The sequence below is a fragment of the Carcharodon carcharias genome, chromosome 29 (genome assembly GCF_017639515.1).
Source record: "Carcharodon carcharias isolate sCarCar2 chromosome 29, sCarCar2.pri, whole genome shotgun sequence".
Taxonomy (NCBI): Eukaryota; Metazoa; Chordata; class Chondrichthyes; order Lamniformes; family Lamnidae; genus Carcharodon; species Carcharodon carcharias.
Genome location: NC_054495.1, coordinates 4,257,673 through 4,329,761, shown reverse-complemented (window position 1 = coordinate 4,329,761; position 72,089 = coordinate 4,257,673). Strand labels below are relative to the sequence as shown.

At 44.6% G+C, this 72,089-nt stretch overlaps 2 protein-coding genes and 1 pseudogene across 2 annotated transcripts; all 3 read right to left on the bottom strand.

Annotated features, from left to right (window-relative positions):
* Positions 1-14,802: 14,802 nt before the first annotated feature.
* Positions 14,803-16,483, bottom strand: LOC121271053 (annotated as a pseudogene).
* Positions 16,484-23,417: 6,934 nt separating this feature from the next.
* Positions 23,418-25,457, bottom strand: LOC121271056 (dehydrogenase/reductase SDR family member 4-like). The gene has a single exon (XM_041176761.1). The coding sequence runs from the start codon at positions 25,126-25,128 to the stop codon at positions 24,364-24,366; it is 765 nt and encodes a 254-aa protein (XP_041032695.1). The 5' UTR covers positions 25,129-25,457; the 3' UTR covers positions 23,418-24,363.
* A 2,778-nt stretch (positions 25,458-28,235) lies between these two features.
* Positions 28,236-43,923, bottom strand: LOC121271055 (guanylate-binding protein 1-like). Its single transcript, XM_041176760.1, has 10 exons — positions 43,867-43,923; positions 42,618-42,808; positions 41,631-41,758; positions 39,889-39,998; positions 37,729-37,922; positions 35,272-35,511; positions 33,652-33,929; positions 33,146-33,358; positions 31,730-31,832; positions 28,236-29,499 (listed from the first exon to the last, which is right to left on the bottom strand). The coding sequence occupies exons 1-10, from the start codon at positions 43,884-43,886 to the stop codon at positions 29,105-29,107; spliced, it is 1,872 nt and encodes a 623-aa protein (XP_041032694.1). The 5' UTR covers positions 43,887-43,923; the 3' UTR covers positions 28,236-29,104.
* Between the last annotated feature and the right edge of the window lie 28,166 nt (positions 43,924-72,089).

The following is a 72,089-nucleotide window of genomic DNA, read 5'->3' as shown; positions in this document are numbered from 1 at the left end:
ATTCATTAGTTAGGGGATCAGACAGGCGTTTCTGTGACCGTAGACGTGACTCCAGGATGGTATGTTGCTCCCTGGTGCCAGGGTCAAGGCTGTCACAGAGCAGCTGCAGGACATTCTTCTGGGGGGGTGGGTGAACAGCCAGAGATCATGGTCCACGTCGGGCCCCAATAACTTAGGTAGGAAGGGGCTTGTGTTCCTGCAATCAGAATTTAGGGAGCTAGGCAGAAAATTGGCAAGCAGGACCTCTAATGTAGTAATCTCTGGATTGCTCCCAGTGCAACATGCCATTGAGTATAGAAATAGGAGGATAAGGCAGATGAATGCGTGACTGGAAAGATGGTGAAGGGTGTGAAAAGGTGTGACGTGACCTACTTTAGACAGAGGAACTTCAAAGGAAAAGATACAGACAAACTGAGTTGAAATAAAAACAGATCTGGGCGAAAGATATGTTTGATTTTCCCTGCCATGGATACACAAGGAAATGGGTTTTAAGAAGCCAACTACAACCCTAGTTCTTTGTGCTAGTCTGGTCTTTTATTCTGGTGTGTGTGCTGTGAAGGTCACAGACAAAGAACACTAACTAGGCATCCCTGCAGCTTGTAGGTAAAAAATCTCTCTCGTTGCTGGAAGCAAGTCACAAGTTAGCAAAGCCACAGTTGAGCATGAAACAGGACAACTTCTTTCAGTTAACCTGCAGAACCAAGAATCTCCAAACCAACTGCTCAACTTCCAAAGCCAGCGCTACTGGAATCGCCACAACATAATGGCTGCAACTTTTCACCATCTACTCCTCATGGACAAGCCAAAGGACTGATTCGGTACTGTATATGTATAGGACTGTATATCTTTTAACTGTTAGAGATAAGCCAGGGAACTACAGGCCAGTGAATCTCACGTCAGTGGGAGGGAAACTATTAGAGAAAATTCTGAAGAAGAGAATCTATCTCCACTTGGAGAGGCAAGGTTTGACCAGGGATAGTCAGCATGGCTTTGTCAGAGGGAGGTCATGCCTAACAAATTTGATTGAATTTTTTGAGGAGGTGACCAGGTGTGTAGATGAGGGTTGTGTGGTTGATGTAGTTTATATGGATTTCAGCAAAGCCTTTGACAAGGTCCCACACGGAAGACTTTTAAAGAAGGCAAATGCACATGGGATACAGGGTAATTTGATAAGGTGGATTCAAAATTAGCTTAGTTGTAGGAGACAGAGAGTGATGACAGAAGGATGCTTTAGTGACTGGAAGCCAGTATCCAGTGGCGTACCACAGGGATCTGTGCTGGGTCCCCTATTATTTGTCATTTATATAAATGACATGGATGACTATGTGGGGGTTGGATTAGTAAGATTCCGAATGACACAAAGATTGGCCGGGTGGTTTACAGTGAGGTTGAGTGTCTTGGGCTACAGGAAGATATACTTGGGATGGTCAAATGGGCAGATAGGTGGCAGATATAATTTAACCCTGAAAAGTGTGAGGTGATACACTTTGGAAGGAGTAATTTGATAAGGAAGTATTCAATGAATGGCATGACACTAGGACGTTCTGAGGAACAAAGGGACCTTGGCATGTGTGTCCATAGATCTCTGAAGGCGGAGAGGCATGTTAGTCGGGTGGTGAAAAAGGCATACGGGACACTTGCCTTCATCAAAGCATAGATTACAAAAGTAGGGAGGTCATGTTGGAGTTGTATAGAACCTTGGTGAGGCCACAGCTAGAGTACTGTGTGCAATTCTAGTCGCCACATTATAGTAAGGATGTGATTGCACTGGAGGGGATGCAGAGGAGATTCACCAGGATGTTGTCTGGGATGAAACATTTAAGTTATGAAGCGAGTTTGGATAGACTTGGGTTGTTTTTGTTGGAGTAAAGAAGACTGAGGGGCGAAATGATCGCAGTGTACAAGATTATGAGGGGCACGGACAGGGTGGATAGGGAGCAGTTGTTCCCCTTAGTTGAAGGGTCAGTAACAAGGGGACATAATTTCAAGCGAGGGGCAGGAGGTTTAGGGGGGATGCGAGGAAAAGCTTTTTTACCCAGAGGGTGGTGACAGTCTGGAATGCACTGCCTGGCAGGGTAGTGGAGGCGGATTGCCTCAAATCCTTTAAAAAGTACCTGGATGAGCACTTGGCATGTCATAACATTCAGGGCTATGGGCCAAGTGCTGGTAAATGGGGTTAGGTAGGTAGGTCAGGTGTTTCTCAAGTGTTGGTGCAGACTCGATGGGCCGAAGGTCTTCTTCTAAACAGTGTGGTTCTGTGATTCTGTTAATTTTAGACTCAATTTCTTATTTCTAATCTGTGCGTATGTGTGTTACATTTTTATTATTTTTTCTCACGTTTTAGTAACTAATAAACTCACTCTTTCTTTAACTCAGCCTGGTTAAATTGGCTCATTTTCAAACATAAAAAACATTTGGACTGGGAAAAGATATCCAAGAGGGAAGCGTTCCTTTTTAAATTAACCTTGTTGTGGACAGCCGTAGGGTTGAACAAAGAAGCAGGGTCAGTTCATCCCTCCTCACTCAGGTCCATAGCAATTTGGGGAATGTTGTCTGCGATCATAACAAATTGGGGGACCTCGCCCGGCAACTGGTCGTAACAAATTGGACGCTTGTTGTCGGAATTGTTCCCGCACATGAAATAAACGAATTAGACTGAGGAAAGTAAATCATTCCTTTGATACTAATTTTAAAAACTGGAAAAACGCTTTCCTGAGTCTGGACTACAAAAGTGTAGAAACGTCCACATTTGATGCTTTTCCAGGAGAAGGGGAAGAGAAATGGGAATAAGAGGAAGCTTTCCAAGGAAAACGGAAAGAGGGACAGGAAAGGGAAAGGGAAGAGGCTTTTCAAAGAAGACTGCATGAACTAGAAAAGGAGAACGAGGCCTCCAAGGCTTCCTGTAAAATAATGCCCTTGAGCAGTCAGGAAAAGTCACATGAGACAAGAGAAGCTGAAAGAACTGGAGGAGGCCAGCCAAGATCTGTAGGAATGGAGGGAACCAGAATGGTTCCGAGGCCTTAAAGGGGACAATGGTTGGAGCGGATAAGCAAGGGTTACTTGCAATCAAAGAGGCAGAGAACAAACAGCCAAAGTCTGAAGAGAGACAGTGAGCTGGAGAGTGTTCAGGGGCCCAAAAGGAGGTGATAGAACCAGTGAGGGTTGAGGTAGTTAAGAAGCAGCTTCATGAATTTAAAAAGGCCAAGATCAGGTCTGTAAAGTTAACAAGGGTCCAGAAGAGAACGGTGGAATTTAAAACAGGGAAAGAGGATGACACAAAAATTGAGTTAGTTGGTACATTTTTTGCAGAATTAAACAAGGATGATGGGGATACCTAAACAGAAATGCAGATACTGAGGAAGCTGCCTCACACAGTCAAAGAGCCACATGACAGAGCAGTAAAAGCTAGCCAGCCCCAGCCCTGGGGTGTCCCAGAGGACACTGGATCAAATAGGGACTAGCCCATCCCTACAGTAACTACAGTGGGGAAATCATTAGCCCATGAGCAAGCCCAAGCTGGACAATGCCCAAAAGACAGAGCAAGTATTGCAGTTAACTCCCAGGCAGCCAAACCCAGGTGAGCAGTACTCCATTGATGAGTAAAGGGAAGAAAAAAGGCTGGGATGGGGGCGGCCAAGGTTGGAGGCAATGCAGCCAACGAGAGGCTAGCAAAATCCTTCTCCCTGGAGATAAACCGGGGCACATAAAATCACCAGACCCGGCCAGCAAACTTAAAAAGAAAGAAACCTACAGCCCTGCTGGATGATTAGGAGATCTGGCTAGCCCACATAATTTTTCCAACTGTAGAGGGAGTACAGGGAGGGCTTCAAGTCGAGGTGCATATGGTGGGGTGGAGGCAGACTCACCTGGTTGATGAACTGCAGGGCAGTGCATCAAGAGCTGACCTGAGGGTAGTAGTGACCCCAAGCTTTTGGGAAGATTAGGGAAAGACCCCCTCCTGAATCAAAAGATAAAGAGAGGAGTGTCAAACCTCAAGAAGGCAAAAAACTGTAAAGATGACAAGGAGAATACAGAAACACATGCAATGCTGAGCCCTGGTAAACCAGGCAAATCCAAGCAAGCTTTAGACCTCAATCAGAATGGTGTTGATGAAAATCGCACGCAAACTGAAGTGCTGGAACCAGAATCACTATAGGTGGTGGAAGTTACAGCACCAACTGCTAATCTCCTGATAATTAGACCTGTAAAAGTGACTGGGGTTGAGCCAGTAAATTTAAGGGTTACAGAGGTAGGCAAAGTGTTAAACCTGATAGGCATAGCTCAGCACAGCAGCCTGTGTAGAAGATGAGCTGGGCCCCTGGGTAAAGTACAGTATGAACAGCTTGACTATTGTCAGCAATTTGAGAGCTAACAGTCAAGTAAAACGCCCAAACCCCATTAATGACACTTAACCCAGTGTCACAGCAAGGGACAGACACAGGGTTATGGCCAGGGGTGAAAATAAGATAAAGCAACTTTGAAACCTTGACACCAAGCTAATTGTAAACGAAGGTAACCTTTGTGGAAAAGTTTAAGTCACAGAATGCCAGGTTATTCCACTGGAGTTTGTTTCTCCAATTGTACTACTGAAAAATCACCCACACTGCCGTAAAATCAAATGTGACTGCAGACGCCCTGTCAAGAACTTAAAGAGACCTGGTTAGAACTGATAATATTGACCAAGGCTAGAAAAATGGATGCGTGTGTGTGTTCTTCTTTATTTAATGTTTTTTCTCCTTTTGTAATGAAATAAATCTCATTTCATTCATCACATGTCGGGAAAGTGTCATGACTAGTGGGTCATAGCCCCTAATTACATATGGACATATTGAACTTTTAAATTGAACTTTTCTAAAAGGGCATACAAGCAAAAGCTGGCTGAAAGTAGAAAGTAACCATTGCTGGAAAATTCCTATGTGAATTTCTTGATCAACTAGTTCAGAGAGAATGGAATTTCGGAGCTAAAAGGTGTGACATGACCTACTTTGGGCAAAGACACTCCAAAGGAAAAGATACAATGCAAATTGAGTTGTAAAAAAAACAGATCAGGACGACAGACATGTTTGTTTTTTCCCTTCCAGGAATACGCAAGGAAAGAGGTTTTAAGGAGCCAACTACGAACCTAGTTTTGTGTGCTAATCTGGTGTTCTATTCTGGTTTGTGTGCTGTGAAGGTCACAGCCAAAGAACACTATCTTTTTAACTGTTATTTTTGGACTCAATTTCTTACTTCTAACCTGTATGCATACGTGTTATGTTTTTAGTACTTTTTCCTCATGTTTTAATAACTAATAAACTTATTCTTTCTTTAACTCAGAAAAACCTGGTTAAATTGGTTCCTTTTAAAACATAAAAACAGTTGGACCTGGAAAAGATATTCATGAGGGAAAGGGTCATCTTTAAATTAACCTAGGGGGTTGACGAAACAAGGGGAGCCAGTTCATCGCTCCTCACTGAGGGACATAACGTTTTGGGGTACCTTGTCTGCCATAATAGCAAATTCGGGAAACTCTCCCGGGAACCAGTCATATCAAATTAGGTGCTTGGTGCCGGAATTGTTCCCGCAGATGGAACAAATCAATTAGAGTGGGAAAAGTAAATTTTTCCTTTCATACCAATTTTAAAAACTGCAAAAAGACTTTGAGTCTGTACTACTAAAGTGTAGAATGCATGTCCTGCAATATATCATGGATGCTACTGGCTTCCTAGATGACCACATGTGCAGGAATTGCTGTCAACTGCAGAAAACTGAGCTCCGGGTTTCAGAGCTTGACCAGTGGCTGGAGTCACTGAGGCGCATCTATGAGGCTGAGTGGTACGTAAATAGCACATTGAGGAAGGTAGTCACACCACAGCTTAAGGGCCTGGAGACAGGGAGGGAATGGATGATCACCAGGCAGTCCAAGAGAAATAGGCAGGTAGTGCAGGAGTCCCCTGGGGTCTGGCTCACAAATCGTTTTTCTGTTTTGGAAGCTGCTAAGGGCACTGGTTCCTCAAAGGAGTGTAGTCAGAGTCAGGTTTGTAGCACCACAAGTGGCTCAGCTGTACAGGAGGGGAGGAAGAAGAAAGGAAGAGTTATAGTGATAGGGGATTCATTAATTAGGGGATCAGACAGGCGTTTCTGTGGCCGTAGATGTGACACCAGGATGGTATGTTGCTCCCTGGTGCCAGGGTCAAGGATATCACAAAGCAGCTGCAGGACATTCTTCTGGGGGTGGGTGAACAGCCAGAGATCGTGGTCCACAGTGGAACCCAATGACTTGGGTAGGAAGGGGGTTGTGGTCATGCAATCAAAATTTAGGGAGCTAGGCAGAAAATTAGCAAGCATGACCTCTAATGTAGTAATCTCTGGATTGCTCCCAGTGCCACGTGCCAGTGAGTATAGAAATAGGAGGATAAGGCAGATGAATGCATGGCTGGAAAAATGGTGAAGGGTGTAAAAAGGTATGACACAACCTACTTTAAACAGAGGTGTTTCAAAGGAAAAGATACAAACAAACTGAGTTGAAAAGAAAACAGATCTGGGCGAAAGATATGTTTGTTCTTTTCCCTTCCAGGAATACACAAGGAAAGGGGTTTTAAGAAGCCAACTACAACCCTAGTTCTTTGTGTTAGTCTGGTCTTCTATTCTGGTGTGTGTGCTGTGAAGGTCACAGACAAAGAACACTAACTAGGCATCGCTGCAGCTTGTAGGTAAAAAAAACCTCTCTCTCATTGCTGGAAGCAAGTCACAAGTTCACAAAGCCACAGTCGAAAAGGAAACAGGAGAACTCCTTTCAGCTAACCTGCAAAACCAAGAATCTCCAAACCAACTTCTCAACTGTCAAAGTCAGTGCTTGTAGAATCACCCCAATTTAATGGCCACTGTGCCATCTACTCCTCACGGATAAGCCTAAGGACTGACTTATATATATTTTTAACTTTAATTTTTGGACTCAATTTCTTATTTCTAATCTGTGTATGTGTGTTGTGCTTTTAATATTTTTTCTCATGTTTTAGTAACTAATAAACTCACTCTTTCTTTAACTCAGGAAACCCTGGTTAAATTGGCTCCTTTTAAAACTTAAATACATTCGCACTGAGGGAAGGGATCCTTTTTAAATTAACCTTGTTGTGACCAAACAAGGGAGTTGAATAAAGAAAGGGAGCCAGTTCATCCCTCCTCACCCAGGTCCATAACAATTTGGGGTACCTTGTCCAGGATCACAACAAATTGGGGGACCTCACCCAGCAACTGGTCATAACAATGCAGTCTCATGTTAGTTCTGTTTTTGGGTCTCCATACTCATGTTCTTCAACCAGTCTGTAAAAGTCATTATACGCATCTACTGCTTTCTGGACCCTTTTGTTGAATTTTGGCCCATTCCAGAATCTTATTGCTCCTCAAGCTGGAAAAGTTATCAAAGGTCTTTCAGATATCAAACCTATCAGAGGTCTCATTGATGCTCTGTCTTGCAGTAAAGTAATGTGTTGACCAGTTCAGCTTCAGACATACTGTACAATCCTGAAGCAACTTGGAAACTCAAGAATCTTCTTCTCCAATGTGCCCAGTTTGGAGTCTGATCTGGTCATTCCATGTGTCCATACTTTTCAGGTAGCATTAACGTAGGATTCATGGCATTCCTAAGGTGAGGTATTCAGGGTTTACACAAAGTTTTAAATTTCCCTTCGGTATTTAAGGTTTTCCCACTCTGTTCAATCTCTCACCAGCACCCGCTGCTGCTGTCACTGTCTCTCCCCAGGGGATCCCTCAGCTAGGCTTGGTATGTATTTCTTGAACGCTGTAAAGCTAATAAAAACCGCTTTGCTTTGAGTTAGAACAACTTATTTCCAGATATTCTTCATTCCCTTCCCCTGGAGCATCAAGTATTTGCAATGCTTTTTGTTTTTCTTTTGTGTTGCTTCGCAGTTGCCAACGTAAAGGCGATTTGGAGCCGGACTGCAGGATTTTCCATAACCTTCCTAAGGATCTGGTTTTCCTAGCGCTGCTTGACCAGTGTACTGTAAAAATCAAGTTTTACCCTTTTTAAGGGCTGCTGGCCAATTCCACCATCTTTGACTTGAAGCCTACCTGGATCAGGATCTTCTTCACGGACAACCACACGCTGAAAGATGATTTTCTGGCAGCTTTGGAGTTCTTCAGCTGCATCTTACAGAGTTCTGCAGTTCTGATACCACTTCTACATTCTGACATTTAATCTTATTAAATTGAATTTTCAGTGTTTTGCATACTGTATGTTGGTTAGTCTAATTTTGGAATGATTACTGAGACAGTGGTATGTTCAAACAACAACTTGTTTACTTTATACAACAGGACCATGTACAGCTATCCGTGACTCGATGTTACACTGCTGAAGCCCTGAACACTCTCTCTCTCCTTTCCCAGTGATGTATTCTCTTGATGCCTCATTATGGGAGGTGACTATTTGCACAATCCATGCATTAACCGGTAAAAATCCTATTACTACAGGAAGTATGGAAAATAAATGAAATTGCATCATAATAGAGCGATAAATTTCATAGGATGAGGGGGTCGCTCTGTTTCCAATGTCAGGATTACATGTGGGTGCATTTTGAGGTTTCATTCCCAATCACAGGGCGCACAGTGAGCTGTTTGTAGGTCAGCTCATGTTTACAATATCACTGCAGGATTCCATAAGAAAGAAAATTACAAAACCTCACCCTGAAGCAGCTAACCATGTCTTTCCCAAGAACTAGAGGGGGTGGAGAGACTGTCAGTGACTGGGATGACTTCAGTGCCAGATGGTGAACAACAAGTCACTCTGAGGCCCAGTCGCTGCTCAGGGCAGCTAGGGCGTGGGTGGAGTGGTCAGTGCTGGAGCTGAAATAATGACGGCAATGTTGCCTGTTTCCCAGCAGTAATCTCCATTACTGAGAATTAAGCATTCAGTCCTGCTGGTGGGAGAATGAACGTTTTAATGGAGATTGGGGGAATGGGTCAGATGGAGATGTGGGTTGGTTGGAGATGTGGGATGGGTTGGTTGGGAATGGGTGTGTCCCTTGTAAACCACTCAGTCCTGGGTGATGGTAGCTTTGGATTCACTTTAGATTTACCAGAATGATACAAAGAAGGATTAGACAACCAGGGCTTGCATTCAGAGAGACAGTATCAATCATCATTTAGAATGGAATGGTTTAATCAAGCTCAATCAGCATGTATTTGTTAAGGAGTATAATGTGGCAAAATGTGAAGTTGTTCACTTTGGCAGGAAGAATAAAAAAGCAGAGTATTACTTAAATGGAGAATGGCTGCAGAATTCCGAGGTGCAAGGGGATCTAGGTGTACTAGTGCATGAGTACAAAAGGTTAGTATGCAGGTACCGCAAGTAATTACTAAGGCTAATGGAATGCTATCTTTTATTACAAGAGGAATTGAATATAAAAGTAAGGATGTTATGCTTCAGTTATTCAGGGCATTGGTGAAACCACTTCTCCAATACTGTGTGTACTTTTGGTCTCCTTATTTAAGGAAGGATGTAACTGCATTGGAGGCAGTTCAGAGCGGGTTTATTAAATTGATACCTGGAATGGAGGGGGCGGTTGTCTTATGGGGAAAGGTTAGACAGTCTGGGGAGGAGAGAGCAGAAGAGGGGCGACTTGATTGACTATATAAGATCCTTCTAAGTATGTAAGTTAAGGGTAGATTGGGAGAAACTTTTTCCACTGGTTTGAGAGACTAGCGCTAGCAGCATTGTTTAAAAGGTTAGAGCCAGGCATTTCAGTAGTGAAATAGGAAACACTTCCACACACACAGGGAGATAGAACTTTGGAATTCTCTGCTGCAAACAGCAATTAATGCTAGATCAATTGTTCATTTTAAAACTGAAAATAACTTTCTGTCAACCAAAGGTATGAAAGGATATAGGACAAAGTTGGGTATATGGTTACAGACCCACCATTATCACGTTAAACGGTGAAGAAGCTTGAAGGGCTAAATGGAATCCTGATGTTTCAATCTTCAATTGAGCTATTGAATCATTGAACCATCCAGCAGAGAAGGAAGCCATTGTACTTGTGCTGGCTTTTTAACGAGTCATCCAATTAGCCTCACACCTCAGCACTTTCCGCATAACCATGGAAATATTTAATTATTTGTCCAGTTCCCTTTTGAAAGTTTCTGTTGAAGCCGCTTCCCCTGCCCTGCATTCCGGATCATAGCATCTTTGACTTAGATTTAAGAGACTTCCTGCATCTAGAGACATGAGGCAGATAACACCATATCATACAAATATACGAATTAGAAGCAGGAGCAGCCCCTTGAGCCTGCTCTGCTATTCAATAAGATCATGCCGATCTGAATGTAACCTCAACACCATATTCTGGGCTACCCCTGATGACCTTTCACCCCCTTGTTAAGCAAAAATCTATCTAGCTCTCTATTAAAAATATTCAAAAACTCTGCTTCCACCGCCTTTTCAGTAAGAGAGTTCCAAAGACTCATAACCCACTGAGAGAAAAAATTTCTCCTCATCTGTGTCATACATGAGCGACCCCTTATTTAAAACAATGACCCTAGTTCTAGATTCTCCCACAAGAGGAAACGTCCTTTCCACATCCACCCTGTCAAGACTCCTCAGGATCTTAAAGGTTTCAATTAAGTCACTTCTTACTCTTCTAAATTCCAATGGATGAAAGCTTAAACTGTCCAGCCTTTCCTCATAAGACAACCCGCCCATTCTAGTACCAGTCTAGTAAATCTTCACTGAACTCCTTCTAATGCATTTATACCTTCCTTTAAACAAGGAGACCAGTACTGTGCACAATACTCCAGAATGTCATCTCACCAATGTTCTGTACAACTAAAGCATAACCTCCCTACTTTGTAATCAACTCCTCTCACAATAGATTATAACATTCTATTAGCTTTCCTAATTGCCTGTTGCACCTGCATACTAACCTTTTGTGATTCATGTGCTAGGATACTCAGGTCCCTCTGAATCTGAGCTATATTCCTCAGCATTTAGATAATAAGCTTCTTTTTTATTCTTCCTGCCAAAATGAACGATTTCACACTTGCCAACATTATACTCCCATTTGCCAGGTAGAAGATTGGTTAGCTAACAGAAAGCAGAGAGTTGGCAGAAATGGGTCTTTTTCTGTTTGGCAGGATGTGACGAGTGGTGTGCCACAGGAATTATTGCTGGAGCCTCATCTTTTTTCAATTTGTGTATAAATGACTTGGATGAAGGAACTGAAGGAATGGTTGCTAAATTTGCTGACAACACAAAGATACGTAGGGAAAGTAAAGTGTAAGATGACATAAGGCTACAAAGTGACACATTTGGGTGAAGTGAGCGGGCAAAGATCTGGCAAATCTAGGTTGGGGGTTGGGGGGAGCAGGCAGGGAAATTAAGGCCATAAGCATTTAGCCATGATCTCAATGATCTCATACTGTGAAGCCTCCTCAGAATCTTACATAATTCAATAAAATCACCACTCCAATGCTTCTAAACTCTTACTTTCTGACCCTCCTGCCGGTGGAAACAGTTGCTCCTTATCTGCTCTGTCAAAATCCCTACATTTCTTTGAAACTGCTATTTAAATTTACACCCTAATTTTCTCTGAACTTGGCAGGCCAATGGTTGCATTTCTACCACCTTCTTCAAACGTCCACAAGTGGAGCTTACACAGATAAGGCCAAGGTCTTGAAAAATGCCTGAATGGAACAAAGGTGCAGAATTCAGTGCCAGTCATCAGCCATTCTCAATCAGAATTCTAAAGGCTAAATCAAGTGCCTCGATGTTTCACCATAACTGTGCTTTCTTGTCTGGGATTCAGTCCCGCACTGGGTAGTGTTCTCCTGATCTGTGGGGCTGGATTCCACATCAGAACAAGATGAAGCCATTCAGAGTCTTGAGTCTACTCCACTGTACACCTTTGCTCCATATCTTTTGATACAATTCCCTCACTAAAATCTATCGATCTGAGTCTTGAACACTCCAATTGACCCCCAGCCTCAACAGATTCTTGGGCGACAGAGATCAAAGTTTCCACTGCCCTTTGTGTGAAGAAATGCTTTCTGATTTCACACCTGGCTCCGACTTTAAGAATATCTCCCCCTGTTCTTCATTTCCAATCACAGGAAATGGTTTCTCAATGTCTGTTCAGTCAAAATCACTTTAACATTTTTACTTTACTGTTCTGATTAAAGACCACTCCTTAAAATTTAACTCTGTTTCTCTCCACAGATACTGCCTGACCTGCTGAGTTTTTCCCATCTCCTATAGTATGCTGCAACCCCTACTCAGGTGGATGTAGAAAATCCCACAGCACTTATTTTCAAAAAGAGCCTGGGAGCCTCACTGGTTTTTCCTTAACCAACATCAGAATGCTTGCTGTTTGTGGGAGCTTGCTGTGCAGAAACTGGTTGCTGCATTTCCCCCATTACAACAGTGACAAAAATGAGCACATCAAAGATGCTATACAAATGCATGTTTTTCTTTTCTTTCTACACCTCCAAGATAGGGTTGAAAAAATGAAAACAACACAAATCATTTTCAAGGATTTCTGAACTTTATTCATCAATCCATCCTGCAGAATCCACACTTCAATTGTGACACTTTGTGGCCATTCTGTTGCTGCTTTGCAGTTAACCCATGAAGAATTGCCAAGTTCGTTGAAGAAATGCTGCCAATTGTTTTCTATTAGTCCATTCTTGCTGCCAAGGCTGGCATTAATTACCCCACTCTCAGTTGCCCCAAGTTGGTGGTGGCAAGTCATCTTCTTTCTAGAGGTTTGATACAACTGAGTTGTTGGGTCACTAAAGAGGGCAATTAAGTACCAACCACATTATTGTGAGACTGGAGCCACATATACAACATGTCACATTTCTATGGTGCCATAATGTAGCGAAATGTTCCACAAAGTTTCGCAGGGGCAAAAAAATTGGATAATATTTGATAATGAACCACACAAGTAGAAATTATCGCAGGTTGGTCACAGAATTAAGTGCTGAAGAGGATAGTTGTTTGGTAATACAGAACTTGAGTATTACTGAAAAAAGAGACATGATATCAAAGCTTTTCATCTTGCACTCATCAGAACAGCTCGCATAAATACCAATTGTGAACAAATACCATTTGTATTGTATGAGAAGAGAGTACTGAGTAGTTGACAAGTGGACTCTTATTGGTAGAGGCATTGCTATGGGTAATGCAACAGGAAAGTTAACTGCCAAACTTTTGCTCAAAGTCAAACCAGGCAGGTCAGCTCTGATTAGTCAAGGCATTGCCATGGGGAATGAAACAGGGAATGCTGACCTTCCAAACTTTTGTTTAGCTGAAAAAATGCAATGCATGGACATGCTCCTTCTATCTTCAAAGGACAGGCCCTTACATGTGGCTTCTAGAATGTGTGAATGAGCAACACTGTAAGCCTGACTGCTAATCTTAAATTGGTTTTCAGTGTAACTCTTAGCACAATCAGGATGGTTTATCAAATGTTGTCCAATCACTGAATCATATCTAATATTGAACACTATGTTTTGAGTTTTGCTAGCATGATTGGTTGGTTATGGTGCGAACAATCAAAGGGACATGCTGTTTGATACTATCCACCAGTCATTGGGACATACACCTACAAACCTGGCATTATACCAGTACCGAAATTCATGTACTACATTCCTCATTAATGTGATAGGCAGAAAATCTTTTTGGCTTGACAGCTGCATCCTGTTAGTGGAGAATACTTGGGTTGCTACTGCACAGTCACAGTGTGCAATGGCTAGCATCGCCTTTTCCTCAAATTATTGAGATATCTTACCCTTCGGGTAATCTGAGGTAGACTAGGCACTTTTCAGGACCAAAAGTGGTGGCCTTGAGCCCATTCATGATTTTACGCGATATATAGTGAGCGATGATCTGATCTAGATAGCCATTATTGCACAGGATGCATTTGATCCACCCTATTTCAGCATCAAATTTGCTTGGGGAGCAAATGGCTTGGGCCCTATTTACAAGGTTGCTGATAGGACAATCTTATAGTGCATGGAACATTAGGAATCCCAACGCATGTTTTGACCAGTGAATATAGGCTCGCAGTAGACCATATTAGAGAACCTAAAACAAAAACAGAATTACCCGGAAAAACTCAGCAGGTCTGGCAGCATCGGCGGAGAAGAAAAGAGTCGAAGGGTCATGAGGACTCGAAACGTCAACTCTTTTCTTCTCCGCCGATGCTGCCAGACCTGCTGAGATTTTCCGGGTAATTCTGTTTTTGTTTTGGATTTCCAGCATCCGCAGTTTTTTTGTTTTTATATTAGAGAACCTATTGGCAGGTTTCTCAACTAGCATGTCAAGGAAAGGAAGCTCATTTGACTGCTCCATTTCAAAGGTGAATTTGAGCACAGGATGGAGACCAATATCATTTGACATTGCTAGCCAATTCACCGATGAACCACTCAAGGAAGGCAGGGACATTTACACTGCATCACTATATCATGACCATCTGGGCACACCATCAATATCTGAATCTATATTAATTGAACTTGTGAACTTAGCAATTCATGCAGTTGAGTTAAATCAATGGTTTTGCTATGGGATCCCCTCCAGGCTCAGCTCTTGGAAACATCTTTGTCAGTTTCCACAAGAAATACGTCATCGATGGAATGACACCTACCCCTCCTACCCCTTGCATATTTTCAATATGTAGGTGATACATTTGCTATATTTAAATCCCCAACTGCATGTAAGAACTTTCTTACACACCTTAATGGGCTCTAACAATCAGAGTCCACTTTCAAAACAATTAGTACTCTCTTCTCATACCGTATAAATTGTTGTTCCCTTTACTATTGATATTTCTTGCCAGCTGTCCTGATGACTGCAAGATAAAAAGCTTTGGGGAAGGAGAGAGAGCGTTTAGGGAGGAAATTATGGATATTAGGGCCTAGACAGCTGAAGCAAAGGGGGTGGGGTAGGCGAAGAAGGTGCATTAGGCTAGATTTTGATGAATGCAGATTATCAATGGTTGTCGGAGGTTCGTGAGACAGCAGAGTGAAGATGCATGTGTAAGAGGCCAGAGTAGGAAGAACGCGCAGATGTCAGCCATTATAGGAGTGCAGAAACTTACAAATACGAGGTAAATCACGAGTAATCCGGGAAAACAACTCGATTGGAACCGTAGAAAGCGTCACAGCTTGAATAACGGCTCAAAGCCGGCAGTGAAAACCTCTAGCCACCGTAATGGTCTCTCCGGTGATGTAGGCTGCATCCTGGGAGCAGAGGAAGGACACAATGCCAGCGCAGTCCTCCGGTTCACCGGTCCGGCTCAGAGTGATCGCCGCCTCAAAGCGCCGCCGAATGCTGTCGCCCGACCACAGGGCAGAACTGAACTGGCTCATGACGAGACCCGGGGCCAGGCAGTTGACGCGGATGTTGGCGGGGGCCAACTCATCAGCCAGCACCTTGGTCAGCCCCAGCAGCGCCGTCTTGCTGACACCGTAGGGCCCGATGGTGGGAAAGGGCCGATATCCCGCGATGGAGCCCACCAGTACAATGGATCCCCTGCCTCTTTGCTCCATGTGCGGCACCACCAGCTTGGTCAGGAGGAAAACCGCTTTGACATTGACCTCAAAGATTTTGTCCCAGGCTTCCTCCGAGCAGTCCAGAGCCCTCCCCATGAAGGGATTCACCGCCGCATTGGACACAGGATGTCAATGGCTCCGTGGCGCCTCAACGTCTCACTGACCAGCGCCTCTCTGTCCTCCCTCTTGCCCACGTGGCAGACGATGCCCGAGATGCTCAGACCCTCGGCATGCAGCTCTTCCAGGGCCCTGTCCACATTGGCCTGCTTGCGGCTGCTGATCACCACCTGGGCTCCATGCAGGGCCAGGCGCCGGGCAATGGCCAGTCCGATACCCTGGGTAGAGGCAGTGACCACGGCCACTTTGCCACTTAACATGGTGTCAGGAAAAGGGATTCGAACACACTGCTTTCCGGTCACGTGCTTCCCGATTGTTGGGGTCACAGCTCAGCCAACCGGATCCCGTCTTCGGTCAGGTGGACGCACCCCTCCATGTGGCCGGCCGGCCAGCCAATCAGGAAACAGCAAGGTGTGTTCCTGATCCACGTCCCGTGGGCACAGCCCGCCTTGCGTCTCGGCCAATCGGCGCCCGGGGACAGTCAAGGCGGGCGCCGATTGTTCCAGAAAATCCGGGCCGCCCGATGCAGACGGACGGGCAGGGCTCATTATCAGAGCCTCAATAGCATTCGCTCACCTTATTAACATAACGGTCGCCTCATTGCCATCCTTAGGTGGATGGTTTGTGGCCTCATTCTTATCATTAGCATAACGAACTGCATTGCCATCTCATTAGCATACGCTCATATTAACATAACGGTCGCAGCATTAGCATAGGCACTTTGCAGTCTTCCTGACTTAATGTTGACTTCAACTATTTCAGATCATGAACTCTCTCCTTCATCCCCACCCCCTTTACGGTCCCCCGTTCCTATAATTTATAATTTTTTTTACACAATACTTTTTTTCTTTTCCCTATTTTTTAAAATTTATTTCGATCTATTGTTTCATCTCCACCTTTTAGCCCATTTCGATCCCTTCCCCCGCTCCACCCCCAGCAGGGACATCTGCCACTAGCTTGCTTCCCTCAATGTCCCCATTAGCAGATCCTTTAGATAATATCACCACCGTGGACACCCCTTTGTCCTTCTGTCTATGACACCTTTGGCAGTCTTTTCTTGGCCTCCACCTATCACTGGCCTCCTACGGAGCTCCACCTGTCCCACCCCCTTCTACCAGCTTATCTTTCACCTCATTTCTCTATTTTCCCTTAGTTCTTTTGAAGACTCGAAACATTAACTGTACCCCTCTCCGCAGACGCTGTCGGACCTGCTGAGTTTTTACCGTTTTTGTTGCGATCTCATTAGCATTCCGCTCACCTTACGGCCATCTCATTAACATAACGGTCACTTCATTACCATAACGCCCACCAGTGGGACATGATTGACACTGGAAAGCACCAATAAAAATTGCGATGAAATTAGGACAACAGCAAACGTCTTCAAGAAAGTCAAAAAAAAAGCGGAAAAAAAGGCGGGGCTACCGTCATTGCGGCGCCAGTTGGCCCAAGAAATCCAGGCCGCCCGATGGAGACGGAGCTGAGAGCAAGGGAACGTCTACGGAAATCCCGCACTCCGTAAATGGCGCTGCCTTGTCTCCCTCCCTTCCTATTTCCCGCCCAGTCGCAGGGTCGCCGCTCTCCATTGGCTGACACAAAACCAATTATCGGTCGTCAACGGCCGATCCCGTGTTCCTATTGGCCAACTGCGCTGTCCAGCAGCGACGTGGGTGGGGGGGCGGAAATGGGGGCTCGGCCGTTGCTGACGTCTCAGGGCGGCAGAGCCTTATTAGCATAACGACCTGCACTGCGATCTTATTAGCATTAGCTCACCTTTATTAACGTAACGGTCACTTCATGAGCATAACGGTCGCTTCATGAGCATAACGGTCGTATCATGAGCATAACGAACTGCATTGCGATCGCATTAGCTTATTAACATAACGGTCGCTTCATTAGCATAACGAACTGCATTGCGATCGCATTAGCTTATTAACATAAATCCTGCAGCGGCGAAGGGGGCGGGGCTGCCTCTTTGACATTGGAAAGCACCATTAATAAAAACAGGACGACAGCAAAATGTCTTGGAAAAAAAAAATCAAAAGTAAAATACTGCGGGTGCAGGAAATCTGAAACCTTAACTCCGTTTCTGTCTCCACGAGTGCTGCCAGAGCCACTGAGTATTTCCTGGTTTTTTTTATATTGAAAAATGTTCTATCGCTGTTGGTTTGGGGATGAGAACCTCACCTGGCGGAGCAACAATAAATAGCGATCACATTGGATCATGATGGACTGGAGTCATTGTGTTACCAATTCAGGTTGGTATCCAACTGCCGTAGTCAATGCGCAAGCATCATCAGTCCCAGTGTCCCGGCCCCTTGACTCCCATGAAGAAGATATGGAAAGGTTTTATTCTGACCTTGATGAAGTTCTTACTGCCACCCCAAAAGAGAAAAAGAAAACCCCTTTTGGGCATGTGAACAGCATTGCTGGCCATGACACCCCGTTGTCCAGAGTGGAACTATTGGGAAAAGCAGGTTCAGGAAAGCCAGTGCAAGTGGCACCCTCCTGCTGATAATGTGCCCTCAGCATTATAATAAACCTTATAACCTTCTGGCAGAAGGCTAAATACAAAGGGGTGCTGGGGCATCGGGACTGATGATGCTTGCGCATTGACTACGGCAGTTGGATACCAACCTGAATTGGTAACACAATGACTCCAGTCCATCATGATCCAATGTGATCGCTATTTATTGTTGCTCCGCCAGGTGAGGTTCTCATCCCCAAACCAACAGCAATAGAACATTTTTCAATTAAAAAAAACAGGGGTGCATCCTAAATCAAAGCATTGACAGCTCTTAGATTATGTCCTTGTTCGGTTCCAAGATGTCTATATCATTTGATCCATGGGGGCAGGGACAGGGTGGAGCTGCTTATGCCTGCTGGACAGATCAGGAAGCTGTTTGATTGGTAATGAAAATCTACCCTGCACCAAGACATCACAACAGTCAAAAGCACAAGAGGAAGATGATCAGTTTCTCCCCAAAATAACTCAACTGATGAGGGAAATTGCAAGTGCAGCTCACAACCAACCTGGAAAATCTTTTCATTACACTCAGGTCTAGAACAGTGGGATCAAATAAAGTGAGTTCTATCAGCTCCCTGTGTCCAGACAATTGGATTTGAGCATCATTCGCCCAGGACTGGTACAACAAAAATAGACTCACATATGTGACCACCTAGGAAAGAAAATACAAGCAGCCTTCATTGCCTGGCAGAACAAACCAAGTGCGCAGCTCAAAAAGGGAACATTGTATCAGCTCAATGCTGATGCCCAAAGACAAATCTAAATGATAATGGATATGTGGTGAGAAGAGATATCCTGTGAGATCCAACAATATGCTGATCATCGTGACATGTGTAGCTTTTTTTTTTGAAGACACCAGGGCCATCTACAGACTGATATTAAATGGACAAAACTCCCTTCGTTCACAGGACGGTGCTTCTCATCATAAGGATGACAATGCCATTCAATAATGCTGGAAATAACGTCTGAAGAACTCATAAACTGCGAATGCACAGTGACAGCTGGCACTCTCTTGGCTATCCCAGGACCATTGTGAGGATCCACTGGTGAACGAGCATTGATGGACAGCCGCAACAAATGATCAATCAGATGTATACCCACAAAGCCTGCAGCCCCAATGGCATTCCAGCTGAGGTCTTCAAAGCTGGTGGAATTTTGCTCACATCAACACTACATGATCTCATCCTGTGGATTTGGAAGGAAGAAGAACTCCCACTTGATCCACATTTAGAATTGTAAAAATTGCAAGTATTTTCAAAGAAGGAAGATAAATCATGCATGGAAACAATTGAGGTATTTCCGTATTATCTGTAGTAGAGAAAATCCTGACAGGCAATTTCCTGGATTTTCTCCTTCCAGTGACTGAAGAAATCCACCCTGGGGCTTTAGACTTTCCAGAGAAACCTCTGACATAGACTTTGTTGCCTCTAAATCCAAGAAAAATGTCAAGGAGGATCTCTTTCTCCCATTAATTGACCCGACCAAATCATTTGACTTAATACATTGTGAAGCTCTGTGGCTTCTGCTCCAAATATTTGGATTTTCAGGAAACTTCATCACAGTCCTCCTCTTGCTTCATGATAATATGACTGTGGTGTCCAGTGAGAGATCTGGATCAGATATCGTCAAAATTCAGACTGAGGTCAAACTGTGTGATAGCCCCCATACTATTTACCATCTACCTGACAGTTGCTATTCAACTCATCAGAGATCAACTGACCTCTCGTGTTAGTATAAAATACCATCTAGGTAGAAAACTTTTTAATCTCAGTTGCTTCTATGCCAAAACTAAACTCATCAATGTAGCTTTATATGATCTGCAGTTTGAAAGTGACTACAGTTGTTGCACACTCTGCACGAGATTTGCAAAGCACAAAATCACAAGAATTAGAAGCAAAAGTGGGCCATTTGGCTGCTCCACCCTTCCATAAGATCATGTTTGATCTAAATATGGTCTCAAGTCCACTTTGCTCTGTGTCTTCCAAAACTCTTGACTCCCTTGTCTATCAAAACTCCACCTAACTCAGCCTGGGGTACATTCAATCACCTACTCTTAACCACTTCACAGAATCGTTACAACACAGGAGGCCATTTGTCCATCATGTTTGCACCAGTTCTCCATAGGAGCAACTTATCGTGCGCCACTCTCCTGCCTTCTGCAAGTAGCCCTGCACATTGTTCTTTTTTAGATTACAATCCCATTACCTCTTGAATGCCTTGATTGAACCTGAATCTTCAATTCTAGATGCAAGAAACTTGGCTTGTCCTCTAATGTTGCTGAAACAAAACTCGTAAATCAACCCGCTCCTGCTCAGCCAAATATTCCACCTCCCATAAATGTTGAAGGACAGGCTCCAGAATATGTTGAGCATTCCCCATATCTGGGCAGCCATCTTTCTCAAAATGGCATCAGTGCAAGGAGATTCAACATGGGATCAGTTGCACCCTTTAACAAACCACTGCATTCTACAGCCTTCTACAACATATGACAGTCAGTGTTTCATAAGGTTGACCTCCACAAGTCAACTAGGTCCTAGTGTGCAGAACAGTTGGCATCACCACACCACTATAATGCAGTGAGACCTGGACTGTGTATCTGAGACACATAAAAACACTAAAGAATATCATCAGCAATGCCTCTGCTACAGCCTGTGGATTCAATAGACGACTGTTACACAAACGCTACTGTCCTGCTTGAAGCCAACTCTACAAGCATTCAGGCAAATCACCCACAAAATCAACATCAATGGACTGGATGCTGTGTCTGGATGGCCAAAAATCATAACCCCCACCACGTCCTGTCCTCTTACCTTTCAATGGTCCAGGCAGGACAAATAAAATGTTTCAAAAGTACCCTGGAATTCAGCTTGCAGCATTGAGCTTAATGACTGGGGGGAGCTTGCTACCAATCGGTCAGAATAGCGACATGTCCATCAAACTGTATCACCCTTCAACTCTCAACGGCTTAATTGTGGGGCAGAGTGGTGGTAGAAAGAAAGAGAAGCAAATCCTGCACTCAGGCTCCCACCACCCATGGGGCATCGTGCCCCATTTTCCCAAAAATCTGTCGGTTGGAATTCAGTCTGTTCGTTCACAGGGAGAACCATGGGAGAAATTGGCAACCCTGTATTTATGTCATCCTTGAATTACTGGCAGTGAAAATCTTCAGCCACCACCATGACCATGCTGATGCTTGTGGTTCAGTGGTGAGGTGGCAGCTGCCTTGTTGTTCCATGTGCTACGCCACCAGCTCAGCCAAGACGAAGGCCACCTGACATCCATTTTGTTCCAGGCCTCTTCCAAGGAGTCCTCGGTGTTCCCTGTGAAGGGATTTGCTGCAGCATTGGACACTAGGATTTTGATGCCTTCGTACCACCTCTGCATTTCACTGACCTGCACCTCCGAGTACCCCCCTCTCACCTGCATGGCAGATGGTGCCCCCAGATTCCCAGGCCCTCAGCCTGCAGCATTCCCAGGGCTCTGATCACCACATCCACCCTGTCCCCGGCAAGGTGCCAGGCAATGGCTAGACCAATGCTGTCGGTAGAGGTGGAGGGCACGGCCACTTTGCTACTCAACATTCCTAGCTGTATGGTGCCAGGAAAAAGAAACCAGACCAACCCCTCCTGGGTCTCGTGATCCAGAGAGGGTGCAGTCATGGCTCAGCCAATCGGAGCGGGATGTCTGCATAGGGCCATATCTTCCCCCCGCCACCTCATTGCGGCCCAGTGGCCAATCACGAGACAGTGAGTGGATCGATCTCTATGCCATATGGTCCACCAGAGCCTGACTGGCGCTGAGGCCATTCCGAGCCCAGTGAAGGGACAGCCGCCCCCGGCGGGGGTGGATTGTGACAAGCAGACTGGTCCAGAAAATCCGGGCTGCAGAATGGAGATGCAGCAGAGTGAAGGGGAAAGGCCTCTGGAAAACCTACACTCAGTAAACAGCGCCACCATTTCCCCCCTCATTTTCATTGTCTCGCCCAACACCATGTCACTGCTGCCCATTGGCTGTACTGACAGCCCCCATTGTTTGCCTGATGTCAATCCCTGGTGTAGTGTTGCTATTGGCCAATGTCAATCAAACGCTGTGGGTGGGTTCCAACGGCTGAGGACACACGAGGATCTCATTAGCATAACGGTCACCTCATTTGCATAACGGTCGCCCAGCGGACATGACATCAAGCAACGGGGAGGCACTGAGGCTCCACTGATTGATATTAGAAAGCACCAATAGAAATTGATGGGAAAAAAAGCAAGACAACAGTTACAAGTTCTCAAATAAATACAGAAAATGTTGGAAATAGCAGCATCTGTGGAGCGAGAGAGTTAACGTTTCTGATTGATGACCCTTCATCAGAAAAGGACCTTCCAATGTTAGTTTTAGGGACGAGAGAGTACAGCACATAAACAAGCCCTTCTGCCTATTGTGTTTCCTGCTGGCCATCAAGCGCTTATCTATTCTATTCCCATTTTCCGGCACTTGGCCCTTGGCCCTGTGTGCTATGACATTTCAAGTGCTCATCTAAATACTTCTTAAATGTTGTGAGGGTTCCTGCCTCTCCCACCCTTTCAGGCAGTGTGTTCCAGATTCCAAGCACCCTCTGGGTGAAAAAAACTTCCTCAAATCCCCTCTAAACTTCCTGCCCCTTACCTTAAATCAAAGACCCCTGGTTATTGACACCACCGCTAAAGGGAAAAGTTTCTTCCTATCTACCCTTTCTATGCCCCTCATAATTTTGTATACCTCTATCACATCCCTCCTCAGCCTTCTTTGCTCTAAGGAAAACAACCCTAGCCTATCCATAGCTGAAACACTCCAGCCTAGGCAACACCCTGGTGAATGTCCTCTGCACCCTCTCCAGTGCAATCACATCCTTCTTATAGTGTGGTGACCAGAACTGCACATAGTTCTCCAACTGTCGCCTACCTAGCGTTTCATACAGCTCCAACATAACCTCCCTCCTCTTGCATTATATACCTCGGCTAATAAAAGCAAGTATCCGATATGACTTCTTAACCACCTTATCCATCGGTGCTGCTGCCTTCAGGGATCATTGGACATGTACACCAAGGTCCCTCTGATCCTCTGTACTTCCTAGGGTTCTACCATGAGTGATATGGTCAATTAGTGCAGAAACAATCAATAGCAGTTACATTGTTAGGCATTGCTCATCAAGGACTTGAGTCATTGTGTTACCAACACGGGAATATCTGCCAAGAAGATGCTTATATATTATATATCAATTTATTTGTCATATATTTGAAGGTTGTTTGTATTTTTTGTCTGGAACATTCATTCCAAAGGATTTAAACAATATACTTTATTAGAAAATATACATTTGCACAACATATCTGAATGTAAATGTACTTTTTTAGATAAAACTCTGCATTCAATGCCTTCTCAGATCTTTAATCAGAGGAAAGAATGCTTGAGCACAGTTCATACTAGGGGAAAACTTTCTCAGCTGAATATGGTCGACACTTATTTTTGAGCTGAGAAATCCCCAGGAGCTGATGGCCTGCATCCAAAGAGGTAGATACTGGAGGCACTTGTTATGATTTTGAAAAATTCCCTAGATTTCAGAATAGTCGCAAAGGATTGGAAATTTGATACAACAGACTTGTCAGGCCACTTCAGAGGGCAATTAAGTGTTAACTATGCTACTGTAAGACTGGAGTCACCTATACAACATGTCAGATTTACATAGTGCCATTAGTGTGGTAAAATTTCAAACAAAGCTTCAGAGGAGAGAAAAATCAGACAAAATTTGACACAACATCTCTTATATCAATACCAACACAGGTTGGTAAAAGGAGGAGGTATTAATGAGCATTTTACTGGAGGAGCGAGAGCGTGAGATAGAGGTTTATGGAGGATATTGCAGATATTAAATCCTAGAAAGCTGAAGGCATGAAGACCAATGGAGGCCAAAAAAATTGCAAGAAGCCTGAATTAGTGGCATATAGAGATCACAGAGAATTGCAGGAAGTCATGGAGATAATGGAGATAGTGGAGAGTGAAGGAGTGGCGAATGTATAAGCGGCTAGAGTAAAAGGAACACATAGAGATCAGTTGGCGAGAGGACTGCAGAAGATTACATAGATGAGAAGCATGAATAACACTGGAAAGAAACTGGACTGGAAGTCATGAAGAACGTTTGCAGCTGGAACATCAGCTTAGAGCCGACACTGAAATCCTCCGGCTACCACGATGGTCTCCCCGGTGATGTAGGCTGCATCCTGTGAACAGAGGAAGGAGACAGTGCCTGCGCACTCCTCTGGCTCACCAATCCGACGCATGGCGATGGTCCTCTCCAACTGCTGGCGCAAGCTGTCGTCCAACCACAGGGAAGAGCTAAACTGGGTCTTGATGATACCTGGGGCCAGGCAGTTGACACGAACGTTGGCGGGGGCCAGTTCATCAGCCAGCACCTTGTTCAGTCCCAGCAGCGCTGTCTTGCTGATACTGTATGGCCCGATGGCAGGGAATGGTTGGTAGCCACTGACAGAGCCAACCAGCACGATGGAGCCCCCACCTTGTTGCTCCATGTGTGGTACCACCAGCTTGGTCAGGAGTAAAGCCGCCTTGACGTTGATTTCGAAGATTTTGTCCCAGGCCTCCTCTGAGCAGTCCAGCACCCTCCCAGCGAATGGGTTGGCTGCTGCGTTGGAGACCAGAATGTCAATGGCTCCATAACGCTTCAGCGTCTGATTGACCAGCGCCTCCCGGTCCTCCCTCTTGCCCACATGGCAGATGGTGCCCAAGACATCCAGTCCCTCAGCCCGCAGCTGCTCCAGGGCTCTGTCCACACTGGCCTGCTTCCGGCTGCTGATCATCACCTGAGCACCATCCCGGGCCAGGCGCCGGGCAATGGCCAGTCCAATGCCCTGGGTAGAGGCAGTGACCACAGCCACTTTGCCACTCAGCACTCCCAGCTGCATTGTGTCAGGAGACGGGAATAAAAACAGAAATTGCTGGGAATACTCAGCAGATGTGGGAAAACCAGTAGGAAGCGATGGCCAGCAAAATTGGACATTGGACTCTGGCCCATTTGTTCCGGGTCACGGTGGGCGTGTTCACAGCTAGGCCAATCGCAGACCGAGCTACGCGCAGCATCATGTCAACTCACTTGGGCCCGATCAATCACATGACAGCGACGGGAGTCCCGTCGGCCCGTTGGAGACGCGTGTCTTCCGACCCAACGAGGGGCGGAGCCCGTCCGGCCTCACGGCCAATGAGCTACCGGTGAAGGCGGGGTTACCATCCACGGGTTAGATTGCAGAGCGCTGACTGGTCCAGAAAGATCGGGCCGTCGGATCGAGACGGAGCGGAGAGCAAGGGGAAAGTGTCCCTGGATGAACCCACACTTGGTAAACGGCGCCACCTCGCTCCATTCTCCTTCTCGTCCTCTCGCAGCGCCCATTGGCTGAGACGAGGGCGTCCTACCTTTTCACTGAAGTTGGTCACGGCCCGGTGTTCCTATTGGTCGAGTGCGTTGTCAATCAGAAATTCGGCCAATTACTACGGTTCAGGCTGCGAGGGTTTATTAGCATATGGGTACCTCATTAGCATAACAGTGGCTTCATTAACCTAACAGGCACCAGGCAGTGATAGGCAGGATCATTCCCTTCAGGACACCCTGGTCCACTCCTCCATCACCCCTGACACCTCAACCCCCTCCCACAGCACCTTCCCATGCAACCGCAGAAGGTGTAACACCTGCCCCTTCACTTCCCCTCTCCTCACCGTCCAAAGGCCCAAACACTCCTTTCAAGTGAAGCAGCATTTCACTTGCACTTCCCTCAATTTGGTCTACTGCATTCGCTGCTCCCAATGCGGTTTCCTCGACATTGGAGAGACCAAACGCAGACTGGGTAACCGCTTTGCTGAACACCTTCGGTTTGTCTGCAAGCATGACCCAGACCGCCCCTGTCACTTGCCATTTCAACACAGCACCCTGCTCTTATGCCTACGTCTGTCCTTGGCCTGCTGCATTGTTCCAGTGAAGCTCAACGCAGACTGGAGGAACAGCACCTCATCTTCCGCCTAGGCACTTTACAGCCTTCCGGACTGAATATTGAGTTCAACAATTTTAGATCATGAACTCTCACCTACTTCCTTACCCCCTTTTTCCTATAATTTATGTATGTTTTTCTTTTCCCACCTATTTCCATTATTTTTAAATATATTTCCATCCATTGTTTTATCTTTACCTTTTAGCCTATTTCGATTCCTCCCCCCCCCCCCCCCGGGCAATCTGTCCCTTGCTCGAGCTGCTTTCCACCCTGAATGTCCCCATTAGCACATTTATTAACTAATCACCACCTTCAACACCTCTCTGCCCTTTTTCTGAGACATCTTTTGGCAATCGCCACCCTTCACTGGCTCTCTATCCAGCTCTACCTGTGCCACCCCCCCCCCCACCTTAAACCAGCTTATATTTCACCTGTTTCCTATTTTTCCTTATAGTTCTGATGAAGAGTCATTCGGACTCTAAACGTTAACTCTATTCCTCTCCACAGATGCTGTCAGACCTGCTGAGTTTTTCCAGGTATTTGTTTTTGTTCTAGATTTTCAGCATCCGCAGTATTTTGCTTTTATCTTAGTGATAGGTGGTGGTGTCCTGGTAATGTTCTGGGGACCCGGGTTTGAATCTGGAGTTAAAAGCCTAATGACAATCATGGAATCATTGTCAATTGTTGTACAGACCCATCTGATTCACTAATGGCTTTAAGGAAGGAAATCTGCTGTCCTTACCTGGCCTACATGTGACTCCAGACCACACAGCAATGTGGTTGACTCTTAAATGCCTTCTCAAATCACCTTCAAGGGCAATTAGGGATGGGCCATAAACACTGCCCTAGCCAGTGACACCCATATCCCATGAATGAATCTACTTTTTTTAAAAAAAAAATCAATGAGCTGATACTGCCTCGGAGTTTCTCCGAATTCCTGGCTGTATCCAGTCATACAGGTCACCTAGGCCTTCCTCTAAGCCCTTTTTGATTACCAGGGCTATTGATGGTCAGTGGGAATGTAGGTTTGAGGTTACAATCAGATCAGCTATGATCTTATTGAATGGCAGAGCAGGCTTGAGGGCTCAAGTGGCCTAGAGTAGGCTCAAGGGGCTGAGTGGCCAATACCTGCTCCTAATTCATACTATGTGACCCACTTGCATGTGTGGGTACTAGACTTAAAGATGCAGAGATTGATACTAGCTGTAGCAGGGCAGCTGTCTGGTCCCCTCTCTCTTGACATTCTAAGTTCTGGACCCCATTTTGCTGAGAAAAGTGTCTCCATCTCTACAACAGACTAAAATACCATTATATTTTTTGCACCAGTGATTCCAGAAAAGGGACAAACAAGCCACAATTGAAGGACCAGAATCCAATACACAAAGTGAACCTTTGACTACCTTTAAAATTGGTATCTTACTTGGCCAAGTTTAACATCTGACAAGCGTATTTCTGCTGCATGTTTGGTCTTTAATGTGTGCATGTTCATGGGAGATAGGGATAGTATAGCTTTACATTACTATTTTAACCTGGGTTGGGTTTTAGAACCTTAAAACTAATCACTTACCTATCTGGCCTATTTCTTGTAAGACTGAACACATTGGCAATGTCACATCCTTCATTCTTGTAAACTCCTGATATCATAGGACAACCCTTTCATCCCAGGAACCACTGCTTATTGCTGGGCAACTGCAGGAAATGCATCAAAAATATCACCATTGGTTCAGTGGATTTGCCATTGCATCTTCTACCTCAGTCTCCAGAATAGCAGGTGGCTCAGGAGGTAACACCATCTCCCCCAAGACTAGTCTCCTATTCTATTAAGAAACCACCAGTAGGACTGTTTGATCACCAGAATAATCAAATGCGATGTTACTCATTATACTGCTGCCTAGCTAGCTGAGGGGGGCTTTGCAATGCAGGATTGCCAGTGTCTGGGTTTACTATACATAAACTGGTCTGCTTCCAAATCATGTTGTCAGTACATGTGACAAATTTATTAAAAAGCTCAAGTTTGAAATGAGAGATCATTAAAAACACCTAGTCTGAACAATTACAATATTAGCCTGGACATTTAAGGCAAGTTGAGACAGCTGTACACATAGGGCAGCTCATTACAAGAGTGACCATTATCATGTGCAGATAATTTGTGTCCTCACCTTGTACAGCAAAATTGATGGCTCAGTTTTCCTAATTGGCACTTTGCCATCCATTAAATGCAGCCTTGACCCACACACTAAAATGAAATGCATCATCAATTGCCTTTGATAGCAAAAGTTCTTCAGCAAGAAAGTTCCTGAGAACCAAGTTGGGCATTCACCCTGTCGAGCCTGCTTAGCCGATCAGATCATGACTGATCTACCTCAAACACCACTTCTCTGTGCCATCTCCATATCCCTTGATGTCATTAGTCTCCAGAAGTATTGACTTCTGCTTTGAATATGCAGAATGATTGAGCTTCCACAGCCCACTGGGTAAGAGAATTTCAAAGATTCATCTTCCTCTGAATCAAGAAATCCCCCCTCAGTCTTAAATGGCCTGCCCCTCATCATGAGATTATGCCCCCTGGTTTTAGATTCACCAGCCTGGGGAAGCATTTTATCTACACCCACCCTGCAAGAATCATTAAGTTTCAATAAGGTCAACACTCATTCTTCGAAACATAGCGAATATAGATCCTGTCTTCCCAATCTATCCTCAAGGCAATCCCACCACCCCAAGGATTAATTTGGTGAACCAGAATAAATTTTATTTTATACCAACTGTACAAAAGGCATTTAGTTTTCCATTATAAGTGCTATGTCAATTACACCATGTGCAATATATCATCTATTCAATGCAATACTGAAATCTTTCCACTTTAGTTTTGTCAATTTGCCAAGAATCTACATCTATGAATGGATTATTCCTCTACTTCACCAATAAAACTGGTGGCAACAGCTCTTGCTGCATTGAATATAGAGCGCAGGATTCCAATGAAATCTATAATACCCACAAAGCCACCAGCCCATGTTTGCTGCTCCTGACCCTTCAGCTGTTGAATTTGCTCTTCTATAAGCTCAGCTTTTTCCTGGAAACCCTTTTCCAATACTGCCTTCTGCTCAGCCATCAGGCTTTCCAAGGCCTGTTCCTGCTCTTTTAACATTTCCTCTCTCTCCTCCACAATTTTCATCCTCATCTGCCGAAGATTTTCCTCATTGGTTCTTCTCTCATCCTCCCTCAGTTGCTTCAGCCCAAAGAGTTCCTCTTCCCGAGCCTTGTTCACCTGTTCCATCAGGGTTGCCTTCTCCATTTCACCTTGTGGGGAGAGGAAAAACAACTCAGCTTGGTAAGCAATACCAAGTCCCTTTACCCATCATCCCATGCTGGCAGGGCCTCAATTTCCATCTCTTTATGGTCTCACCCTTCCAGATCTTAATACTGTCCTCCAGCCAACCACCCTGATCGCTGTACTCCCACTGCTGGCTGATTTATGGATCCCTCTCCATCATAGCTTCCACTGAATTTGTACAGCTGTCTAGGCCTTGCAATTCCCTCCTTAAAAACATCTGCCTCTACTCACCAGGTGGTCATTTGGCCAGTTATACCCATGAAGGCTCAGAACTTTGCAATAATAGCTCAACCCCTACTCTTTCCCAATAGCCCCATCAGAGAAGGCAATTTCTATTAAACCTGAACCCACCACAGCAAGCAGTGCACTCCAGATCACAACTTCCTGTGTAGTAAATGTTATCACCTCACCTCTGGTTCTTTTCCCAAACACCTTAATCTTGAGTTATGACCACTGGAAACTCAATTTATTTTATTTCTATTTTCTTTCAAAAATCAAGGGAGGTTAGAAACACTCCGCCCAGCCTCTCTCCATAATGGCATCTCAAGCCTGCTATCAATCTAATAATCTCTTCTGAAATCTTTCCATTGCTATCATTTATCCATGTCAAAGTGCAGTCATCTGAAAACTTTGATATTATGCCTGCTATATTGAATTCTGATCAGTAAGTATCAGTAGCTGGGCTAATACTACCTACATACACCACAGTATACTTCCTTCCAGTAAAAAGCAACCCCTCGCCACTACACTACCTTCGCAACTTTGTACCAATGCTGGCACTATTCTTTTAATCTCAGATTTAATTTTGCTAATAAGTTTAAGTGGCACTTGCAACACCTTTTCAATGTCCATATACTCAGCAGGAAAGATGATGGAACTTAATAGGGGAATGAGGTGTTGCCTTTCAGTAGAAGGGAGAGGCAATAGATTAAATGGCACAGCTCTGGAGTTTGCTGGGACAGAGGAACTAGGGATTTTTAGGCTGCAGCACATTCAGTGATCAAGTATATGGGATCTTTGGCTCAAGAGGCATTGCTGGAACCACTCTGGTTAGGCTGGGAGTTAGTATTGCATCCAGTTCTGGTCACACCAAGGATGTGCAAATCCTTGAGGTTCAGTGGAGGCTTATGAGAAAAGCTCGAGCATTTGGTTGGGGTGGGATTTTAAGTAGCAAGGTTACATTGGAGAAACTGGTGGATCAAAGATGCACATAAATGTCTAATTTAACTAAGCCGGTCAAAGAAAAACTGCCCCTATTACCTGGTACAAGATACTGACTAGGATTTTAGGTAAGTATGCAGAGCAATAGGAGGAAGTTTTTTTAAATTAATACAGCCACTTGGCATGATCAAAGATTTCGAGGAAGTTGGGTGTGCACATCCAAGGTTATGGAGAGATAAGAACAGTAATTTTGACTGACTGAGTTGGTCTATGTAAGAACTGACATGGACTTGGAAGCACTGAAAGGCCTCCTGTAATGTAATGACCAGCATCCAGCACTGTACCCTCATCACTCAATTAGCCAAAAGGACTCCAGTTAGTAAACAAGCTCCTTTGTGACAAATGTGCGCTGACTCCATTATCTGAAATGCCACTTGAACATTTAAAGATGACAATAGCTACCCTTTGGAATCATTGTCAAGCAGGAGGCCTTGGGTGTTGGGGGGGGGGGGGGGGGGGGGGGGTAGGAAAAATCAGCCATGATCTAATCAAATGGCAGAACAAGCTCGAGGAGCTGAATGACCTCTTAATTTGTATTTATGTTCCTCTACATTTGGAGCCGTTTACTTGATATTCGATTCTATTTGATGAGTTGAGATATTTCAGGACTGCCACCAAGAAATCTATGGGAAATTCTACTGTCCAACCACATGTCTCAAAACCTGTCAAATTGCTTTACGTAAGACCCTGATCAGGAGTGCTAGCATTTAAGCACAACTTTCAGATAAAATAAACAGCCACACTGGCCAGACTGCAGACAGAAAATATGGTACTCACTACCTCAACCTGTTTTCCACATTTTACCAAAAAGACCACTCATGAAATCACAGCAATACAAAAAGTCAACCTTGGTAAACCACCATGCAAAGATGTGTGCTATATGAACTGACAGTTACAGAAAATTAGTGATTTATCCATGGAATCCTGCAGATTAACTTTTAGAATGTGACAGTTGTGAGTAGTATCAGTCCTTACTGGCCAACAATTTCTCAGCTTCAGACAGCTTCTTCTCAGCTTGCAATATGGCATGTGCCTCCATTTGCTTCCTCTTAAGAAAATCTGCAAGGATCACCTCAGCCTGGAATGAAAAATGAGGGATTTCAGTTATGCTGATGCTAGAGAAGCTGGGGTTGGTGTGTTCCACAAGGTAAATGATGCTTAAAACTCATAAAAGATGTTTATGCAGTAGCTGGGGAGAAATTGGACATCTGCAGATGAGTCAAGTAACAGATTCATGATTGGAAGAATTAAGGGGCAAGAGCTATTATTTCACTCATTTTGATTCAGTATTCATTGCCTCCATACCCTCAGGAAGCAAGCTTCAAAGGAATTGAATTTCTGCCTGGAGAAAGGAAACTTGCTGGGTTAAGAAAAAAAGTTTATATCTTTTTCAAAGATGGCTACTTCAGTCCTGCATGATATATTTCCTTAGAATTGTATCAAGAGGAGGCATTCAATACATTTCGCTCCCAAGGTTAGTTATTATACTGTGAAATATTGCATTGGTTGAGGAATCACATCTACAGAAAGGCAGCAGGTGGATAGAAGTAAAATTCCAAAGCTGCCAAGATGGAATGTTTCATAAGCCTTAAGGAAAAAACACATAGGGGTAAAGCCACAACTTCAAGATGCAAAGATGCAGTACTGTGGCCCTTGGTTTAGGATGGATGTCAAAGGATGAAAGCGATTGAAATTAGGATATCAGACTTGGACATTTAACTTTAAGAGGAAAAACTCATGAAGTTAGAGCTTTTGCACCAGAGGAGTGGTTTGTTCATTTTAACCCCAAAGAACTATTTTGGAGAAATTATTTCCACTATTCAGTGAATCATTAAAAAGGAGACAAGCAAAAAGATGAGTGGTGAATACAGGAGGTCATTTCATCCCTTAAACACAGAAAATCCACATCAAGTACCTCTGCAGATCCCTCCCAAATGCTAAAAGACTGATGGAGTGGGAAGTCAGAGGATTAAAGGGCATTTTTTCCCCTTGACATGCCTACCTACTGTGCCCCATTCAGAAGCTCGATTGGAATCTGATTTTCAGACTGAAAACTGTATAGGTTTTGACAGTGCCTAGATCTTCAAAAGGAAACCTTAACCTTAAAACCATAACTCCATCACACTAATCAGCTTAATTTGGAAGCAGACTTCATCTAGAAATCCTTGCTGCTCCAATGAAAAACTCTTCTCAATTTCCCTAAACTTTTTCAGTCAATTTCGTCAAGATTGGGAACAATCCTAACTTTTCTTGTGGACCACCTCCCAATGCTCTGTTTCCCAATACTACAGTTCAGTCACCTGACACTGCAACAGCCTAACTCTCACCCACATAAAATACTAGAGTGAGCCAATTTTCCCCACTGGTCTTACTGACCATGTCAACTTTTACCTTGATTCCCTTTCCAGGTGCAGAGTGGTACTTGGACACCATCAGATTCCTGTCCTCTATGTAGAGCTGGTACCCACCAGGTCGAGTGTAAATCCCCTCCTGCAGTTTCTGATCCATTTCTACAGAAAAGCTCTGAAGCAGACCTTGACATTTCTCCACAGAAAGCTGCTGATTCTTCTGACAGATATCCAGATACTGATGTGCGAGATCACACTGGGCCAAGACAAGATCAACATTACAAGCAAGGACTGGATGCAAACATGAGGCACATTGCACCAAATTACGCACTTCAATTGCACCAAATCAGGAGAAGGATGAGTACTGAACAAACAATGGAATATATTGTGATGCCGCAGAATTTGAGAATTCCATGACCTTAACAATCTTCAGGTTTAAACACAGGTTTAAAAAGAGTGCATGCCACAGGAAAGTTTACAAATAAACAGAATCAAACAACTAAAAAAAGGTGAAAATAAATTGTGCAAAAAGGAGCCCGGAACCCTTACCACCACTTGTTGTTGATACTCTTGATGCTGGTCTTTGAATGAACGCTGCATGAAGACTTCAAGGGCCTCTTTCTCACATTTCCCATGTATGTCTGAAAGCTCCTTTGTTTCTGTTGGCATTTTTACCAGTTGCTCCATCTGTTGTCTGTAGTAATCCGAGGCCTCTCTTACAGCAGCAGCATTTTCTATCCTGGCCATAGAGGTAACGGCATCATCCAGGCAAGGGACAGCCCCGCTGGCAATAGCAGAGACATAGCTGCTGGCTAACATACCCAACACTGGAAGCAAAAAACAAAAGCAAAAATAGAAAGACTTTGTCCCCCCCCAAAGCTTTCAACATCATGAAGCTAAATTAATTGGATGCTATTTGCATAATTTTATCTCAAACATACATACCAATTGTAACGGCTTTCAATAGATCTATTCAAATAACTACAGCAATGAGAAAAGCTGGGTATGGTCTAACACGGAAGGTTAGAGATTTTTGATGAGGTGATCAAAATTGTGATCTTTTGATCAAAGCAAAGAGTAAATAGGGAAATAGTATTTCTACAGTTACAGCCATAGGACATATTAAATATAATTGGCAAAAGCACCAGGGAGGGAGATACATTGTTAGTTACGACCTGGAGAGCTGCATAGAAGGGGTGGTGGAAGTTCATGCAATAGACACAGAAGTCTAAAAAAAGGCTATAAAAACAAGATGCCATTAATAAAATTTATCTTTATTGGAATTAAGTTGTAAAACCTGCTACCTCACGAGTGCCAAATGCATTTAAGAAGCAAGACAGTGAAAAGGAGAACATGACAGGATTAATAAGACACGAGCACCAGGGTGGATCAGTTGGTCTCAATAATCGGTTTAGGCTGCAAATTCTATATGCTATTTGTTTTTTGGATGTGGGTATCACTGGCAAGACCAGCATTTATCACCCATCACTAATTGCACTCAAGATGGTGAGCAAGCTTCACAAACCACTGATGTCAGCAGTTTGTAGGCAAGGTAATTCCCAGTGCTGTTGGAGAGTTCCCATGATTTGGAGCCAGAGATGGTGAAATGTGACCCTCAGATTCTCATTGCCTGAAATGAATGCGATTTGCCATCCATCAGCCAAAAACTAACTGTTGTCCAGTTTTTACTGGACAAGCACAGACCAATCCATTGCCCTCGGGAGTTACAAATGGACTGAAGAGTCACAAATTACCAACCATTCTGGCTTCTGACCTGATGCTGGATGGAGGGATGAAACAGTTGAAAAGGTTTGGGTGAGGAACTCTGACAGTGATGTATCATAATGAGATGGCTGCCCCAAAAATCATCTTCCCATTGTGCTAGCTTTGACTCTAGCCAGAGATTCACTTCAATTCTACTAGGTCTACTACAGCAACTCAAAGGGAATTGGATTACATTTTGAAAGGGCAGCATTTGGAATGGCTGGTAGAAGGGCAGTGGGGTCTAGGATGAATTAGAGGATCTGGTAATGAGTTACATCTATACCAAAGGCCTCCTTACATTCCACATTAGTTAACAGGAACACTTGTTAAAGCTTGCATATTTAACTGTGAATTCTGGATGCCATTTAGCATGCAATGTTACCATTGATTTCAAGCCATACTTACTTCTGCCAGTAATGACATGGCCTCCCTTGAGACATTTGACTTGTGATGTTTCGTGGACGTATTTGCAGAACCGCTGGCACTCCTGAACAAAGCTCTGGTCTAGCTTCTGTTCTGGAATATGCTCCACTGTGTGCAGATCACGGGCAACCGGCCGGACAAAGACAAAACATTTCCGTTTGGGAAAAAAGTTTCGGATGCACTGCCGGGGCAAGTTATATTCCATCACCTTTTTGGAATTACCTGAATTAACAAAAATCACAATCATGTGACTGAACTGTTGAAAGCTGCAACATCTGAATGGACATAATTCAGCAAACCAGAAAACAAATTAGGTTAACAAGGAAGGAATAAGGAAATGTATAATCCCAGGTGAAAACCACCAATGCTGGGAATCGTGGGGCTGAAAACACTGGCTCAAGGCCCAGAGGGTGAATAGAAAGCTGCCACCAAGACAGGACTATTGCTTTTATAATAATTTGCCCTTTCACAACAATAGGAGCCCATGCAGTTGTCTTAGGGTTCAGGACAGTAATGCTCCTTTCCTGGGATGTGGGCATTGCTGACAAGGCCAGCATTAGTTGCCCATCCCAAAATGCCCTTCAGCTGAGTGGGCTTACTAAACCATTTGAGGGCAGTCAAGGATCAACATTGCAGTGTTCTAGGGTCACATAAGGCAGATTTCCTAGTTTTCCTGAAGGACATTAATTCATGATAATCAATTACAGCAGATTGGCTTTCAACTCATTTGAATGTATTTCTACCAGCTACTTTTGGATTACTGGTAGAGTGACAGATGTGGGCGTCACTGGCCATATCAGCATATATTGCCCATCCTTAATTGTCTGAGGTGGTGGTGGTGAGCTGCCTTCTTGAACCCCTGCAGGCCCTGTGGTGTAGGTGCACCCAGTGCTGTTATGGAGTTCCAGGATTTTGATCCAGCAGTGAAGGAATGGCAATATATTTCCAAGTCAGGATGGGGTGTGGCTTGGAGGGGAACTTTCAGCTGGTGCTGTTCCCATGTATCTGCTGCCCTTGTCCTTCTAGGTGGTAGTGTTTGGGGGCTTTGGAAGGTGCAGTCAAAGGAGGCTTGGTGAGTTTCTGCAGTGCCATCTTTGTAGATGGTACACACTGCTGCCACTGTTGGTGGTGGAGGGAGTGAATGTTTGTGGCTGGGGTGTCAAACAAGTGGGCTGCTTTTTCCTGGATGGTATCAAGCTCGTGTTGTTGGAGCTGCACTCATCCAGGCAAATGGGGAGTATTCCATTACACCCCTCACTACGCCACCATCCTGACTGCTCCTACAGTGACAAACACTTGGATCGACACTCGAGACAAAGGAACAACGAGAAGGGAAAAAAAATTGTTCAACAACAGCAGTTCAGTCAATAATTGGGAGGAGCAAACATGGAAGGGGGAAAAAAAATGGGCTATTCCCAAGTAATGCCAGCACACTGCTTCACCATCTTTCCTCCACACCGATTCCTGCATCCTTGGAACTGAGATCGGAAGAAAGTCCTGTCACAACCCCAAAGTACTCACCAGGCTTCGGCAGTGCTGTCATTAAGGAATTTCACCAGGGACCCACAAACAGTACCCTGTGGCCAGATCAACTGTTTTTGTCATTAGTAAGGGATTCCTGCAGTGTTGGGGTGAGGAGAGACAGCGTTCAACCTTTTACGTCCCACGAGAGGAGATCAGGCCTCAATCCAATGTGTGATCAGGATGATGGCAGTGCCACATCGTGAGTGTCAGGTTAGATTCTATTTAATTCTCTGGAGCGGCACTCAAACTCCCAACCTTCTGACTCAGCTGGGAGTGCCACCTGGCTGACAAGCAACACATTTATTCCCTGCAACAAGATTAACAGTTGGAGTAGTTTCCACTTGGGGCTGTCTATGGATTTACAGCAGTTAAGACAGAAGGACTGTAGTCATACTCCCTTGTGTCAAAGGCTGAACACAGCAGTTGGAGTTGTATCCAAAACCAATGCATTAGATTGTCAGGTCACTGTGTTGTCATTTAGAACGTGACCTTTTTCTTTCATGGGATGCAGGTTACTGGTTAAGGCCAGTATTTATTGCCCATTTCCACTGCCCCTGTCTGAGTGGCTTGCTAGATCATAAGGCCATTTCAGAGGGCAAGTAAAGAGAGTTACACCGCTATGCTTCTGGAGTCAGACATAGGGCAGACCAGGTAAAAACAGCAGATTTCCTTCCCTAAAAAGAACCCACCTGGTCCTTTATGACAAATACAGTTTCACAAGTTTAATAAACCTGGAAAGCTAAGTTCCACCACAGGATCTGATTTGAACATGTGCCCCAAAACCATTAGCCTGGGTCTCTGAACTCCTTGCCCAGTGACAGTTCCACTATGCCACCATCTCTACTGCAAGGTATTGCTTAAAGTACTGTTAATTTGAAGCAATTGGGAACAAATGTAAGAGGGCAATTCCATTACCTTTCTTCAGCAGCAGAGCATGTTCCAAATAGTCATCCTGATTCACCACTTTGCCCTCAATTTTCAGCTCTAGACTGAAGTCCCTGATGCACCAGACAAACGTCGGAAAAATCTTCAAATATTCAATCTCATCATCTTCATGGAAATCATCGCTCGCTTTAACTTTAATGAGCTCCGTCAGCTCGGTGACAAAACTGGACTGGTTAAAGAACCCATTTCAAAAAGGAAACAAGCCAAACCAGGATACTCATCAATTCAATATTTTGCTCTGTACAATTTGAGAAGTTCGTACTAACCTTATTCTATCTTCTCTTCAATGCTGTAAATCTCATAGCTGGTGCTCAATTGAAACATACAAACGTGCTAGTCGTTGTGCAGCATTGGGAAAGAATTTGGCTGTAGCACAGGGATAACACTGGCCTTCAAGTACACTGGAGCATTAATAAGGAAACAGAGCTTAATATAGGCTCAAATCCAGCTAGGTGCCACGCTGTCAGATGAGACCTTGAACTCCCCAAGTGTTTTCTTATTACTGTTATGGTGGTATTCAAAAAGCCAGTGTTATCCCTGTGCTGTAGCACAACTTTTTCTCAGTGCTGCCCAAGGTGTGATCTTGCTGTGCACAATTAAGCAGAGCTTCAGGTGAATTACTAATTGAACCAAGGTACCTGCAAAATCTCAGTCAGCATCTGATTGTCAAAGCACAAAAGGCATTAGAGTATTCCCATGGGTCATATTTTCCCCACAAGGCTGTCACAACCCAGTGTGGAGTTAACAACTCTTGGTCAGGTGGGTTTTGATTAGAGAAAAACAACAGAGGCAGCCATTTGACCCATCCATTCTGCACCAGCTCTCAAGTATTCTGGTTATCTCCACCTCCCATTCAAATTTCTCCAATCTTTTCCCAATTCCACCTGAATCCATCACAATATTTTAACCAGAGTTGGCATTATAATTTTCTCAAGTCATCTCCAATTCATTAATCACCATAAATCTATGTGCTCTGATTATTGACCCTTCAGCCCAGTTGAAACTAACTAGATAAATGATTAAAACCCTTTAAATTTTTAAATACCATCCCTCAACCCTTCTCTAGTCTGAGAGCAGCAGCTTTTCCAATCTAGTGTCACTACCTGTCCCTGGAACTATCCTTTTCTGTACCCACTCCAAATCTTTGAAATTCTTCATAAAATTGTAGCCAGCTCTAGAATTCAACATGAAACTCCAGCTATGGCCAAGTAGCATTTTTTCATATCATAGCTTTGTACTCTTATAAGACTTGATGAGACACTCGTCTCATTTTATTAACCTGCCCATCTTCAAAGATGGATATACAAGCCACCCCCACTCCACCCCACCCCCAAGCCTGTTTTTGCATCTTCCTTAACATTGTATAATTTAACTTGTATTTTGGGAGGGAGAATGGAGGTAATACATCACCTCAGTATTTCACTGGAGAAAGGAATTAACCCCAAACAAGAATTAAGGCTGGTCAAGATGAGTCTTGTTTCACAACAGCCATTCATACATCCAGTGCTAATGAAGAGATGACTGCACCCCGAAACAGCTGAAAGTTTTACCAAACCCCAGAATCCTCCAAACCCATGACCACTACCATTTAGAAGTAAGTGGGCAGCAGACATGGTAACACCACAATCTGGAAGTTCCCCCCCAAGCCACTCACCATCCTGACTTGGAAATGTATAATTCCTTCACTGTCACTGGGTCAAGATCCTGGAACTCCCTAACAGCACTGTGGGTGTACCTACACCATATGGACTGCAACAGTTCAAGATGACAGCTCACCATCTTCAAAAGCAATTGGGGATGGGCAATAAATGCTGGCCTAGCCAGCGACACCCGCATCTTGTGAACAAATGAAAAAAAGGTTAATATCAAGTTACAGAAATGACAATTAACCATGGTGAAATTCTGCACTTTTGATTCAAATGAGAAGCATGTTTACTTCATGCTCACTGAGCCTATAATTCCTACAAGTGTATGCTTGGTGAGGTGAATGTCATACACAGTCAACAATCAAGCTTTCAGTCAGTCACCTAATGGGTTTCGTTCTGCATGTCCACCTGGATTCCAAAAATCAACACCAATGTTACTTTGGAATGAAGTGGAGGATTCAATCCCTTGAAAGAAAAAGGATACTACAGTTTTTCTAGGGCATATTGATCGATTGTACCCATACTGTTGTAGACAAGGGTACTGCTCAGAAGTACGGCAAGAGCAAAGATCCAGCAGTCATTTTTCTGATCACCCTGAAGTAAAGCAAGCATATTGTTCAGTAACAACTGCCAAGGAATATCATGATGCAGCAAGTATTCCACCCAGTTGTAGAAATTCCATTCAGAAAAATTAATACAGGTACTAAAAAGTACAGTCAGGGTTCCAACATGTATTCTGTTAAGAACAGCAATGTAGCTCAATGAGGTTCTGGGAAATGAGTATTGCAAATGAGGGGAACAAGTCATTGTTCAGTGCAAGAGTAGAAAAAGGAATGAAAATGTGGGGAATCAGAAAGGGACATAAGTTCAGTGAGAAAGGAGATTCCCAAATTCAGAAAAGTTAGTAACTGGTGGACAGATGATTGGAAGATAAGTATGAGATAAATATTCAGTACACGATAAGGTAATAAACGTGCACATTTCTGGATAAATGAGATTAAGTGGATAAATGAGATTAAGTGGAAATATGCAATATTTCAGGTTAAATATCATGGCAGTGCAGCTACAGGAGCAAGTATGAAACACATGACTAATCTCACTCCTGAAATTAGTCAAGAACCAAAGGTAGATCACAGCAGAGGCTGTGGTTCGACTCATTTTGGCTTTGGGAGGCTAGATTACCCAATATATCACCTGTGCAAGAGTGTACACAAACTGGGAGCACTGCCAGTCAGTTACTCAACAGCTCATATTAAAATAGCGTATTATTTATTTGCAAGGCAGAGAAAGGACTGTCACCATGGAGGTGGAAACCAAGTAATCTTCAGAAGATTGTGCTTTGGTGGGACAGGGGACTGATATGGATAAAGGGAAATCAGATGCAGACTAAATTTGATTGATTAATGATTTGGTCCAACAAGTCATACAGGCTTGAAATGTTAACTTTGTTTCTCTCTCCACTGATGCTGATTTTTCCCAGCATTTTGTGTTTTTAATTGCATTTCAAGTGAGGCCACAATATATACCACAAGCAGAAGAGTCAGCCTGCCCCTGAAGGTAGAAGTGCCAAAATTGATGGGAGTGGGTTGACAGACTTGCTGTTTCGTTTAGTCTGGAGAATGGCTGATTTTTAAAAAATTAAAAATATTCTGGGACGTGGGTGTCACCCAATTGCCATTTACTGGCTTCTTCAGTTCAGAGGGCAGTGGGTCTGTCAGTCAGACACCTGGAGTCACATTTAGGCCAGACCAGGTAAGGACGGCAGACTGGCGAACTAGATGGGTTTTCATGACAATTGGAAGATCGTTTCATGGTCACCATCACCATCACTGATACTAGTGCCCTGGTGGGATTTGAACCCCTGTTCCCAGTGCATTGGCATGGGTGTCTGGATGGCCAGTCCAATGACATTACCGCTTAAGTTTCCGTCTTCGTTGCGCTAACGCAAGTAGATTTCTCTCCGGGTGACACGGGCGGCCGTCCGAAACCTGTCGAACGCGGTTGCGAGTCCTTAGCCGTCAGCCCAGTTCACACTCGGCCGGGGAATGTACTCGAGTTAAACCAACGAATCCGCGATTCACTTCGGTCTAATGACCGTTCCGCTCCGGGGCTTTAAGCGGACAGATGGCCGGGAGCGCTCGGTTAACGAGCGTCAACTCCCGATCGCGATTGGGAGTTGACGAGCGCCCTACTCAGAAGAGAGAGATAGAGAGATACACAAATTACCTTCGAGACATCGCCCAGACCTTCCGTATCCAGCAGCACCAAGGAATGGTTCGGCTTGAGGGGATGAGGCAAGCACCACATCCAGATCCCTTTAGTGTGAGACTGAACCGTGGAGCCAAGGGGGAAACCTGCTTCAAACACGGACGTGGAAAACAGATCAATATGCCGGGCAGGTTTTAAGACGCATTTAAGACTCGGAACAAGCCAAGCAAATCCACGCCCTACAGCATTACCCCAATGCCCAAGACACAAAGCGGAAAATCAGACATTAATTCTTTGGGTGGGACGGGGGAAGGAGGAAATTAGGGAGGTCCCGAACTCAAGTCTTAATGGAGTTGGTGCTGGGAATTTGCTGTGTCCCTCACTTTCCTTAGTTTAACACGGCCAGGTTACTGCAGCGGTTATCGACTGCTGCTTCCCCACAGGAGACTCTTTCCCCCCCCTCCTCCCCCCCAAAAAAAATCCTCCTTTGGTACAAGCGAAATCGAGGAAGGATGAACACTGGTTTGGTGCAGCAAGAGTTACTCTGGAACCAGACCAATTGTCAGTACATCAAGTTGTGGGTGAATTGGGGGGGGGGGGGGGGGGGGGGGGTGGAGACAGTAGCTCGCAAGAAGGGCTGGAAAAAGCAACAGAAGAGGTGAAACGTGGTTTGCTTGGTACAGATAACATTACGACTTTGACACATTGAGCACAAGTGAATATGATCGAAATGAGATCACCAGCTGTATATGCGCCTCACTCGGTTATGAGGCCAAGTCTCGGCATTAGAAGAGCTGTCAGTTTATCAACTGCGCTTAAAAAGGCACAGCGAGTTATTACCCCGACCCAGCAAACCGCCACTGTTCTGCTTTCGAGATTTCGGCAAGCTTTTAAGGGCTCGGTGGGTTTAAGTGTTTATTGCCAATACTCATCAATACTAAATATCACCCCCTCCCCACCACCACCCCCAAAGCAGATTCCTTGGCAAGTGCCCAGAAGCCGTACCTTGCGTTTTTCCTGCCAGCCAGTTCATTAAGTAAGACTTCCCCGTTCTGTACAGTCCCACTATGGACACCACCACCACAGGCTCATGGTGACTTGCGAGGATGTCCAGCGCCGCACGGTTTACCCGGAGGGAGCCGTCCAGGGCGTTCTCAATGAAGCACACAGGAGTAGGCATGAGCACGGCAAGATCCCTTTTCAGACAAAGCCACACGATAAATGATATTACACCAAGACAGAAACACTTCCTACAGCGGCGCCTCAGTCGTTCTCGGTTGTAAAAAGAAAGTTAGTCTGACTTCAACGCTCGGTTGTTGCAAGTCATTGGGATAAGGCAGGGCAGTATATGGTAACAAGGGCGACCGAAACTAAAGTCTCTGGAAATTCAGTTACATCAAGTTTACAACTGGGACACGCTGAACTGGGTCCAGTTAAAGCTTAATTCTAGGAATGCAAATACTAGTCCGGACTAAAATTAATCAACTACGGGCATTCCACAAAACCTTCAAGCGTTTACAGAAGATAATGAACTAGAACTGCTGTTACATAGTTTAAAACCGGCCCAATCGACCGGGGCAGGGGGAAATCACCTAGACACAATTGAACATCGATAATTATCATCTGTAAGTCATACAGACTCGAAACGTTAACCGTTTCTCGCTCCCCAGATGCTGTCAGACCTGCGGTGTGTTCCAAGTATTGAATTACCTGGAAAAACTCAACAGGTCTGGCAGCATCGGCGGAGAAGAAAAGAGTTGACGTTTCGAGTCCTCATGACCCTTCAGCAGAACTAGGTGAATATTAGGAGGAGTGAAATATAAGCTGGTTTAAACCTAATATTCACTCAGTTCTGTTGAAGGGTCATGAGGACTCGAAACGTCAACTCTTTTCTTCTCCGCCGATGCTGCCAGACCTGTTGAGTTTTCCCCGGTAATTCTGTTCTTGTTTTGGATTTCCAGCATCCGCAGTTTTTTGTTTTTACCATCTTATAAGACTTCCCACGTCAGGCCACTCAAACCGAAGCGCATTGCCCAATCTGATTCAGCAAGAAAAAGCAAAGCTGTACCTACATTCAAAAGCGAATCAACTTTTCAATCACGGAGCACCACCTCGTCCTTACCCACCCTAAGGCTAAAACCCACACGCGGCAAGAGGGGAAGAATTTTACCCCGTGCTTCCTACCAGCTAGAGGAAGTGTGATTCAACATTCCTTGTTTCATGTGAATCCAAAGAGCTGCGTGTGATAACTTACAGCCCAGTTAAAACCACCATTATTTTTGCGTGGCGCACTTAATCCGCTCAATCTCTGTCTCCTCTTGATTCGACGATTAGCCAGTTAAGAGGGGCTGAGTGTCCTATTTGAAAGCGGTGCGGCTAATACTTCTTGTTATCGACAACCTTTTAAATAGATCTTAGAGAAAAGTGGTCTTTTTTTAAAACGGTACGGCTGACACACTCCAGGTGTGAGTACTCCCTATCCCAGGCTAAGTAGGTTGGTGCTCCACCTTCTAACATACACCAATGGCCGGCGGTAGCAGCGGGAGAGATTCCTGGTTAACCATGTGGTAGAAGAACTTTGAAACTGAGCCCATCACTGTAGGCTACAATATGTATGTACATGCATGCTGCCATAGCAGCTCGGACAACCTGGGTGAACAGAAGCAAGGGAAACTCCGCTAGTCAGTGGACATTCTCAGGGCCTACTGGTGGGTGAAGACCTCGAGGTCACCGGCAGGTACCATGCGCTCCCTCTCCAGGAGGAGCAGCAGAAGAGAGATGGTTGAATGACACCCTCGACTGCATACTGCCTGGACCTGTTGAAGGCCCAATGGGCCAGGCCCAGGAGCAGTCCACCCGGGGGTCTCCTGATTTGCCTTTTTCTCCTCCCCACTCTACACCAGGTAGCAGATTATTGCCTGGGACAAGAATAGAGTGGGGTTAACGCCTGCTCTTTGGGGAAGAATTAGTGCTGTGGGATTCCTGAGTGCGTAAGGAGCCTCAGCTTAATGTCTCCTCCATGTCTTCCCACAGCATTGTCCAGTTAGCAGGAGCCAGGTACACCCTCCCAATTCTTGATTGAAGTATATAAGATCCTGAACGGCTTTGACAGGGTGGCCTGGAAAGGATGTTTCCTCTTGTGGGTGAGACCAGAACTAGGTGGCACTGTTTTAAAATTAGGAATCGCCCTTATAGGACAGAGATGAAGAGAATTTTTTTTCTGAGGATTTTATGACTTTGGAACTCTCTGCCTCAGAAGGTAGTGGAGGCAGGGTCATTGAGTATTTTTAAAGCAGAGGTAGATTCTTGTTGGGCAATGGAATCAAAGGTTATAGGGGGTAGTTGGGAATGTGGAATTTGAAATAAACAGATCGGCCATGAATGGTGGAGCAGGCTCAAGGGGCTGAATGGCCTACCTCTGCTCCTATTTCACATATTCAGGTGTTCACATTCCAGCCCCTGGCGATGAGTTCACCTTCTTATCTCTTGTTAGGGAATCTCCTTGAACCTGCTCACAGTTTGTTTTGGTATGCAACATGAGATCTCACCTCAACAGCCCTGAGATGTCTTAAGACCTTTGCAGAGATAGGGAGGGGGTGAGGATACCATCAAACGGATGCCATCTTGTGATTTGAAAACGAGGATGCTCATTTTCAAATCAAGGCATTGCTGGGCCTGGAGCCAATGTCAGTCACTGAGAATAGCAGTGATTGGTGAAAGAGAGTTGGCATGAATTAACATACAGACAGCAGAATGGTGGATGACCTGCAGTTGAGTGCAATGTGGGGAAACTCTCATGGAATAGTTGAGTCTGAAACTGAAGCATAAATTGAGCTGAGGTGGAGTGGAAATGGCTGGCATACTGTTAAAGTAGGAAGCCTTGGTTCTGGTGCAGCTACATTGTCACAAACTCGTCTGAGTCGAATAGGATGCCAAGGGTGTGAAGAGTTTGATTCAGGCTCAGACAGGTCAATGAAAGGGGTTAGTGGCTAGGAAACAGTGTCTGTAGTGGGGAACAGACTCGATGGATTCAACCTTCACTTCAGCCTTGACATTCAATGGTATTATTATTGCTGAATCCCCCACTATCAACATCCTGGGGGTTACTATTGACCAGAAACAGAACTGGACTTGCCATATAAATACTGAGACAAGAGCAGGTCAGAAGCCAGGAATCCCGCGATGAGTAACTCATCACCTGACTCCCCAAAGCCTGCCTACTATTTACAAGGCACAAGTCAGGAGTGTGATGGAATATTCTCCACTTACCTGGATGAGTGCAGATCCAACAACAGTCAAGAAGTTTGATACCATCCAGGATAAAGCAACCTGCTTGACTGGCACCCTTTCCATAAACATTCGCTCCCACCACAACTGATGCACAGTGGCAGCAGTGTGAAGCACCTACAAGATGCACTGCAGGAACTCACCAAGGCTTCTTAGACAGCACCTTCCAAGCCCACGATTTCTACCATTTAGAAGGACAAGGGCAGCAGATACATGGGAACAGCACCACCTGGAAGTTCCCCTCTAAGCCACTCACCATCCTGACTTGGAACCATATTGCCATTCCTTCACTGCCGCTGGGTCAAAATCCTGGAACTCCTGCCCTAACAGCACTGTGGGTGTACCTACACCACATGGACTGCAGTGGTTCAAGATTCCTGCAGCTTGCAGGTACGAGTGTCTCTGTTTCTCTCACTGGAGGCAAGTCAGAAAAGCCAGTCAAAAAGGAAACAGGACAGTTCCTTCAGCTCCGCTGCAGAACTAAGTGTCTTCAAGCCAACTGCTTAAACTGGCAAAGTCAGCTCTACTGGAATCATTTGACTTAATGGCCACAACATTTTGCCATCTACTCCTCAGACAAGCCAAAGAATGAGTATACCTTTTTTATTTTTGGACTCAACTTCTCATTTCTGATCTGTGTGTATGTGTTGCATTTTTATTTTTTCTTTGCCCCTGGTTTTTAGTAACTAACAAATTTGCTTGCTCTTTGACTCAAGAAAGCCAGGTTAAATTGGCTCCTTCCAAAACATAAATACATTTGGACTGGGAAAATGTATCCATGAGGAAAGGGAATCTTTTTAAATTAACATTGTTGCAACCAACCGAGGGGGTTGAAAAAAGGGGAGCAGCTCTTTCTTCATCCAGGAGCATAAAAAAATTGGGGGGACCTTGCCTGGGGACTGGTCATAATAAATTAGCTCAGTGTTGGGATAGATCTCTCAGACAAAACTAAAGAATTTAGTCGGGTAAGTAAACTGTTCCTTTTGAAACCGATATTTAAAAACTGCTAACAAAAGGTTTCCTTGAGTCTGTACTGCGATGTCCACATTTGATGCCAGTCCTTTACCAAGAAAATAGGGGAAGTTACTTTTGAGGATATGAAGTGCTGCCTCGAACAGTTAAGAGCTACCAAGTTGTTTAGAATTAGAATTTCATTTGAAAGCCAGAAAACCTGAAATTTTAAGAGGGGTGGTCAGCAGTCTACAGGTGGAGATTGAGGATGATGAAAACAGAGCAGAGGTAGAGAGATTAAAATTGGAGCAGTGGAAATTAGAATTTCAGGAAAGGGAAAGAGGAAAGGGCACAGAGAGGAGAGAGGGAATTTCGGGACAGAAGGAGGGAAAGGGAGTTTATACTGAAACAGCTCAAGCTGAGGGACAGGAATCCTACTGTGTCCCTTGAAGACACCACTAGCTCAGACTTGAGGGCTAAGTCAATCCAGTTTGGTCATTTAATCCCCAAGTTTGATGAAGCAGTGGTGGAAGCTGCCTTTATCCCCTTTGAACAGTTAAATTGGTCCCTATTACTGCAGAGTAAGCTTTCAGAGAAGGCTCAAGGTTTATTCCCTCTAGGTTGAGGAAAGTGCCACTGACTATGGGACAGAAAAAAGGGCTACATTAAGTGTGTACCAGTTAGTGCCGGAGGCATACTGTCAAATTCTGTACCCTCAGGAAACCGCCTGACCAGACGTACCTGGAATTTGAAAGAATTAAGCAAATTGCTTTTGACCAGTGGGTGTAGGCACTTAAAACAGAAGTCGCTTATGAAGACCTCTGAAATAATTCTGAGGAGTTTAAAAACTTAACCCTTCCCAATAAGGACTCACCTAGAGAAACAGGGGGCAGGCAGGCAGCCTCACGGGTGATGATTGAGCTGATCCACAAACCTTTGTTCCAGAAGAGATCCTTCCCAAGTCACCCCCCCAACCAACTGGAAAGGATGGAGGTGGAGAGAATGCAAGGAAACTGAGCATCCATGGGAGTGAGGGAAATGCTGGGGGCCCTTGTCAGGACAGAAAGGGTGGCGCTGAGATGAAATTTGAGGCCAAGAAGCCTGTGTTTTAACTGCCAGAAGGTAGGGCACCTCCGGGCGAACTGCTGGAGGTTACGGGAAAACCAGAGGGATTTATTTGGACACATATGCCCTGTGCAGAGAATGGGGATCAGTCAGAGAGCATAGCAGACCAGGCTACAGCTGACTGTGGCTGTGAATCCCTGTAAATGTGCTCCCGAGTGTGAGGATGAGGTTAAACCATGGCATTCTGTTTTTCCACCAGTTGCCCCTTTTGGGGATCCACAAGTGACCTCTGGGATATCGCAAGCTCCACCCACAGATCCCATTTTCGTGAAGGCACACAACTTTGTGCATTTTGCCCGGGACCAGAAAAACCAGGATGCAAAAGTGCTAGGATTTGCCCAGAACTCGGATTTTTCACAGGTGCAGGGTGCCATTGACTGCACTCGCATGATGCTTAGATCTCCGTGGCAACAAGTGGTCAACTACATCAACCGGTAGTGCTTCCACTTGCTGAATGTTCAGCTGGTCTGTAACCACCACAAACTTATCCTGCAGGCCTGCGCACGTTTTCCAGGGACTGTCCACGACTCCTATATTCTCACTAGGTCTCAGGTCCCTGATGTGTTCCAGGGTCCACAGAGGATGCAGGATTAACTCCTTGGGGATGAGGGCTACCTGCAGTGGATATGGCCGATGAAGCCCGTGCAGTGCCCTCGGACTGCAGCAGAGAGAAGGTATAATGAGGCTTATGCTGCAAGGTGCGTTTTGGTGGAGGAAGCCATTAGGATGTTGAAAGTGGGGTTCTGGAGCCTAGACCAGTCTAGTGGAGCCCTGAAATATAGTTCAGAGGGTGTCACACATCGTCATCATCGGCTGCGCTCTTCACAACCTGACTCTGAGGAGAAGGGGTAGCTGGGGTGAGATCAAGCTGCCTGGCACCCCACTTACGTACACACTGTTGGAGGCCATCTATGGTGTCAGGATGGAGTTGAGTCCATACAGCAGTGCAGGAGCAAAGTCCTGGACCAAAATCTCCATGGCGGCCGCCATCCTACCAGTGTTGACCTCGGTGCGTTGCCATGTTGGTGCTATCCATCGTGCCTTGCAATTTGAGGAGTGCAGTGGACATCCCTTCTTGATATTCCCAAGCTTGCCTTTGCAGCTTTAGCAACTGTGACATGACTGAGTCCAGAGCCTTGTCATCTGACTCAGACTCAGCAATATTCTGGTCGCCAACAGTCCTTGGAGTGCCAGGACCTGGGAAGTCCCTGCTGCCACCTGCAGTAGATCAGACAGGGTGATGTGCTCACCAGATTGTGATCCCAAGGCTACTCTAAAGCTAGGTCCTACCGAGGTGTGTGTCTCTGTCCTGGTGGAGGGTGTGGGTAAGTGCTGTGACAAGACTTGAAGGAGGGCGCTTCCAGGTTCCTCTTCGGAGGTTTCTTTGAGGCTAGATTGGAGGCCCTGGGTCATGGACTCAGTCCACTGTTTCCTAGATGCACCTGTGAAAGCAAGAAGAAATAATTAGTGCATGGAAGTGGCCTGTGAAACAGGACACATCACTCATGGCATGGTTGTCTGACAGATGTTGAACTGCTGGATTCTCTCTTGGTAGAGTAATGCCAATCTCACTGTCAGCACAGGACCAGTCCAGATCCTTGCCGGCCAGTGGGATGGCTCTGTTCTCGAAGCCTGTGGGGACCTTGATTTTGGGCATTCCTTCACTGGTCTGCAACCTCTCATGGTTGTGTCAGCTTGTTCTGCACAAATAGAGTTGGAGAGAGTGCAAGCAGCATGCCTCTCAGGCCAGATGATAGATATGCTTGAACAAAAACAGAATTACCTGGAAAAACTCAGCAGGTCTGGCAGCATTGGCGGAGAAGAAAAGAGTTGACTTTGAGTCCTCATGACCCTTCAACAGAACTGAGTGAATCTAAGGACAGGGGTGAAGCTGGTTTAAGGTGGGGTGGAGGGGGGGTTGGGTGGGGGGAGAGAATTGAGGGGGTGGTGTGGTTGTAGGGACAAGCAAGCAGTGATAGGAGCAGATAATCAAAAGATGTCACAAACAAAAGAACACAGAGGCGTTGAAGGTGGTGATATTATCTAAACAAATGTGCTAATTAAGAATGGATGGTAGGGCACTCAAGGTACAGCTGTAGTGGGGGTGGGGTGGAAAGGCTAGCAGAGCATAAAAAAATTAAAAATAATGGAAATAGGTGGGAAAAGAAAAATCTATATAAATTATTGGAAAAAACAAAAGGAAGGGGGAAGAAACAGAAAGGGGGTGGGGATAGAGGAGGGAGTTCAAGACCTAAAGTTGTTGAATTCAATATTCAGTCCGGAAGACAGTAAAGTTCCTAGTTGGAAGATGAGGTGCTGTTCCTCCAGTTTGCGTTGGGCTTCACATGTCTGTCCTTGGCTTGCTGCATTGTTCCAGTGAAGCCCAACGCACACTGGAGGAACAGCACCTCATCTTCCGACTAGGCACTTTACAGCCTTCCGGACTGAATATTGAATTCAACAACTTTAGATCTTGAGTTCCCTCCTCTATCCCCACTCCCTTTCCGTTTCTTCCCCCTTCCTTTTGTTTTTTCCAATAATTTACATAGATTTTTCTTTTCCCACCTATTTCCATTATTGTTAAATCTTGTATGCCCTGCTAGTCTTTCCACCCCACCCCCACTAGAGCTGTACCTTGAGTGCCCTACCATCCATTCTTAATTAGCACATTCGTTTAGATAATATCACCACCTTCAATGCCTCTGTGTTCTTTTGTTCTTTTGTCTGTGATATCTTTTGATTATCTGCTCCTATCACGGCTTGCTTGTCCCTACAACCACACCACCCCTCCTCCCCACTTCTCTTCCCCCACCCAACCCCCCCCACCACCCCACCTTAAACCAGCTTATATTTCACCCCTCTCCTAATATTCACTCAGTTCTGTTGAAGGGTCATGAGGACTTGAAACATCAACTCTTTTCTTCTCCGCCGATGCTGCCAGACCTGCTAAGTTTTTCCAGGTAATTCTGTTTTTGTTTTGGATTTCCAGCATCTACATTTTTTTGTTTTTATCCATTTGTTTTTATCTGATAGATATGCCTGGCCTGAAGTTGGTAAGTGGTGCCACAGACAGCATGAGGATACGATCCGCAAGGCAGATGATGATGTTTGAGAGAGTGAATGGTGATGTCCCTCAAACTGGCAGTGAGTGAGATCCCTGTGAGCTGAGTGAGAAGAGTGACTTACCCTGGCGGAACGCAGATCATTCATCCTCTTTCGGAACTGGGTGGCTGTCCTCTTGCAGGGTGTGGCGCTGACCATTGCTGCCTTCACCTCCCATGTTGGATTGGTGACCTTGCTTGTCTTCGCCCAGAGTGAGGGTAGAGGACTTTGGCGGGCCTTCCAATAGGTGCCCAAGGGAGGGGTTGCTAAATCTGGGAGCAGCATGTTTCTTCCCTTTGGCAGCCATGGGTTTCTGATGCTTCAGAGAGAGAGCTCTGTGCAGGGGCGGCCTTTTAAATATGACACCCAGATTACTGAAGGCTGGAGGTGGTAGTGTGGCGGGCGAATCAGAGACAGTCCCGACCCGGCATTTTCTTGAGAACGCGTTATTAATGAGGCAGAACGCGTTAGGAATGGGATGATACAGCGTGAAAACCTGCCATTGTGGCTGCTGGGTAAAACATCCTTTATCTTGCTCACTAGCGCACTGTGTAAATCTGGGATGATTCCGTGCCACAGTGTATCTGAGAGCAGGAGGTTTTACCAGTTTACGTATGGCGCATTTCTAGTGCGGAGAGCAGGGGATTTAACAATAAAATAGCAAATCTCAATAATGTATGGCATCAAAATGTAAACAAGTAGCACAAACTGTTAGCAAATGCTGTTGTGTTATTAAAATGCTGTCCAAAGAATCACTTTGTTAGTGCTCGTTAAAATATATAAAGGTATGAATGTATTATGACAGTGCACGAGTCAACGAACAAAATCTTTCTTGATCAACTGCTTTAATGCTATGGTAACATTAAGTTGCTGCTTGAGTCAAACTCAACAATGGCATCAAGATTGTTAAATTCAGAGTACAATGAGAAAATTAGTTGCAATCTGGCCCAATCATAATGCACAGAACTGGCTGACTTCAAAATGATATGAGGGTGGAGAGTGAGCATCAGGGCCCAAACACTCCCACTGGCTCCACTATAATGGCAGTGAGCTCACAGGAGAACCCCCTTAAAAATTCACTCTGGGATTGGTATACAGTAGTTTGGAGAATAAGAAAAGAGAATGTTCATTTCTCAAATGACTTGAGACAGGGTTTTTCTGGGCAGTCATCACTTTCAGATTTATCTGAAAGTAAAACACAAAATAGTCAAATACTTGATATCTGTTGTGATCATTATCTAGTCTCCCACTTGAAGACGTATGGAATATGAGTTACAATTAATACATTTTATTTCCAAGGAGGTTAAGGCCATGCAAATTTCCAATATTGGTGGAACACATCAATTTTCTTACTTTGGACTTACTGCGTCACAAATCCGCTTTGGTATCCCAGGAAGTGGCTGCTATTTCAGTAATTAACTGTTTTTACTTTCACTCCAGGGTTCAGTATATTCAGCATCTTTCTCTCCTTGACCTAATCTGTCCTCTTGCTCAATGATGAAAACAAATACTTATTTAGCAAGGCTGCTATTGATTTACTGCCCATTATTGGCTCAGTGGTAGCACTCTCACCTCTCCTCTCTAGATATGTTGATGCTCCCAGTATTGATGGAGCGCTGCAGCATTGGAGATAGTATCTCATCCAAAAGCTACTAAAGTAAGAAAAAAAAAAACAAAAACAGAATTACCTGGAAAAACTCAGCAGGTCTGGCAGCATCGGCGGAGAAGAAAAGAGTTGCCGTTTCGAGTCCTCATGACCCTTCGACAGAACTTGAGTTCGAGTCCAAGAAAGAGTTGAAATGTAAGCTGGTTTAAGGTGTGTGTGTGGGGGGCGGAGAGATAGAGAGAGAGAGAGGTTGGGGGGGGGGGGTGTGGTTGTAGGGACAAACAAGCAATGATAGAAGCAGATCATCATTACTAAAGTAAGGCCTGTCTTCCCCCTTGTGTCAACTTAAAATATCCCCTGGCTACTGTTTCAAAGAGTAGTGGAGTTCTCCCAAATGTCAGCACCAATATTTATCGCTTGGAGAATCCATGTACAGCATTTCTTCCCTTCTCTTGTCTACACACTCTGGCTTCTTCAAAAAAAATCAATTAAGTTGTCAAATATGACCTGCCCTTTACAGAATCCATCTGCACTATCCCTGTTGAATTAGCCAATGCATTTTCATTCCTTTCAATCTGTATTATGGGTCCCAGAAATTTATCTAATAATTGTCCATTAATTTTCCAAATTATACTTCCATCAAATCTTGAAAATAACACTTACCCAGCCTTTTGGTACAAATCCATTTCCACTGATATCTGGAAAATTAAATGGGTAATACCTTCGCTATGTCTCCTCTATTTGGAGTTGCATACTACTTGGGCCTGGTCACTATTCAATCCCATTCATCAGCAGCTTTTTGCATACTTACCTCCTGACATGACTGTTCCACATATTCATCAGTCCCACTGTCTCCTCCTCTAAAAGCTGATCTATTGTACTCACTGACCTCAAACATTCCCTCACTTTCAAACACAAGATGGCTCCCTTTAACTCCAAGTAGCCTTATCCATTCTTTGACTGACCTGTTCCAAAGAGGTTAGACAAGCCTTTGTAATTTCCCTTTTATATTGATTCTTTCATGCTCAATTTTTAACTGTCTCAATCTCTTTTTTTGGCTGCTTGTAATACTTTTTGTTGTGTTTCCTTCTCCAATATCCTAATCCAGACACTTGGGTGGTAACAGGGTTGCTGGTACAGATACAAAATGGTTATCGATTGATCAAATCAAATAATTCCCTGTAAACTATCCCTTGCCACAGATGAGAAATAGTGTTCCCAGGAGTTGGCTCCTCTCAGTCACCAATGAGAGTCATTCCCCAACCTACAGCACTGGCAGCCAGGGTGTGGCAAAATGTGGCTGAGTAATGAAAAAGCAGCTTAGACAAAAGGTGGTGTTGCAGCGTAAAGGAAACCATAAAAGGAAGAGTTTGAAGGGAAAACAATGCAAATATTGGCAGATGGAAAGGAGCAACATCAAGACCTTGGGAGGGTTTATGACTGAGTTACCTGTGGCAACTGGTCAACCCCAGGCTTAGAGCCCCGGTACCAAGTGTTAGGAGCTAGACTAAGTAAGTTGTTTGTGCATTTGTGTATGTTAGGAATAAGCTTTAATGTTTAACTTTAATTTATATTTTATGTATTAAGGTTGAAGCCTGGATTTTGCTTTTGCTTTGGAGTGGGGCCAGCAAGTCTGGGGCTTTGTTTGTATATCTGCATTTTAATGAGGCTTTACAACTCTTGATGTGAAGAGATGGGTTAGCAAGGTTTAGGGAAGTTAAAACAAAGTAGACAGAGACTGTGCTGTTGCTTAGCAACTGAAGGCCCATGGAGAGACAGAGAAACAGGCAGTTTTGAGCTCAGTTAGTGTGAGACATAGTGAAGACACAACAGCCTAAATCTCTAGCTGGATGTGCTACCTGAATTGCTGAGGGAATAAGTTTAAGAATCTTATGAGTTGATCTACAGTTAAAGTAACAGTGAATTTAGAGCAAGTGTTCTAGATCTCAAGGGAGATGCAGTTTTTCAGCAGCCTACTGGGAAAATAAGTTTTTGCAACTGAATCAGCTCTACTTTTGGTGTGGAAATAGTGATCCAGCTTCACTGGAATTGGATCTGTAGAGATTAGCGCCGGTATGAAAGGTAAGAGTGAGTTTGAATCATTTGTTCTCTTGATGTCAGTACTGAAAATCTTTCCAGACTGTTTTGTTATCCAGTGTAATATAGGTCATGTTTCTTGTTTAATAAATGTTTTATCCTTTTGTTAAAAATTAAATGCAGATGCCTGTGCTGATGCTTTTTAGGCTGTCCCTCAGGGTTGAGGATGACTTGCTTCCACACTAAATGAGTTTTCAGATGACTGAAGAGCCCAGTGTGCGACCTACAGTCTCTGTCACAGATGAGGCAGACAGTGGTAGTGAAAATGGGTAAGTGGGGTGCCCAGGTTGCCATGTACTCCTTTCGCTGTCAACACTTGGCTTCAGCTAGCCCTTGATGATGAGGCTCGGTGTTCAGCTCCTTCCCAGATGATTTCCCTCTACTTCAGATGGTCTTGGGCCAGGGATTCCCAGAGGTGAGTGGAGATGTTGCACTTTTTCAAGGAGGCTTTGAGGGTGTCCACGAAGTGTTTCCTCTGCCTTCCTGGGGCTCACTTACTGTGTCGAAGCTCCGAGTAGAGCGCTTGTTTCGAATGTCAAACATGCGGACGATGTGCCTTGGCCAGCAGAGCTGAAAGAGCGCGGTCAATGCTTCGATGCTGGGGATGTCGGCCTGAGTGAGAACACTGATGTTGGTGAGCCTATCCTGCCAATGGATTTGCAGGATCTTGTGGAGGCAGCGCTGGTGAGACTTCTCCAGAGTTTTGAGGTGCCTGCTGTACATCATCCACGTCACTGAGCCAGCCAACTAGTTCATTTTTAATGGAGAAGCCATTAGTTGAGGAGATTCCTTTATAATTACCACAGTCGGACTTGTCACCTTACTTGAAGATGGCCACGATTACAGCGTCTGAGATCTCCTGGTGTGCTCTCCTTCCAGATAAGGGAGATGAGGCCATTTATTCATGCCAGTAGCATTGCCCGCCATGCTTTAGTGCTTCAGGGATTCCATCTACTCCCGATGCCATGTTGCTTTTTAGCTGTCAAATGGCCTTTTCTACCTCATGCCAGGTTGGGGTTGTGCTGAGATGGTGGCAGGTAACATGCTGCAGGATGGAGGCAAGGACACTCATGTTGAACATAGTCTCTGTTAAGATCTTTGAAGTGCTCCTTTCAGCGGGTGCTGACTGCCTCTCTGTCCTTGATGAGCACCTTTCCATTCTTGACCAGCTGTGGAGCGGGACCTTGGGTGCTTGGTCCGTAGGTGGTCTTGACTGTGCTAAAGAAACTTCACAGGTCATGGTTGCCGGCTAACTGTTGGATCTCCTGCGCTTTCTCCATCCACCATCTGTTCTTTACGTCATGGGTTTTTTGCTGGACCTCAGCCTTCAGCTGCCTGTAGAGCTGTTTACTTGCTTTTGAGTTGGGTTGCTGTTTCAGGTTCAGAAATGCCTTGCACTTGTGGTCTATCAGCTCCTGGATCTCTTAGTCATTCTCATTGACCAGTTTCCTGGTTAAGTGACCGAGTGTCTCTTTGCAGGTGCTGATTATGGAGGCCTTCAGGGCAGACCAGGCGCTGAGGACACATGGCGTCTTTGGGTCACTGGGAGTTGGCAGTGAGGCACTGGCTGAACGGGGCTCTCTTATCAGGGTCTAGATTGCCTCAGTGTTGATTTTCCTGCGGTATTGTTTCCATTGCTGTCGCTGCTTTGGAGCTACATTGCTGTTGATGACAGAACGACTTAGGCAGTGGTCCGTCCAGCAGTCATCAGCTCCTGTCATGGAGCGGGTGATATGCACATTCTTGCAGTTGCTTACTTGGACAATGACATAGTTGGGTAGGTGCCAGTGCTTGGAGCAAGGGTGTTGCTATGTGGTCTTGCACTTGTCTGTCTGATGGAACAAGGTGTTGGTTATGACAAGGCCATGTTCTAGGTATTTTATCAGGAGCAGGGCACCATTGGTGTTGGATTTCCCTACCTCCTCTGCCAATTACATCTCCCCAGAGGTCTGTGCCCTTCCCAACTCTGGCATTGAAGTTGCCAAGGACGATCAGTTTATCGCCTGCTGGGACTTGGGCCAAGGATTGTTTGTGCCTGGAGTAAAATTCCTCTTTGGGCTCATCTGTAGCATCCAGTGCTGGGGCATACATGCTGAGAACTGTAATGCACTGGTTCTAGGCTAGAGTGAGATGAAGGGTCATGAGGCGCTCATTTATCCTGCAAGGGGTGTCTCTGAGATGGCCAACAAGTTCATTTTTAATTGCGAAGCCAACCATGTGGAGGCAGTGATCTTTTACTGGTTGACCTTTCCAGAAGAAGGTATAACACCACCATGTTCCTTGAGCTGGCCTTCCCCTGTCCACCGGGTCTCACTTGGGGCAGTGATGTCAATGTCAAAATGCCTGAGCTCCCAGGCAATGACATTGTCCCAGTCTGTTGCTGTTGGGGTTGTCCATGAGGGTCCTTATGTTTCAGGTCACAGACTTCATTTTAAGGGGGTGGAAGATGCCTGTGTGAGTTCTATCAATGTGGGGTGGCCGTTGCACACCAGCTACCACACGGGCTCAACGGAGCAAGGCCTTGGTCCAGTGGCAAGGGGGTCCGAGAGGACTGGAGACCAGGCTCTGCTGTGTGGGCCTAGGACATACAATCCTTATACTATATATAAGACTGGATGTTGGGAGGCAGTCAGTGATAAGCAACATCAGGGATTCTCAGCTGGAAGAGTCAGGCTTCCAGGAAGAAAGCTCAGAAAAATGGCTGCAGAAGCTGGGGCAGTGTTGGTGTAATGATAGAGAGCAAGAAGGGTTAAAGTGGGAAGGCCTGTGCATTCAGTAAATACTCTCTATGCTCCTAAACAAAAAATAGTGATCTATCAAGCCAGGTTTCATTCTGGGATCTGACTTGTCCAGTAATAACATCAGTTTGGCATATTCCCTTGAAGGGGAAAGGTAGGACAAATAAATCTCGAACACCCTGGATGATGAGAGAGATAGGGGTAAAGATGAAAAGGAAGAAATACACGTATGACAGATGTCTGGTAGAAAATACAATGGAGAATCAAGGTGAATATAGAAGGACCAGAGAAGAAGTGGGGGAAAAAAATCAGAAAAAGCAATGAGAGAGCATGAAAAGAGACTGGCAGCTAATATAAAAGGGAATCACAAGTTTTTTATAAGCATGGAAATAATAAAAGAATGGTAAAAGAAAGGGTAGGGCCAATTGGGGAGACTTGCATGTGGAGGCAGGAGAATTAGTAGAGGTATTAAATGAGTACCTTGCATCTCTCTTTACTAAGGTAGAGGATGCTACCCGGGCTGAGGTGAGAGAGGAGGTAACTGGTATACTCGAACTTACAATTGAGAAGAAAGAGGTATTACAAAGGCGATCTTTGCTCAAAATTGATAAGTTATTAGGCTGGGTGGGAAGCATCCAAGGGTACCGAGGGAAGTGAGTGTGGAAATTACAGAAGTACTGGTGATAATTTTCCAGTCTTCCTTAGACACGGGGCGGTGCGAGAGGACTGGGGAATTGCAAATGTTACACCCTTGTTCAAAAAGGGGTGTAAGGATAAAGCTGGCAACTACAGACCAGCCAGTTTGACTTCACTGGTGGGAAAACTTCTGGAAACTATTAACAAAAACAGAATTACTTGGAAAAACTCAGCAGGTCTGGCAGCATCGGCAGAGAAGAAAAGAGTTGACACTGATTCCGTCGATGCTGCCAGACCCGAGTTTTTCCAAGTAATTCTGTTTTTGTTTTGGATTTCCAGCATCCGCAGTTTTTTGTTTTTATTTCTGGAAACTATAGTTTGGAACAAAATCAATAATCACTAAGACAGGTGTGGGATAATTAAGGAAAGCTAGCTTGGATTCATGAAGGAAAAATCACGTTTAACTAACTTGCTGGAGTTTTTTGAGGAGGTGACAGAGATGGTTGAGGAAGGAAACGCTGTTGATTTGGTATATATGGATTTTCAAAAGGCATTTGATACAGTGCCACACAATAGACTTGTGCAAAATTCTAGCTTATGGAATAAAAGAGAAAGTGGGCACTTGGATAAGAAAATGGCTGAGTGACAGGAAACGGAGTAGTGATAAATGATTGTTTTTCAGATTGGAGGAAGGTTTGTAGTGGAGTTCCCTTTGGGTCAGTGTTGGGACCCTTGCTCTTCCTGATATATATTAATGACCTAGATTGTGGTGTGCAGGGCATGATTTCAAAATTTGTGGATGACATGAAGATTGGAAGTGTTGTCAACTGTGATAAGGATAGTCTTGAACTTCAAAAGGACATAGACATATTGGTGGATTGGACAGACAAATGCAGCTAAAGTTCAGTGTGTGAGGTGATTCATTTTGGCAGGAAGAATGTGGAGAAATAGCATAAATAGGGAGAAACTCTAAAGAAGGTGCAGGAACAGAGGGACCTCAGTGTATTGTCCGTTGGAGGCAAGAGCAGTTAGTAAAGCATATAGTATCCTAGATTTTATTAATAGGGGTATTGAGTACAAGAGTAAGAATGTCTTATTGAACTTGTATAATACACTAGTCAGGCCTCAACTGGAGTACTGCATCTAGTTCTGGGTACCATACTTGTAGAAGGATGTGAAGGCATTGGAAAGAGTACAGAGGAGATTCACAAGAACGATTTCAGGGATAAACAACTGAAGCTTTGAGGATAGATTGGAAAGATTGGACTGTTTCCCTTGGAGAAAAGAAGGCTAAGAGGAGACTTGATAGAGGTATTCAAGATCCGAGGGGTATGGACAGGGTAAATAGTGAGAAACTCTTCATGCTCGAGAAAGCATCAAGAAGTAGGAGGACACAGATTCAACATACTTGGCAAAAGGAGTAAAAATGATGAGGAATTTTTTTTTTTTACCCAGAGGGTTGTTGGAGTCTGGAACAAATTTCCTGGAGGGATGGTGGAGGCAGGTTCGATCGAGGAATTCAAAAGGGAATTGGGTTTGCTATCTGAAAAGAGAATGTGCAAAGTTACGGGGATAAGGCTGGGGAGTGGGACTAGGTGGAATGCTCTTTCAGTGAGCCAGTGCAGACCTGATGATCTGAATGGCCTCCTTCTGCAATGTAAAGATTCTGTGTTTTTGTGATAATGCAAGCCCAACCCTTATGCTCTATTATTACGCTGACACTGTCCCAAGTTTTGCAGGCATTGTTTTGAGCTCTCCCCCTCTCCCCACCCCCTCCACCACCACGCCTGCCTTTCCTGACGGAGAATCCCTGGTGCTGCTTATCACTTCCTCCCAACATCTAGTCTGTTATGATCCCCAGTGGTGACCAATCTCTCTCTCTCTTTTCAATGCCCTCTTAGGGCATGGCAGCTGTGGACTTCCATGGTAATCTTTCTCTAGAGGTATGTATCATTTTTGTTGTTGGTACATTCATCCAGTTCGCAAGACTCTTTAAAAAGATTGTTCTTTGTCTACCTCTATCTCTTTTACGATCCTTCACATCAGCATCAGACTTTCTAAATCATGATTTCTTATTACGTGCCCAAGAAATTCAACTGCCTCTTCCTGATCTTGGTCAGCAGAGTTCTTTTGGTCTCATATTTTACCAGCACCTCTTCATTGGTAATGTTGTAGGGAGTGGTGGTGTGTGTCAGTTTCACCTTTGACTTCCGAGCGGTTCGAATCACTCCCACTCCTTGGGTTCTAGAACTTGGACTTATGTGGAGTTGTGACAAAGTGCAGCAGACAACTGGTTTTGGTGCAAGAAAAACTGGGTTTATTGAAATCACAAATGAATTTATAACATTAGGATTACACTGAGATTATACAGACCTACAAAGTACACTTAGTTAAGAATGGGGAACACACGGCATAATGAGGGAAAAATCACACTACTAATCCCCTTACCCTTGTCCCACCCCAAACCTAATTAAATTGAACTACGAGAGGTCAGGGATCATGCTCACCAGACCAGGGTTCCTTGACAGTTCGAAATTCAGCCAGGTAAGCCGGTTGCAGTTGTGGGGTATGCTCTGTGTCCTCTGGGGCCTGCCGTCCCCACGCGGTCCTGGTCTGTGGAATCTGCGAAGGTTCTTCAATTGAATGGAGGACGCGGTTGTGGGTGGTCGATCCTCGTGGAGGGCTGCGGTTGCGGCCTTGTTGTCTTCGGTTGAGCTTGCTACTCCATGCCCCTTGCCGTGATGTTGCCTGCGGGACTGCAAAACCTCCAGATCATCTTGCTTAAACTCTGTTTCAACCGCTCCCAACTGCTAACTGCCTGCTAGCTGGTTTCCCCCTCGCCCCCTCTCGTAACTGACTGGCCAGTTATACTGTCTTTCGAATTTCTTATCTCAATCCAAATCAAGGTTAGTTCTTTGTTTGACTTTGGTGAGCTTCCTTAGGTGTTTGTAGCCTCGTTGTTTTTAATGGGCTCACATGATGTTTATCATTGTCTTCCTGCCTAGTAACTAGTTTTGAACAGAAAGCCATTGTATGTGTGGAGTATTGACGGGTGTGCATAATTGAATTGATTATGCCTTCCTGCCTTAGTAGTTAGTAGCGATTATTTATGCAAGATTTTGATGGGCTTCAGTTTTTTGTGAGGTGAAGTCTTTCTCTGGGTTGATTGTATTAAAAGGAAGAATGCGTAATCTGTCTCCTTTCATTGTCTGGTTTCAGTCAAAACAATCCACACTCAATAAGCCCAGGCATGTGCAGCCCCAGGCCTTCATGGGCCCAGCCTCCTGTCTGCAGGGTTTTACACTTAGCTCAGCGGTTTAAAAGTCCAAAAGTCATATCCTTGTTGAAGATATGAAAAATGTGGGAATTTTGAGAACCCTTCAGTGTGACTTGTCCATGATATCTTCATTATTCAATTCAAAATTCAAGACAAAAACTCTGCAGCTTCAATTCTCCTCTGCATTGCTTCACTGATTGTTCAATACTTCTGCACGTCAACGTTGGTGAGGTGTGGCATTCCAGGATCCTCAGCTTTGTTTTCATGGCTAATTTTGAGTTGATCATAATCTTTTTCATTTTTGAAATGCATCTTTGGCCATTCCAGTCCTTCGTCTTATTTTTTGGTCGCACTTTCTGTTCTGATGTTCACATACTTACAAGGTTAAAAAAGTGTTTAATTGTTTGATCTTTTCATTTTGCACCCTGATTTTACATTACGGTGTGGTTTTCTTTTTGGACGTTACTAGACATTTTGTTTGCTTACAATTTACACTCAGCCCTTTCACTTTCATTTATCACTCTACCAAAATCTTTTGCAGTTTCTCTTCAGAGTCTGCAATAAAAATGGTATAATTGGCATATTTTTTATTGCTAATGTGTAACTTCCAGCTAATAACCCAGGAAGACCTTCAATCTCTCTAAGAATATTCTCACGATACAAATTGAATAAACCTGGGTGAAAATAGATACCACTACCTCCCCTCCCCCGACCCCCTGTCTGAACACTCCTCCTCTTAGTCTTTTGGAAGACCAATGACTACATTTTTAAAAATCCAAAGTGCCAGTTACTTACTGAAAAAATGAAGCCTCAAGATTCCACAGTTTAAAACAAAAATGATGACAAATGGAGTGCAGCTGAGAAAATTGAGTGCAAACCTGAGAGTTTGTTGAGTGGGGGAGTTTAGAGTGTTAATTTTGTTCTTAAAATTTAACCTAGTCTGTATTTAGCAGTAACTGGACAATGTTGTGTAAGTATACTCAGTTTCTTTCTTTCTTCCAACCTTAGGCAGGGTAAACACACGTTGTCAGAGCTGAGTAGTTAATTGGCGAACTGGTTGAATTTGGTTTGTTTATCCTGAGTTCAGTCGGCTTAAATATGAGGTTCTTTTGCTTGCCAAGGCTGTACTGGTGAAGTTGAGGAAACTGAATGCAAACCTGAGATTTAGGTGAGTGGGGGAGTTTGTGGGGATGGCAGAGGGCAGAAAGAGGTGCTAGTTTCCTTTTTGCTTTTTCTACCTTTCTCACACTGCAGGAATTGATTCTTACTCTACTACAGGGAAGGGGGTTAGCTGTTTGGTGGGTATCTGGTAAGTGGTTAATTTCTATTCTATGTCTAAGATTTAAAACAGTATACAAATTGATGGTAGAATTAATAAAGTATATAAAAAAGCAATCTAAATAAGAGTGATATAATTAAGTTATTAATTAAAACACATTCAGGATGGCAGGATAGGTGATGTGTCAAGGCTGCAGCATGTCGGAGCCATTGGACAACCTTGTGATCCAGCGCAAACACATCCGCAGTGAGTGTTTACAGCTCAGAGCTTCGGCTCAGAGTCCACGAGCTGGAGGCAGAGCTGCAGATATCGAATGCATCAGAGGGGGAAAGATACCTGGATGCTTTATACCAGGAGGCAGTCACACCACTTAGGATAGGGTCTTCTGTTTTGATCAGTGGTAAGGGACAAGAGGGTGTGACTGTGAGTGAGGCAGGTAAGGGGACCCAGAGGGCAGGAGTGTGACTCTCTGCAATTGTCCAATAGGTTTGAGGTTCTCCCAGCTTGCTTGGATGAGTGGAGAATGCAGGGTGGATGAGCAAACTGACCATGACACCATGGTACAGGAAGACGTTCAAAGGGGGGTGGGGAGCAAAAAGGAATGTAGTGGTAGGAGGGGACACTATAGTGAGGGAGATTGACACCATTCTCTGCAGCACAGAGAGAGTCCAGAAGGCAGGGTGTTGCCTGCCCGGTGCCAGGGTTCAGGACATCTGCTCAGGGCTGGTGAGCCACTTGCAGTGGGAGGGGGAGGATCCAATTGTTGTGGTCCATATAGGTACCAACAACTTAGGTAGAACTAGGAAAAAGGTTATGCACAGAGAGTATGAGGAGGTAGGTACTAAATTAATCTTGAAGGTAATAATCTCTGAATTATTTGAGCCACATGCAAATTTCCATAGGCTCAAGGGCTGGTGTGAGAGAAGTAGGTTCCAGTTTGTGGGGCACTGGCACCAGTACTGGGAAAAGTGGGGGCTGTACCATTGGAACAGTTTACACCTGAACCACGCGGGGGCCAGTATTCTTGTAAACTGCATAACCAGAGAAGTAGAGAGGGTTTTAGACTAAATAGTAAGGTTGAGTGGGCCTTGCAGGATTGAAAAGAAATTGAGTGAAATAAATTATTTAATAAATACTCCAGATAGAAGAAAGGAGCAGCGGGTGTGTCATGTAAATATGCTTAAAATATACTTTGGGAAGAGGACCAGAAGGAGGTATTAGCGATGGTAGATAATGAGAAAGAGCTAGAAATGCAGGATTCTGAAATTGATTTCTTTTTAATAAAATTGGATAATGATGGGGTACTTGAAAAGTTAAATGAAGTATTAAGTGACCTTCCAGACAAGTGCCAAAGTGATTTGGAAAAAATCTATTGCAGTGACACAAAGCTATTTCTGGAAATAAGTTGGGGAAGACAGATTTAGCTATACATGATGCCTCTGTAGAAGTTTCATCTTCGACAAGGCAACATCCTTATAGTTTAAATCCGACAAAGTTATCACAAGTGCAGAAAGAAACTGACTTCATGCTTCAAAATGATATTATTGAGTCTAGTTGCAGTAACTGGAGTTTGTTTTTTTGTACTGGTACCGAAACTGGATGCAACACAGACTGTGTGGACTATCAAAAGGTAAATGTGATTAAAGCAGATTCATATCCTATATCACGGTTGGAGGATTGTATTGAGAAAGTGGGACAATCAACATTTATCACAAAGACTGACTTGCTAAGAGGATATTGGCAAGTACCGTTATCGGAGAGAGCAAAGGAGATATCAGCTTTTGTGACGCCAGATGGACTATATCAGTTTAAAGTAATGCCATTTGGTATGAAGAATGCACCTGTGACATTTCAAAGACTGACTAACAAAGTAATTGCAGGTCTAAGCAATTGTGCTGTTTATATTGATGACTTAATCATTTTTATTCAGATATGGGATGAGCATTTACAACATCTGGATTATTGACGTGACTACAAGAAGCTAATTGATGATGAACTTGGCTAAAAGTGAATTTGCAAAAGTGCAAGTTACGTATCTAGGCCATACCATTGGACATTCTTATTCTTATTTCCCAGTTTTACTGGGTCCCAGCAGAACCATGTAGTAGACGTAGGGTTGAGGGAGGGAGGGAGGGAGTGGAGTGGAGAAATGACATGGGTGACTGGGGAGGGGAAAGGACAGGGGAGCTGATCAGAAACTTCACTATGACCATGGTTGTCGAAGGTGAGTGCAGCCTCATGTTGGATGAGCACAGTGCTGCATGGGAGCATGATCAGTGGGTGGGCAGAGATGTATGTCAACCCCAAATGGAGAACTGAAAGGGAACCCTAGCAGGCAGCATTGAAAATGCTCGCGACAGTGAGATGTGTGTGATGGATGAATGCTCCGCATATATGGGAGAGTGCTTGCACAAGTCTCTGAAAGGCCCGACCAGACTTCGCCCTCCAGAAATACCTGTGGTCTGGCTCTGTGCAGCTGAACTGATAGTGGGGCGGATACAGTGGGTGGACTTACAAAGCCTGTCAATGAAGCTGAAAGACAATATTACACATTATTCAGTGAAAGTGAATTTTATTATTTCAGAAAGTAAAGTGACAATGTTCACCCATGCAACCACTTGTTATCAGAAATTCTTAACTTTTCTAGGCCTACCACTTTACCTAGGTGCTGCCCTGACATCCACAGCAGGGGTGGAGACAGCCTGTGCAGTGGTTGACCCTGTTTCCTCTGATGACTTTTGCCTAGGTTCTCTGGAGAGTCCAGTCCTTGAGGGCCTTGGCTTGCTTTCTCTGTCCTTGTGTGGGCCAGCTGCTATCTCTGCAGTGACAGAAAATGAGGTTGAGTGGGCCACAGGCAATGGGCACTCGAGGGAGAAGACAGCTTCTGAGATATCTGGGTAGATGACCCAGGGGTGCCCTGCTTCTCCTCCCCACAGGTAGCCGAGGGCCCCAGCCTGACTCCTTAAGGTGAAGGAGCACCAGGAGGGATGTTGAGGTGCCCATTACCCTCTCATGTTGCCACAGCAGGAACTCACCCATGTCTACCGCGCTGGAGTGCAGGTCTGCGCATTTCTCCGCATTCTACTGGACCGGGGTCTCCGTGGCATCCGCTACATGCACATGTGGGCACCACTACATCAGAGAGCAGGCAGACACATTACTCTGACTCGCATGTCACTCTGTTGAGGGCTTCCAACAGCTCTGGGCGTTCTTGCCCCGCTTTCTGCTGACTCTCCACAATGAGTTGGAAGGCCGAATTCAGAGGCTTGTCATCTGACTCAGACCTCACAGATGCCTCCTCCCCAGCCATCCTCCGAGTGCCAGGGAGTTTAGCTGAACCTGCTTTGGACATGCCCATGTGGTGAACACCAGCCTTCTCTAGGTCTATGTCCCACCAAAGTGTGTGTCTCTGCGTTGATGGAGGGTGTAGGTAAGCACTGTGATGGGTCTTCCAGGCTGCTTATTTCCAGCTCTTCAATGGAGGAGGTGTCCTCTTGCTAGAAGTGAAGACCTGGATGGAGCTGAGGGACAGGCTGGCTGAGGGCATCGGCAGAGCTCCCTGTGAACCAAAGTAGAGATAATTAGTGTATGGCAGCACAGTCAAAAGCCGGAGAGAGAGAGAGCACTCATGGTTGCATTGACAGATGTTGTGCAGGACCCTCAAATGGGTGGTTGCTGCCGAGCCCACCATTGCCGCAGACATGGTCCACGTCCCCACAAGTCAATGCGATGGCATGCTCCTCAAAGTGAGTAAAGGATCTAATGTGGGCCACTTCACCTCCAGTCTGGGACCTCTCCCTGCTGCTGTGAGCCAGCTTCTCCCACATGAAAACAGATGGAGAGAATGTGAGCAGGATGCATATCACTGTGTGGAATGTTTGTGTGGTGAGCGGAGCCATGGATGGGATAAAGACGCGAGCTCCAGAGAATATGAGCCTGATAGAGATGCAAGAGTAGTGTGAAAGTTAATGATGTTGTCCCTTGAGGTATGAGATCCCTGTGAATAAGTGATAGGTTTGTGAGTGTATGAGTTGAAAGTGATGAGGTGGTTGACTTACCCTGGTGGAATGGATGAGATCATGCATCTTCTTCCTGCACTGGATGGCTGACCTCTGTGCTCCAGTGGAACTGACAGCCACTGCCACCACCTCTCAGGCCGGATTGGTGACTCTGGTGGATCTCCTGCAGCGAGGCAGTTGCCCAGAGAGGTGTAACTAAATTTGCCTTCTGCCATCTTCATTGCTTTCGGGGCCATCTGTCATCTGGAGCAGTCCTGGTCTGAAGACAGGAACTAGGTATGTGCTCTACTGGGCTTTAAACATGGAGTCCGGTATGAGGAGGGGCTGAGGTCCCGTTATGGCGGGCAAATCTAAGCCTGCCTACAGCAATCAGCTGTTTTCTGTGAATGCATTATTAATGAAGTGGGGTGCATCGGGAAGGAAACGACCTGGTGCCAAAAAGCCCCAAAGCAGCCGGCGGGGGGGGAGGTGAAATGACGTTTTTCAAACCCACTAACGTACTTAATGCAATTCAGGGACAATTCAACCCAATGTCTTTTAAAAAACACATTCTTCCAGAAGGTTTGTACTCCTTGAAGATGAACTATTTTTCGTGATTAAAGCTTTATGACAGTAATGACTTCATAGGACCTTGGTTCTGAACAAATCTTGGACAACTTGGCTGGTTGGCACCTATCTTCTATGGGATCCTGGTTGAAAAACTTACTGATCCAATTCTAAACTTGGCAATTCTATATCTTTTTTATCAAGCATGGTAGTCACCGTCTCTTGTAGGTTTAAAAGTTGCTCTCTACTTTCTGAGAGAGTGGAATGAGTAAGAGTAGATAAATTGGTATGCACTGGTCTGCCAAACTTGAGCCCTGCCATTGATGAAATAGTTGCACTTAACGGTAACGCTCTCAGATGTAACATTGCGATGTGTAGATCTTGCTTTGTCTGTCTACATTTGAGAATGAGGGATCTCACCGTGTAAATCATTTGTTCAGCTAGGCTGTTAGATCAAAATTAATGAGGAGTAGTAGTGTGATCGATATTCCACTTCTCACACATCTCCTGAAATAGCTTGCCAATAAATTGTGGACCATTATCCATAATGATCTATCTAGGTCTACCAAATAAACTAAAAATAGCACTGAGAGTGTGCGCCATAGCTATATTTGAAATATTGTACAATTGTTGAATAATGGAGTACTTGATAAAGTAGTCGACTAGGATAATGAAGTCAATGCCATCAACATGAAAGAAGTTACATGTGATTTTGGCCTAAGGATGGATAGGAACTTCATCTGGAATCAATGGTTCTTTGTACTGACTTGACATGTGCTCGTGACATGCCTTGCACTTCTTGATGATGACTTCAATTGTTCATATCCAGCCAACAGACTGGGCGAGAAGGTTGGCAAGAGAGACAATCTATGTCCATGTGTGTGTGATGAAGTTGTTGAAGAATATCAGGTTGCAAAGATTCCAGTATGATGACCTGCTTGTCTTTAAAAATGACTCCGCAGGAGATGCCTAGCTCATCCCAGTAAGGCCAAAATGGTCTCATGTCTTCATGGCCATGCTGAATTGAATCAGGCCATCCTTCAGTGATGTTTCTGTAGTGTTGAATCTTATGTCTTTTTCTTGTTGCTGCTGGCATTTGAGTAACAGAAAATGTATCCAATCAATCGACAGACTTGCATTCTCCTGCAAGTGTAATGTTGCAGCTCCCTTGAAACTGCCAATTTTGTCAAAACATTCTGGACATTTTGATGTTAGGCATGAACTGAGGCAAAAGTAGTTTATTAAGTTGATCTGCTATATGACGTCTGACTGATTCCATGAATTGTAACTAGTGCAAGGTCACAGCATGCTGGCGGACCTGCAATTGCTGGCTCTTTAGTCTCCATTATGTAGAATGTCTGATATCTAGAAGGATTGATTATACATGCACTCCAGGACTATGTACAGGATCCATGGAATTACTGAGCCACTATACACTGAAAGTTGCACAGCAGTAGTTTTACCGTAGTCTTCCATGGCTGTGGATACATGTCTTTTATAATCTGCATAGGTAGCATCTTGGCACTTGCCCCGTATCAATCTTGGCCAATAACAAGTAGTTATCAACTTTCTCAGGGCAGATAATTTGAATCTTGGCAAACATTTCAGACGGTTTGATGGCATCTATGTTTACCACGAGACTGACGGCCTGAAACATGTGTTCACTTCTCATCCTCTCATCATGCATATCATTGTCATTTTCCGGTTTGTCAATCACCTCATACATACATATCTGATGGGATACTGGATGGTCATTCTTATTGCTTGAAGGTCTGTTTGGGTCTGTGCATGGCTCTTTGTAGCTGCATCAGCCTTTGTTCTAGTGCAATTCCTCTGCCAATGGCCCTTTCTGTCCCATGCCTTGCAGAATTGATGGAAAGCTGGGCATCTCCTTGGTGCATGCAGAAGGCCACACCTTCCACATGTCTTGCTAGGTTTGGGTGTTCTAGTGAGTGCATCAAAAATTGGGGTTGTACTTAGGACCGAAAAGCTTCGACGACCTGTGAGGATCATTTTGTACTGATGTCCATCCGTGAGCAGATCTTCAATGCTATACGTTTTGGATTTCTCTAGCAGGTCTTTCTGCAACGCTTCCATGGGAATGGATGCAATCACAAACTCAACAATTCAGTCTGTTACTTCTGTGTTTGAAAAATCACACTACTTACCCTTTTCTCTGCATTTGCTGATGAAGTGGTCTACGGATTCTGCAGGCTGTTGTCAAAATGATGTGAACTCCAGTCAATGAATACAAAAGTTTAACTTGAATCTGAACCAGTCTTCCAATGAAGTCCATACCTTTTGGAGATGCTTTACCTCTTCTGCTGTTAATCCTGAGGTGTTCAGCCTGCGTGTACCTCCATTCCCAATTGTTAGGTGAGTTTTTATGGTTTGCTTGTCTGGTTCAGACACACCTGAATCAAGATACCGTAGCTTTGTGCGCTGTTTTGAATTCAGATAGTAGTTCAGTGCATCCTAATTCACACTTCAATTTTGTGGACATTCTATTTGTGGGCTCTTTATTCTCCCATAATACTTAGGGTGAGTGTCGCTGTAGCCGCTTTCTCACGCTTTTCCAAAGCTGTGACTGTTATATTCACAAAATTATCTGGCCGGTTTTTTTTATGGTGTTTTTTTTCTGTTAGTCTCTCCCTCACTCACTTTCGCTCCGCCCCACACCCTGGTCACTTGCCTTTCCCTGCTGAGCTAACCTGGTGCTAGTCCTCTCCACATGCTTTCCCACTCACTAAACAGACAGGCCATGTGCTGTAATCACACCACGAGGGATCCGTCTGCTTACCAGCTCTTTAATTGAACACTATCTCTTTGTGTCTTACAAGCTTTTCTACACAGTCACCACACTGCGTTTGCAACATGCTCCAGCGCTGGGACTTCGTAGCAATCTGACCAAAACAGCAGGGGTTGTCTCATGCCAGATAGCACAATCTAAGTCTGTTCACCATGTTGTACCTGTGCTGAATCTTGTTTCCAGGCTGTTTCACCACTGCTGAACACCATGTTGTGTTCTTATAATAACACAAAGGCACCAATCACTCATACGGGATGGGGGAAACACATTGTGGGTTCATTTCTCAAGAATAGGCACAAGAGAACAGATATACATGGGTAGGAAGCTTGAAGACATCTAAGCTGTGCTGTCTTCTGCTCACAGGCAAAACTGGATTGTATGGCACACTTCCCTTCTAGTGCTGCCATGTTGCTATTACTTAAAGGCATATTACAACACTGACTACCAAGAGAGTGGTTGAAGGGAATAGTACTGTTGTATTTAAGGGAGAGTAATACAAGCTTAAGAGGGAGAAGTGAACAGAAGGTTATAATGGTAGATTTCAATGAGGAAAGATGGAAGGAGGCTCAAGTGAAGCATAAACACCACCAATGGAGTGGTTGGGCTGAATGGCCTGTTTCAGGATCACATTTCCTATGTAATGAGAGAAACACAAGAGAAGAAATGTCCTGAGTAGTATCAATAAAATATAAACAACCAAAGTGGTGAGGGAGACATCTGAGTGAAGCATCACATGAGCTTTCTTTTTGTACCCCATCAAATTCTTGCTGGAAGAGGTTCCTATATTTTTCAGGACAGTATTCTATGGGACAGAAAGACTTGCTAAGGATTCAGTCCATGTCCAGGATCCTGCACACATGGAAAGATACACAGGGGAATTCCATTCATGATCTGAGGAAGTGGGAAGTCTTAAGGACATCAGCTGATAAAGAAGGAGCAAAGGTTAAACTGTTGGATTGGTCTTGTGGGAGAAACATGACAAAATTATTCTGTCCAGGACTCAAAATCAATCCAATTTTCCCAAAGGGACAAACAGAAGATCCAGAAAATGAATTTATCCCAGGGCATTTTGAGATGAATATAAGTAGTTGAATTATAACTGGAGAAGAAACAGTGGAATATAGAACACTAGGAATGATGTCAGGGCCTTTGAGAGGGTCAGAAGAGGTTGAGCAGGACATTATCAGAGGTGGGAGACTTTAGTTACACAGAGAAACTGGAGAAGCTGGGGTGTAATGAGGGGTTTTGATAGAGCAGGGAGGGTGACATTGGGCAGAATCTTCCCTTCCTGCCATTAGTTCCATGGCAGGATGTTAAAGTGAGAGTAACAAGAACATAGGAAATAGGAACAGAAGTAGACCATTTGGCCCCTCAATCCTGCTCCACCTTGCATTAAGATATTGGCTGATCATCTTGTGTTTCGATTTCCACATTCCCATCTAACCCTGATAACCTTTGATTCCCTTGCCTAACAAGAATCTATCTATATCAACCTTAAAAATATTTCATGACCCCGCCTCCACCACCTTCTGGGGTAGAGAGTTCCAAAGTCGCACAACCCTCTGAGAGAAAAAAATTCTCCTCATCGCTGATCTAAAAGGACGACCCCTAATTTTAAAACAGTGCCCCCTAGTTCTGGACTCACCCACAAGAGGAAACATCCTTTCAACATCCACCTTGTCAAGGCTGATCGGTATCTTGTATACTTCAATCAAATCACCCCTCACTGTTCTAAACTCCAGTTGAAACAAGCCCAGTCTTTCCTCATAAGACAACCCACTCATTCCAGGTATCAGTCTAGTAAACCTCCTTTGAACCACCTCCAATGCATTTACATTCTTTCTTAATTAGGAGACCAAAACTGCTCACAGTATTCGAGATGTGGTCTCACCGATGCCCTGTATAACTGAAGCATAACATCCTTACTTTTATGTTCAATCCCTCTCGTAATAAAGGATAGCATTCCATTTACCTTCTTAATTACTTGCTGTACCTGCATACTAAC

What these genes read in the sequence shown, in the direction of transcription:
- LOC121271056 (XM_041176761.1), bottom strand. Translation starts at nt 25,128, where the DNA reads ATGCAGCTGGGAGTGCTGAGTGGCAAAGTGGCTGTGGTCACTGCCTCT.
- LOC121271055 (XM_041176760.1), bottom strand. Translation starts at nt 43,886, where the DNA reads ATGGTGGTTTTAACTGGGCT. An exon ending in GCTGGCAGGAAAAACGCAAG is followed by an intron (nt 41,759 to 42,617) that starts GTACGGCTTCTG and finishes TGTTTGAAGCAG; the next exon opens with GTTTCCCCCTTGGCTCCACG. An exon ending in TGCTCTGCTGCTGAAGAAAG is followed by an intron (nt 35,512 to 37,728) that starts GTAATGGAATTG and finishes TTGTTAATTCAG; the next exon opens with GTAATTCCAAAAAGGTGATG.